The sequence below is a fragment of the Eleutherodactylus coqui genome, chromosome 13, assembly GCF_035609145.1.
Source record: "Eleutherodactylus coqui strain aEleCoq1 chromosome 13, aEleCoq1.hap1, whole genome shotgun sequence".
Classification (NCBI taxonomy): domain Eukaryota; kingdom Metazoa; phylum Chordata; class Amphibia; order Anura; family Eleutherodactylidae; genus Eleutherodactylus; species Eleutherodactylus coqui.
This window is the reverse complement of record NC_089849.1, coordinates 85,479,040-85,551,128: the sequence shown is the minus strand read 5'-3', so window position 1 is coordinate 85,551,128 and position 72,089 is coordinate 85,479,040. Positions and strand designations below refer to the sequence as shown.

The following is a 72,089-nucleotide window of genomic DNA, read 5'->3' as shown; positions in this document are numbered from 1 at the left end:
ATGTGATATGGGCGGGCATGGAGGCTCTAGTACCATGTTGTACCGCCTCTAGCTTGGATTCAAGATGTGATACAGGTGGGCATGGAGGCTCTAGTACCCTGTTGTACCGCCACTAGCTTGGATACAAGATGTGATATAGACAGGCATGGAGGCTCTAATACCCTGTTGTACCACCGCTAGCTTGGATACAAGATGTGATACAGACAGGCATGGAGGCTCTAGTACCCTGTTGTACTGCCTCTAGCTTGGATACAAGATGTGATACAGGCGGGCATGGAGGCTCTAGTACCCTGTTGTACCGCCTCTAGCTTGGATACAAGATGTGATACGGGCGGGCATGGAGGCTCTAGTACCCTGTTGTACCGCCTCTAGCTTGGATACAAGATGTGATACAGGTGGGCATGGAGGCTCTAGTACCCTGTTGTACCGCCTCTAGCTTGGATACAAGATGTGATATAGACAGGCATGGAGGCTCTAATACCCTGTTGTACCACCTCTAGCTTGGATACAAGATGTGATACAGACAGGCATGGAGGCTCTAGTACCCTGTTGTACTGCCTCTAGCTTGGATACAAGATGTGATACAGACAGGCATGGAGGCTCTAGTACCCTGTTATACCGCCTCTAGCTTGGATACAAGATGTGATACGGGCGGGCATGGAGGCTCTAGTACCCTGTTGTACCGCCTCTAGCTTGGATACAAGATGTGATACGGGCGGGCATGGAGGCTCTAGTACACTGTTGTACCGCCTCTAGCTTGGATACAAGATGTGATACAGACAGGCATGGAGGCTCTAGTACCCTGTTGTACCACCTGTAGCTTGGATACAAGATGTGATACGGGCGGGCATGGAGGCTCTAGTACCCTGTTGTACCGCCTCTAGCTTGGATACAAGATGTGATACAGGCCGGCATGGAGGCTCTAGTACCCTGTTGTACCGCCTCTAGCTTGGATACAAGATGTGATACAGGTGGGCATGGAGGCTCTAGTACCCTGTTGTACCGCCTCTAGCTTGGATACAAGATGTGATATAGATAGGCATGGAGGCTCTAATACCCTGTTGTACCACCTCTAGCTTGGATACAAGATGTGATACAGACAGGCATGGAGGCTCTAGTACCCTGTAGTACCGCCTCTAGGTTGGATACAAGATGTGATACAGGAGGGCATGGAGGCTCTAGTACCCTGTTGTACCGCCTCTAGCTTGGATACAAGATGTGATACGGGCGGGCATGGAGGCTCTAGTACCCTGTTGTACCGCCTCTAGCTTGGATACAAGATGTGATACGGGCGGGCATGGAGGCTCTAGTACCCTGTTGTACCGCCTCTAGCTTGGATACAAGATGTGATACAGGCGGGCATGGAGGCTCTAGTACCCTGTTGTACCGCCTCTAGCTTGGATACAAGATGTGATACAGGTGGGCATGGATGCTCTAGTATCCTGTTGTACTGCCTCTAGCTTGGATACAAGATGTGATACGGGCTGGCATGGAGGCTCTAGTACCCTGTTGTACTGCCTCTAGCTTGGATACAAGATGTGATACAGACAGGCATGGAGGCTCTAGTACCCTGTTGTACCACCTCTAGCTTGGATACAAGATGTGATACAGGCAGGCATGGAGGCTCTAGTACCCTGTTGTACCACCTCTAGCTTGGATACAAGATGTGATACAGGCAGGCATGGAGGCTCTAGTACCCTGTTGTACCACCTGTAGCTTGGATACAAGATGTGATACGGGTGGGCATGGAGGCTCTAGTACCCTGTTGCACTGCCTCTAGCTTGGATACAAGATGTGATACGGACGGGCATGGAGGCTCTAGTACCCTGTTGTACTGCCTCTAGCTTGGATACAAGATGTGATACAGACAGGCATGTATGCTCTAGTACCCTGTTGTACCGCCTCTAGCTTGGATACAAGATGTGATACAGGCAGGCATGGAGGCTCTAGTACCCTGTTGTACCACCTGTAGCTTGGATACAAGATGTGATACAGGCAGGCATGGAGGCTCTAGTACCCTGTTGTACCGCCTCTAGCTTGGATACAAGATGTGATACGGACGGGCATGGAGGCTCTAGTACCCTGTTGTACTGCCTCTAGCTTGGATACAAGATGTGATACAGACAGGCATGTATGCTCTAGTTCCCTGTTGTACCGCCTCTAGATTGGATACAAGATGTGATACAGGCAGGCATGGAGGCTCTAGTACCCTGTTGTACCGCCTCTAGCTTGGATACAAGATGTGATACAGGCGGGCATGGAGGCTCTAGTACCCTGTTGTACCGCCTCTAGCTTGGATACAAGATGTGATACGGGCGGGAATGGAGGCTCTAGTACCCTGTTGTACCGCCTCTAGCTTGGATACAAGATGTGATACAGGTGGGCATGGAGGCTCTAGTACCCTGTTGTACCGCCTCTAGCTTGGATACAAGATGTGATATAGACAGGCATGGAGGCTCTAATACCCTGTTGTACCACCTCTAGCTTGGATACAAGATGTGATACAGACAGGCATGGAGGCTCTAGTACCCTGTTGTACTGCCTCTAGCTTGGATACAAGATGTGATACAGGCATGGAGGCTCTAGTACCCTGTTATACCGCCTCTAGCTTGGATACAAGATGTGATACGGGCGGGCATGGAGGCTCTAGTACCCTGTTGTACCGCCTCTAGCTTGGATACAAGATGTGATACGGGCGGGCATGGAGGCTCTAGTACACTGTTGTACTGCCTCTAGCTTGGATACAAGATGTGATACAGACAGGCATGGAGGCTCTAGTACCCTGTTGTACCACCTGTAGCTTGGATACAAGATGTGATACGGGCGGGCATGGAGGCTCTAGTACCCTGTTGTACCGCCTCTAGCTTGGATACAAGATGTGATACAGGCCGGCATGGAGGCTCTAGTACCCTGTTGTACCGCCTCTAGCTTGGATACAAGATGTGATACAGGTGGGCATGGAGGCTCTAGTACCCTGTTGTACCGCCTCTAGCTTGGATACAAGATGTGATATAGATAGGCATGGAGGCTCTAATACCCTGTTGTACCACCTCTAGCTTGGATACAAGATGTGATACAGACAGGCATGGAGGCTCTAGTACCCTGTAGTACCGCCTCTAGGTTGGATACAAGATGTGATACAGGCGGGCATGGAGGCTCTAGTACCCTGTTGCACTGCCTCTAGCTTGGATACAAGATGTGATACGGACGGGCATGGAGGCTCTAGTACCCTGTTGTAATGCCTCTAGCTTGGATACAAGATGTGATACAGACAGGCATGTATGCTCTAGTACCCTGTTGTACCGCCTCTAGCTTGGATACAAGATGTGATACAGGCAGGCATGGAGGCTCTAGTACCCTGTTGTACCACCTGTAGCTTGGATACAAGATGTGATACAGGCAGGCATGGAGGCTCTAATACCCTGTTGTACCACCTCTAGCTTGGATACAAGATGTGATACAGACAGGCATGGAGGCTCTAGTACCCTGTTGTACTGCCTCTAGCTTGGATACAAGATGTGATACAGGCATGGAGGCTCTAGTACCCTGTTATACCGCCTCTAGCTTGGATACAAGATGTGATACGGGCGGGCATGGAGGCTCTAGTACCCTGTTGTACCGCCTCTAGCTTGGATACAAGATGTGATACGGGCGGGCATGGAGGCTCTAGTACACTGTTGTACTGCCTCTAGCTTGGATACAAGATGTGATACAGACAGGCATGGAGGCTCTAGTACCCTGTTGTACCACCTGTAGCTTGGATACAAGATGTGATACGGGCGGGCATGGAGGCTCTAGTACCCTGTTGTACCGCCTCTAGCTTGGATACAAGATGTGATACAGGCCGGCATGGAGGCTCTAGTACCCTGTTGTACCGCCTCTAGCTTGGATACAAGATGTGATACAGGTGGGCATGGAGGCTCTAGTACCCTGTTGTACCGCCTCTAGCTTGGATACAAGATGTGATATAGATAGGCATGGAGGCTCTAATACCCTGTTGTACCACCTCTAGCTTGGATACAAGATGTGATACAGACAGGCATGGAGGCTCTATTACCCTGTAGTACCACCTCTAGGTTGGATACAAGATGTGATACAGGCGGGCATGGAGGCTCTAGTACCCTGTTGTACCGCCTCTAGCTTGGATACAAGATGTGATACGGGCGGGCATGGAGGCTCTAGTACCCTGTTGTACCGCCTCTAGCTTGGATACAAGATGTGATACGGGCGGGCATGGAGGCTCTAGTACCCTGTTGTACCGCCTCTAGCTTGGATACAAGATGTGATACAGGCGGGCATGGAGGCTCTAGTACCCTGTTGTACCGCCTCTAGCTTGGATACAAGATGTGATACAGGTGGGCATGGATGCTCTAGTATCCTGTTGTACTGCCTCTAGCTTGGATACAAGATGTGATACGGGCTGGCATGGAGGCTCTAGTACCCTGTTGTACTGCCTCTAGCTTGGATACAAGATGTGATACAGACAGGCATGGAGGCTCTAGTACCCTGTTGTACCACCTCTAGCTTGGATACAAGATGTGAAACAGGCAGGCATGGAGGCTCTAGTACTCTGTTGTACCACCTCTAGCTTGGATACAAGATGTGATACAGGCAGGCATGGAGGCTCTAGTACCCTGTTGTACCACCTGTAGCTTGGATACAAGATGTGATACGGGTGGGCATGGAGGCTCTAGTACCCTGTTGCACTGCCTCTAGCTTGGATACAAGATGTGATACGGACGGGCATGGAGGCTCTAGTACCCTGTTGTAATGCCTCTAGCTTGGATACAAGATGTGATACAGACAGGCATGTATGCTCTAGTACCCTGTTGTACCGCCTCTAGCTTGGATACAAGATGTGATACAGGCAGGCATGGAGGCTCTAGTACCCTGTTGTACCACCTGTAGCTTGGATACAAGATGTGATACAGGCAGGCATGGAGGCTCTAGTACCCTGTTGTACCGCCTCTAGCTTGGATACAAGATGTGATACGGACGGGCATGGAGGCTCTAGTACCCTGTTGTACTGCCTCTAGCTTGGATACAAGATGTGATACAGACAGGCATGTATGCTCTAGTACCCTGTTGTACCACCTCTAGCTTGGATACAAGATGTGATACAGGCGGGCATGGAGGCTCTAGTACCCTGTTGTACCGCCTCTAGCTTGGATACAAGATGTGATACAGGTGAGCATGGAGGCTCTATTATCCTGTTGTACCGCCTCTAGCTTGGATACAAGATGTGATACAGGCAGGCATGGAGGCTCTAGTACCCTGTTGTACCACCTCTAGCTTGGATACAAGATGTGATACAGGCGGGCATGGAGGCTCTAGTACCCTGTTGTACCGCCTCTAGCTTGGATACAAGATGTGATACAGGTGAGCATGGAGGCTCTATTATCCTGTTGTACCGCCTCTAGCTTGGATACAAGATGTGATACAGGCGGGCATGGAGGCTCTAGTACCCTGTTGTACCGCCTCTAGCTTGGATACAAGATGTGATACGGGCGGGCATGGAGGCTCTAGTACCCTGTTGTACCGCCTCTAGCTTGGATACAAGATGTGATACAGACAGGCATGGATGCTCTAGTACCCTGTTGTACCACCTCTAGCTTGGATACAAGATGTGATACAGGCAGGCATGGAGGCTCTAATACCCTGTTGTACCGCCTCTAGCTTGGATACAAGATGTGATACAGGCAGGCATGGAGACTTTAGTACCCTGTTGTACCGCCTCTAGCTTGGATACAAGATGTGATACAGGCGGGCATAGAGGCTCTAGTACCCTGTTGTACCGCCTCTAGCTTGGATACAAGATGTGATACAGGCAGGCATAGAGGCTCTAGTACCCTGTTGTACTGCCTCTAGCTTGGATACAAGATGTGATACAGGCGGGCATAGAGGCTCTAGTACCCTGTTGTACCGCCTCTAGCTGGGATACAAGATGTGATACGGGCGGGCATGGAGGCTCTAGTACCTTGTTGTACCGCCTCTAGGTTGGATACAAGATGTGATACGGGCGGGCATGGAGGCTCTAGTACCATGTTGTACCGCCTCTAGCTTGGATACAAGATGTGATACAGGTGGGCATGGAGGCTCTAGTACCCTGTTGTACCGCCACTAGCTTGGATACAAGATGTGATATAGACAGGCATGGAGGCTCTAATACCCTGTTGTACCACCGCTAGCTTGGATACAAGATGTGATACAGACAGGCATGGAGGCTCTAGTACCCTGTTGTACTGCCTCTAGCTTGGATACAAGATGTGATACAGGCGGGCATGGAGGCTCTAGTACCCTGTTGTACCGCCTCTAGCTTGGATACAAGATGTGATACGGGCGGGCATGGAGGCTCTAGTACCCTGTTGTACCGCCTCTAGCTTGGATACAAGATGTGATACAGGTGGGCATGGAGGCTCTAGTACCCTGTTGTACCGCCTCTAGCTTGGATACAAGATGTGATATAGATAGGCATGGAGTCTCTAGTACCCTGTTGTACCGCCTCTAGCTTGGATACAAGATGTGATACGGGCGGGCATGGAGGCTCTAGTACCCTGTTGTACCGCCTCTAGCTTGGATACAAGATGTGATACAGGTGGGCATGGAGGCTCTAGTACCCTGTTGTACCGCCTCTAGCTTGGATACAAGATGTGATATAGACAGGCATGGAGGCTCTAATACCCTGTTGTACCACCTCTAGCTTGGATACAAGATGTGATACAGACAGGCATGGAGGCTCTAGTACCCTGTTGTACTGCCTCTAGCTTGGATACAAGATGTGATACAGGCATGGAGGCTCTAGTACCCTGTTATACCGCCTCTAGCTTGGATACAAGATGTGATACGGGCGGACATGGAGGCTCTAGTACCCTGTTGTACCGCCTCTAGCTTGGATACAAGATGTGATACGGGCGGGCATGGAGGCTCTAGTACACTGTTGTACTGCCTCTAGCTTGGATACAAGATGTGATACAGACAGGCATGGAGGCTCTAGTACCCTGTTGTACCACCTGTAGCTTGGATACAAGATGTGATACGGGCGGGCATGGAGGCTCTAGTACCCTGTTGTACCGCCTCTAGCTTGGATACAAGATGTGATACAGGCCGGCATGGAGGCTCTAGTACCCTGTTGTACCGCCTCTAGCTTGGATACAAGATGTGATACAGGTGGGCATGGAGGCTCTAGTACCCTGTTGTACCGCCTCTAGCTTGGATACAAGATGTGATATAGATAGGCATGGAGGCTCTAATACCCTGTTGTACCACCTCTAGCTTGGATACAAGATGTGATACAGACAGGCATGGAGGCTCTAGTACCCTGTAGTAACGCCTCTAGGTTGGATACAAGATGTGATACAGGCGGGCATGGAGGCTCTAGTACCCTGTTGTACCGCCTCTAGCTTGGATACAAGATGTGATACGGGCTGGCATGGAGGCTCTAGTACCCTGTTGTACTGCCTCTAGCTTGGATACAAGATGTGATACAGACAGGCATGGAGGCTCTAGTACCCTGTTGTACCACCTCTAGCTTGGATACAAGATGTGAAACAGGCAGGCATGGAGGCTCTAGTACCCTGTTGTACCACCTCTAGCTTGGATACAAGATGTGATACAGGCAGGCATGGAGGCTCTAGTACCCTGTTGTACCACCTGTAGCTTGGATACAAGATGTGATACGGGTGGGCATGGAGGCTCTAGTACCCTGTTGCACTGCCTCTAGCTTGGATACAAGATGTGATACGGACGGGCATGGAGGCTCTAGTACCCTGTTGTAATGCCTCTAGCTTGGATACAAGATGTGATACAGACAGGCATGTATGCTCTAGTACCCTGTTGTACCGCCTCTAGCTTGGATACAAGATGTGATACAGGCAGGCATGGAGGCTCTAGTACCCTGTTGTACCACCTGTAGCTTGGATACAAGATGTGATACAGGCAGGCATGGAGGCTCTAATACCCTGTTGTACCACCTCTAGCTTGGATACAAGATGTGATACAGACAGGCATGGAGGCTCTAGTACCCTGTTGTACTGCCTCTAGCTTGGATACAAGATGTGATACAGGCATGGAGGCTCTAGTACCCTGTTATACCGCCTCTAGCTTGGATACAAGATGTGATACGGGCGGGCATGGAGGCTCTAGTACCCTGTTGTACCGCCTTTAGCTTGGATACAAGATGTGATACGGGCGGGCATGGAGGCTCTAGTACACTGTTGTACTGCCTCTAGCTTGGATACAAGATGTGATACAGACAGGCATGGAGGCTCTAGTACCCTGTTGTACCACCTGTAGCTTGGATACAAGATGTGATACGGGCGGGCATGGAGGCTCTAGTACCCTGTTGTACCGCCTCTAGCTTGGATACAAGATGTGATACAGGCCGGCATGGAGGCTCTAGTACCCTGTTGTACCGCCTCTAGCTTGGATACAAGATGTGATACAGGTGGGCATGGAGGCTCTAGTACCCTGTTGTACCGCCTCTAGCTTGGATACAAGATGTGATATAGATAGGCATGGAGGCTCTAATACCCTGTTGTACCACCTCTAGCTTGGATACAAGATGTGATACAGACAGGCATGGAGGCTCTATTACCCTGTAGTACCGCCTCTAGGTTGGATACAAGATGTGATACAGGCGGGCATGGAGGCTCTAGTACCCTGTTGTACCGCCTCTAGCTTGGATACAAGATGTGATACGGGCGGGCATGGAGGCTCTAGTACCCTGTTGTACCGCCTCTAGCTTGGATACAAGATGTGATACGGGCGGGCATGGAGGCTCTAGTACCCTGTAGTACCGCCTCTAGCTTGGATACAAGATGTGATACAGGCGGGCATGGAGGCTCTAGTACCCTGTTGTACCGCCTCTAGCTTGGATACAAGATGTGATACAGGTGGGCATGGATGCTCTAGTATCCTGTTGTACTGCCTCTAGCTTGGATACAAGATGTGATACGGGCTGGCATGGAGGCTCTAGTACCCTGTTGTACTGCCTCTAGCTTGGATACAAGATGTGATACAGACAGGCATGGAGGCTCTAGTACCCTGTTGTACCACCTCTAGCTTGGATACAAGATGTGAAACAGGCAGGCATGGAGGCTCTAGTACCCTGTTGTACCACCTCTAGCTTGGATACAAGATGTGATACAGGCAGGCATGGAGGCTCTAGTACCCTGTTGTACCACCTGTAGCTTGGATACAAGATGTGATACGGGTGGGCATGGAGGCTCTAGTACCCTGTTGCACTGCCTCTAGCTTGGATACAAGATGTGATACGGACGGGCATGGAGGCTCTAGTACCCTGTTGTAATGCCTCTAGCTTGGATACAAGATGTGATACAGACAGGCATGTATGCTCTAGTACCCTGTTGTACCGCCTCTAGCTTGGATACAAGATGTGATACAGGCAGGCATGGAGGCTCTAGTACCCTGTTGTACCACCTGTAGCTTGGATACAAGATGTGATACAGGCAGGCATGGAGGCTCTAGTACCCTGTTGTACCACCTGTAGCTTGGATACAAGATGTGATACAGGCAGGCATGGAGGCTCTAGTACCCTGTTGTACCGCCTCTAGCTTGGATACAAGATGTGATACGGACGGGCATGGAGGCTCTAGTACCCTGTTGTACTGCCTCTAGCTTGGATACAAGATGTGATACAGACAGGCATGTATGCTCTAGTACCCTGTTGTACCGCCTCTAGCTTGGATACAAGATGTGATACAGGCAGGCATGGAGGCTCTAGTACCCTGTTGTACCGCCTCTAGCTTGGATACAAGATGTGATACAGGCGGGCATGGAGGCTCTAGTACCCTGTTGTACCGCCTCTAGCTTGGATACAAGATGTGATACGGGCGGGAATGGAGGCTCTAGTACCCTGTTGTACCGCCTCTAGCTTGGATACAAGATGTGATACAGGCAGGCATGGAGGCTCTAGTACCCTGTTGTACCACCTCTAGCTTGGATACAAGATGTGATACAGGCGGGCATGGAGGCTCTAGTACCCTGTTGTACCGCCTCTAGCTTGGATACAAGATGTGATACAGGTGAGCATGGAGGCTCTATTATCCTGTTGTACCGCCTCTAGCTTGGATACAAGATGTGATACAGGCGGGCATGGAGGCTCTAGTACCCTGTTGTACCGCCTCTAGCTTGGATACAAGATGTGATACGGGCGGGCATGGAGGCTCTAGTACCCTGTTGTACCGCCTCTAGCTTGGATACAAGATGTGATACAGACAGGCATGGATGCTCTAGTACCCTGTTGTACCACCTCTAGCTTGGATACAAGATGTGATACAGGCAGGCATGGAGGCTCTAATACCCTGTTGTACCGCCTCTAGCTTGGATACAAGATGTGATACAGGCAGGCATGGAGACTTTAGTACCCTGTTGTACCGCATCTAGCTTGGATACAAGATGTGATACAGGCGGGCATAGAGGCTCTAGTACCCTGTTGTACCGCCTCTAGCTTGGATACAAGATGTGATACAGGCAGGCATAGAGGCTCTAGTACCCTGTTGTACCGCCTCTAGCTTGGATACAAGATGTGATACAGGCGGGCATAGAGGCTCTAGTACCCTGTTGTACCGCCTCTAGCTGGGATACAAGATGTGATACGGGCGGGCATGGAGGCTCTAGTACCTTGTTGTACCGCCTCTAGGTTGGATACAAGATGTGATACGGGCGGGCATGGAGGCTCTAGTACCATGTTGTACCGCCTCTAGCTTGGATACAAGATGTGATACAGGTGGGCATGGAGGCTCTAGTACCCTGTTGTACCGCCACTAGCTTGGATACAAGATGTGATATAGACAGGCATGGAGGCTCTAATACCCTGTTGTACCACCGCTAGCTTGGATACAAGATGTGATACAGACAGGCATGGAGGCTCTAGTACCCTGTTGTACTGCCTCTAGCTTGGATACAAGATGTGATACAGGCGGGCATGGAGGCTCTAGTACCCTGTTGTACCGCCTCTAGCTTGGATACAAGATGTGATACGGGCGGGCATGGAGGCTCTAGTACCCTGTTGTACCGCCTCTAGCTTGGATACAAGATGTGATACAGGTGGGCATGGAGGCTCTAGTACCCTGTTGTACCGCCTCTAGCTTGGATACAAGATGTGATATAGACAGGCATGGAGGCTCTAATACCCTGTTGTACCACCTCTAGCTTGGATACAAGATGTGATACAGACAGGCATGGAGGCTCTAGTACCCTGTTGTACTGCCTCTAGCTTGGATACAAGATGTGATACAGGCATGGAGGCTCTAGTACCCTGTTAAACCGCCTCTAGCTTGGATACAAGATGTGATACGGGCGGGCATGGAGGCTCTAGTACCCTGTTGTACCGCCTTTAGCTTGGATACAAGATGTGATACGGGCGGGCATGGAGGCTCTAGTACACTGTTGTACTGCCTCTAGCTTGGATACAAGATGTGATACAGACAGGCATGGAGGCTCTAGTACCCTGTTGTACCACCTGTAGCTTGGATACAAGATGTGATACGGGCGGGCATGGAGGCTCTAGTACCCTGTTGTACCGCCTCTAGCTTGGATACAAGATGTGATACAGGCCGGCATGGAGGCTCTAGTACCCTGTTGTACCGCCTCTAGCTTGGATACAAGATGTGATACAGGTGGGCATGGAGGCTCTAGTACCCTGTTGTACCGCCTCTAGCTTGGATACAAGATGTGATATAGATAGGCATGGAGGCTCTAATACCCTGTTGTACCACCTCTAGCTTGGATACAAGATGTGATACAGACAGGCATGGAGGCTCTAGTACCCTGTAGTACCGCCTCTAGGTTGGATACAAGATGTGATACAGGCGGGCATGGAGGCTCTAGTACCCTGTTGTACCGCCTCTAGCTTGGATACAAGATGTGATACGGGCGGGCATGGAGGCTCTAGTACCCTGTTGTACCGCCTCTAGCTTGGATACAAGATGTGATACGGGCGGGCATGGAGGCTCTAGTACCCTGTTGTACTGCCTCTAGCTTGGATACAAGATGTGATACAGGCGGGCATGGAGGCTCTAGTACCCTGTTGTACCGCCTCTAGCTTGGATACAAGATGTGATACAGGTGGGCATGGATGCTCTAGTATCCTGTTGTACTGCCTCTAGCTTGGATACAAGATGTGATACGGGCTGGCATGGAGGCTCTAGTACCCTGTTGTACTGCCTCTAGCTTGGATACAAGATGTGATACAGACAGGCATGGAGGCTCTAGTACCCTGTTGTACCACCTCTAGCTTGGATACAAGATGTGATACAGGCAGGCATGGAGGCTCTAGTACCCTGTTGTACCACCTCTAGCTTGGATACAAGATGTGATACAGGCAGGCATGGAGGCTCTAGTACCCTGCTGTACCGCCTCTAGCTTGGATACAAGATGTGATATAGGCGGGCATGGAGGCTCTAGTACCCTGTTGTGCCACCTCTAGCTTGGATACAAGATGTGATACGGGCGGGCATGGATGCTCCAGTACCCTGTTGTACCGCCTCTAGCTTGGATACACGATGTGATACAGGCGGGCATGGAGGCTCTAGTACCCTGTTGTACCGCCTCTAGCTTGGATACAAGATGTGATACAGGTGGGCATGGAGGCTCTAGTATCCTGTTGTACCGCCTCTAGCTTGGATACAAGATGTGATAAAGGCAGGCATGGAGGCTCTAGTACCCTGTTGTATCACCTGTAGCTTGGATACAAGATGTGATACGGGCGGGCATGGAGGCTCTAGTACCCTGTTCCACTGCCACTAGCTTGGATACCAGATGTGATACGGGTGGGCATGGAGGCTCTAGTACCCTGTTGTACTGCTTCTAGCTTGGATACAAGATGTGATACAGACAGGCATGGAGGCTCTAGTACCCTGTTGTACCACCTGTAGCTTGGATACAAGATGTGATACGGGTGGGCATGGAGGCTCTAGTACCCTGTTGTACCGCCTCTAGCTTGGATACAAGATGTGATACGGGCGGGCATTGAGGCTCTAGTACCCTGTTGTACCGCCTCTAGCTTAGATACAAGATGTGATACGGGCGGGCATGGAGGCTCTAGTACCCTGTTGTAACGCATCTAGCTTGGATACAAGATGTGATACAGGCGGGCATGGAGGCTCTAGTACCCTGTTGTACCGCCTCTAGCTTAGATACAAGATGTGATACAGTTGGGCATGGAGGCTCTAGTATCCTGTTGTACTGCCTCTAGCTTGGATACAAGATGTGATACCGGCGGGCATGGAGGCTCTAGTATCCTGTTGTACTGCCTCTAGCTTGGATACAAGATGTGATACGGGCGGGCATGGAGGCTCTAGTACCCTGTTGTACCGCCTCTAGCTTGGATACAAGATGTGATACGGGCGGGCATGGAGGCTCTAGTACCCTGTTGTACTGCCTCTAGCTTGGATACAAGATGTGATACAGACAGGCATGGAGGCTCTAGTACCCTATTGTACCGCCTCTAGCTTGGATACAAGATGTGATACAGACAGGCATGGAGGCTCTAGTACCCTGTTGTACCGCCTCTAGCTTGGATACAAGATGTGATACAGGCGGGCATGGAGGCTCTAGTACCCTGTTGTACCGCCTCTAGCTTGGATACAAGATGTGATACGGGCGGGCATGGAGGCTCTAGTACCCTGTTGTACCGCCTCTAGCTAGGATACAAGATGTGATACAGGCGGGCATGGAGGCTCTAGTACCCTGTTGTACCGCCTCTAGCTTGGATACAAGATGTGATACGGGCGGGCATGGAGGCTCTAGTACCCTGTTGTACCGCCTCTAGCTTGGATACAAGATGTGATACGGGCGGGCATGGAGGCTCTAGTACCCTGTTGTACTGCCTCTAGCTTGGATACAAGATGTGATACAGACAGGCATGGAGGCTCTAGTACCCTGTTGTACCACCTCTAGCTTGGATACAAGATGTGATACAGGCGGGCATGGAGGCTCTAGTACCCTGTTGTACCACCTCTAGCTTGGATACAAGATGTGATACGGGCGGGCATGGAGGCTCTAGTACCCTGTTGTACCGCCTCTAGCTAGGATACAAGATGTGATACAGGCGGGCATGGAGGCTCTAGTACCCTGTTGTACCGCCTCTAGCTTGGATACAAGATGTGATACAGGCGGGCATGGAGGCTCCAGTACCCTGTTGTACCGCCTCTAGCTTGGATACAAGATGTGATACGGGCGGGCATGGAGGCTCTAGTACCCTGTTGTATTGCCTCTAGCTTGGATACAAGATGTGATACGGGCGGGCATGGAGGCTCTAGTACCCTGTTGTACCGCCTCTAGCTTGGATACAAGATGTGATACGGGCGGGCATGGAGGCTCTAGTACCCTGTTGTACCGCCTCTAGCTTGGATACAAGATGTGATACAGGCGGGCATAGAGGCTCTAGTACCCTGTTGTACCGCCTCTAGCTTGGATACAAGATGTGATACGGGCGGGCATGGAGGCTCTAGTACCCTGTTGTACCGCCTCTACCTTGGATACAAGATGTGATACGGGCGGGCATGGAGGCTCTAGTACCCTGTTGTACTGCCTCTAGCTTGGATACAAGATGTGATACAGACAGGCATGGAGGCTCTAGTACCCTGTTGTACCGCCTCTAGCTTGGATACAAGATGTGATACGGGTGGGCATGGAGGCTCTAGTACCCTGTTGCACTGCCTCTAGCTTGGATACCAGATGTGATACGGGTGGGCATGGAGGCTCTAGTACCCTGTTGCACTGCCTCTAGTTTGTAGACCAGATGTGATACTGGCGGGCATGGCGGCATACAGGTTCTGTATGGTATCCTGTGGCATATTGCTCCATATTTGCTATGTAACTGAACCTTTAGATCATGCAAAGTTGTAGGTTGTAGAAGTTGGTCTCCCAGATGGTCCCATACATGTTATCTTGGTGATAAATTTGACCTGGCAGCCACGGAAGTGTGACAATGTTGTGGGACATTCCTGTGACCCCCTTGTGTGTGCGGCCGAGCACACTTGTCAGCTGATAGGTAAGGGCACGCATCGCTGTACTCCGGCCAGGGCAGACCGGTGGGCAGAAGGCGCTGCACTGCTGCACGCCCAGCCCTAATGCTATAGCGCCACGTCCAGCAGCAGTAGGCGTGAGCCGGCAATTACGTCCTAATGTGACCGTCAGCCAGTGGTGCAGCAGTGAGCAGCTGCTCTCCTGATGGAAGCAGAATGCTGCAGTCATCCGCAGTACATTCCACACCAGCTGCGCCTTCTGTGGTACAAGGTCCGTATTCCAAGACCAGCATTCTTCCCAGCATGCACTGCGGCTTGTTCTCATTTGCATATAATATTGTCATAAAATGCTCTTCAGTTTGGCCAAAATACACTATATTAACAGGTTTTATTATTACAGGCATGACATATTAGGTAAAATATCACAGCAGGATACATTATTTTTAATTTATAAAAGTAATCTCTCCACAATGTAAGAACTTCTCTCCCGCGGGACCATAAATTCCGCCGGGGCTGTCTGCAGTATCGTGCTTGCTTCGGCAGCACATATACTAAAATTGGAACGATACAGAGAAGATTAGCATGGCCCCTGCGCAAGGATGACATGCAAATTCGTGAGGCGTTCCATATTTTTGCACCGATTCTTCAATTAGAATTAAAAAAAAAATTCTAACATAACATTTTTTTCTCCTTATAGGTTTTAACTTGGAGTAATAATAATAATTGTCTCACGGTGCCACCACTAAAAGGTGTATTTTTTGTGCCATGTGACTACAGGCATACAGCAAATGTACCCGAGGCGCCATAACCACGTACAGTGTAACCCCCCCCAGAAGTTGTGGGATGACACTTTTGTCTGTGTGATTGTAACATTGTTATAAGTGAGTGATTACAATATCGGAGTAAAAGGATCATTTAGGCGACTTTCACACGGGCGACCCCCTATTTTGTGTCTGCAATATTTGGTTGCCAGCAATGCTTTTTTTTTAGAATAATCTCCCATCGCAGTGCTGACGGCCACAATAAAATTGCGCGATAAAAAATGTACAATTTTTTATTGCGAAAATGAATAGGACTTTCCATTATCAAAATTGCATCGCAACACAATCTTGTTGCATTGCGAGGCGATAAAAAGGAGCGGCTCCATAGCGAAACCTGGGAGATAAAAAGAATGGCACATCGCAGAAAGATAGAGCAGCCGTTATTTTTTGTTCTCTCAACATCACATCAGTGAAAACATCGCAGATGGGAAGGAAACCGTTGGTTTCATAATCTGCTTTTTTACTGACTATCGCATCAGGCGAAAATCGCACGATTTTCTTGCCTGTGTGAAACCACCCTTATTGCGGAAAACTGATGCCTTGTACGAAGACTCCAGTACCCTGTTGTACCGCCTCTAGCTTAGATACAAGATGCGATACAGGCGGGCATGGAGGCTCTAGTACCCTGTTGTACCGCCTCTAGCTTAGATACAAGATGCGATACAGGCGGGCATGGAGGCTCTAGTACCCTGTTGTACCGCCTCTAGCTTGGATACAAGATGTGATACAGGCAGGCATAAAGGCTCTAGTACCCTGTTGTACCGCCTCTAGCTTGGATACAAGATGTGATACAGGCGGGCATAGAGGCTCTAGTACCCTGTTGTACCGCCTCTAGCTTGTATACAAGATGTGATACGGGCGGGCATGGAGGCTCTAGTACCCTGTTGTACCGCCTCTAGCTTGGATTCAAGATGTGATACGGGCGGGCATGGAGGCTTTAGTACCCTGTTGTACTGCCTCTAGCTTGGATACAAGATGTGATACAGACAGGCATGGAGGCTCTAGTACCCTGTTGTACCGCCTCTAGCTTGGATACAAGATGTGATACAGGCGGGCATGGAGGCTCTAGTACCCTGTTGTACCGCCTCTAGCTTGGATACAAGATGTGATACAGGCGGGCATGGAGGCTCTAGTACCCTGTTGCACTGCCTCTAGCTTGGATACCAGATGTGATACGGGTGGGCATGGAGGCTCTAGTACCCTGTTGCACTGCCTCTAGTTTGTATACCAGATGTGATACTGGCGGGCATGGCGGCATACAGGTTCTGTATGGTATCCTGTGGCATATTGCTCCATATTTGCTATGTAACTGAACCTTTAGATCATGCAAAGTTGTAGGTTGTAGAAGTTGGTCTCCCAGATGGTCCCATACATGTTATCTTGGTGATAAATTTGACCTGGCAGCCACGGAAGTGTGACAATGTTGTGGGACATTCCTGTGACCCCCTTGTAAGGCTTGAGGGACAGTTAGGAGGGAAAGCCTCATGGGATCTGGGAGCTTTATATACATGATGGATGGATGATATGTCACCTTCTATGGAGAAGGTTTTCTGGTTAACCATGATATGTTACAAAGGTCATTACTGGGTCAGATGAGATGGAAGAGAGTGAGTTCTGCCCAGTGATGGACTGGTTGGCAGCAGCACATGATTGGCTGAAGAAAAATGGCGGGAAATGCCTGTGGTTGTCAGGCAGAATCTGGTGGCCTGATAGTGGCTGGTGATTGGTCCAGAGGAATAAGCTGAGAGGAGCAGCAGTGATATATGGAGGTGCAGAGATGTGGGCCATCATCAGCTGGAAAGGAAGCAGCATCCAGGTGACAGCTCCCTGTTCCTGTCACAATTCCTGTCAGCTCCCCTCACAATTCCTGTCACAGCTTCAGATCCTCTGTGAAGATGAAGGACTTTCTGCAGCGCCTGATCATCAGCGAGGATGAAGTGGTCAGTTAGGAACAGTTTCACAGATGTCTGGAATCCCCTGCGCTTCAGCTTAGAACTTGTCAGCAGTGCCGGCCAGGAGGAGCTGCAGAGGACATTGTGTGAACGCTTGTATCTGAGGAGGACTTGTCAGTAGAAAATTACCAGCGAAGCAAACGCAGAGGCTGCCTTTACCTTCATCCGATCGGAGGCGACTGAAACCTGGCAGCGGGAACAGTGCCCAGCAGATGCCAACGCCAGCAGGAACAGTGCCACCAGATGCCAACACCAAGTCCTGTACTGCTGTGCGTGCAGGGTACGGGTGAAGCTCTACAAGATGGCGACGGTCCCTCTGCCAAGTCCTGTGCTGCTGTAATGGCAGGGTACAGGTGAAGCTGTACAAGTGGTGAGACCCCCGGTTACCAGGTGGTACCCCTGGTCACTGGCACCTGTGTATAGAAGGGTTTAGCTTGTGTACCAGTTGGGAGTGATTTCGCACAGCGGTTTTTGTGTTCAGTTTTTGGCGGTCCGGAGCCAGGAGCGGGTCTATTATGGGGAGGACATGGGAATCTTTCCATTATGCTTCCTCTCTGCTCCTGGCTTTGGCTCACAGGGTGCGGGGCATCGGGGCCGTCATGTGAGCGCCCCCTAAGGTAGATTGGTCAGTTTTAAATGTGTTAGTGATAACCCTTACTAGGCTGTTGAGCTCTGAGGTAACTGAGCTCTGAGGTGACCACTGCATGCAGACTGTCAGCTCTAACCACTGCTTGGTATCTGTCAGCGGTGAGATAACTGGTCAGCTGTCAGCTCTGAGGTAACCACTGCATGCAGGCAGTCAGCTGTGAGATAACTGGTCAGCTATCAGCTCTGAGGTAACCACTGCATGCAGGCAGTCAGCGGTGAGATAACTGGTCAGCTATCAGCTCTGAGGTAACTACTGCATGCAGGCAGTCAGACGTGAGATAACTGGTCACTTATCAGCTGTGAGGTAACCACTGCATGCAGGCAGTCAGCTGTGAGATAACTGGTCAGCTATCAGCTCTGAGGTAACCACTGCATGCAGGCAGTCAGCGGTGAGATAACTGGTCACCTATCAGCTCTGAGGTAACTACTGCATGCAGGCAGTCAGCGGTGAGATAACTGGTCAGCTATCAGCTCTGAGGTAACCACTGCATGCAGGCAGTCAGCGGTGAGATAACTGGTCAGCTATCAGCTCTGAGGTAACCACTGCATGCAGGCAGTCAGCGGTGAGATAACTGGTCAGCTATCAGCTCTGAGGTAACTACTGCCCGCAGTCTGTGGTTGAGGCGGCTGCTGCTGTTAATCAGATCTGGTTTATAATTACTTGTTGTTTTATAACTGTTACTTTCTTATAAAAATAATCAGAATCTAATGATGACCGGAGGAACAGAGATGGTTAATGATGGTTACCGGGGTGTTTGTGTCACCTCGGTGTAACTAGTTAGGTGGTTGTTAGACATCCTTGGGGCGCCTCACTACCTTGGTGTGTGGTTACATTTATGGGATCGAGGTAATGGAGCCGTGTGGGTACTGAGGTAAGAGCTGTGGGTACTGAGGTAAGAGCTGTGGGTACTGAGGTAAGAGGTGTGGGTACTGAGGTAAGAGGTGTGGGCACTGATGTAAGAGGTGTGGGTACTGAGGTAAGAGCTGTGGGTACTGAGGTAAGAGCTGTGGGTACTGAGGTAAGAGCTGTGGGCACTGATGTAAGAGGTGTGGGTACTGAGGTAAGAGCTGTGGGTACTGAGGTAAGAGCTGTGGGTACTGAGGTAAGAGCTGTGGGTACTGAGGTAAGAGCTGTGGGTACTGAGGTAAGAGCTGTGGGTACTGAGGTAAGAGCTGTGGGTACTGAGATAAGAGCTGTGGGTACTGAGGTAAGAGCTGTGGGTACTGAGGTAAGAGCTGTGGGTACTGAGATAACAGCTGTGGGCACTGATGTAAGAGGTGTGGGTACTGAGGTAAGAGCTGTGGGCACTGATGTAAGAGGTGTGGGTACTGAGGTAAGAGCTGTGGGTACTGAGATAAGAGCTGTGGGTACTGAGGTAAGAGCTGTGGGTACTGAGGTAAGAGCTGTGGGTACTGAGGTAAGAGCTGTGGGTACTGAGGTAAGAGCTGTGGGTACTGAGGTAAGAGCTGTGGGCACTGAGGTAAGAGCTGTGGGTACGGAGGTAAGAGCTGTGGGTACTGAGATAAGAGCTGTGGGTACTGAGATAAGAGCTGTGGGTACTGAGGTAAGAGCTGTGGGTACTGAGGTAAGAGCTGTGGGTACTGCCATAAGGGCTCATATTGTGCCGCTCTCATCCATTTATGGTTGTTTTAGTCAGAAATCAGTACAAATTCCTTGCATCCAGGAAATAGAGTTTCCTGCAATAGGGCAGGACTAGAGTGAGGCCACCATATTGGAAGTAGGCCCGGCTCATTAAAGAAGGCTCCCAGTATGGCCTATATGTGCATGAGTTAAAGGGACTCAGCTGTGAAGGGGTTAATAAGTTAATTTCAGTTGTTTATGATCCTGATCTAGCTAAATTGCTAAGAACATAGCTGAGGGCAGAGTTGCCGGTCATTTTGATCCCCCCCTTTATTTTCAATTTGAGGTTGTCCCCTTTAAGGGCGCCCACCCACTGGCGTTTGCGATTTTCGTGCGTGAAAAACGCCGCGTTTTCGCGGCGTTTTTTGCCGCATTTTCGCGGCTTTTCCGTTAATTTCCATTGACTTTCATGGGTGCATTAGGAGAAAAATAAGGACACATATGCAACTGACAGTTCCTATGTTAAAAAACGCAACGCAACGCAACGCAAAACGCCAGTGGACAGGAGTACATTCAATTCTAATTGCTCTGCAGGAAAAACGCAAAACGCAAAGAAAAAAAAATCGCCAGTGGGTGGGCGCCCTAAGGGTGATGCCACAGAAGGAGTCTATCTCCTCCTGGTTATTTATCATCTATCTTACCCACAAGCAGTCTTCTCTGAATGCTGAGGCGCTCCTGAGCTGCTGGCAGTAAGATATGCATCATGTGACTACATTGGCTTTATTATGGCCCTTCGGTCATGTGATGCAGTATTCGGATAACTTCTTATTGGTTGGGGTGTTAATTCTTTGGTTTCCGGTTTGGCGTTACCGATGGGATCTAAGGCATCCCACTATTATTTAGGACTATCCTCATTGTTACAGTAGGTGTGAGGAAGGAATGCCCTGATGTTGGTGTAATACACTACATAGATGGTTGTTGTTTATGGGGCATCATGGTAATGAGGGTATGCACAAGTTTTAGAGGGCATGTGGCCAGGATGGAGGATTTTGGGGTGCCGCTGGCGAACGGGAAAATTGTATGGCCGTGTACTCGGTTGGAGTTTTTAGCTATTTAATTGATAGCATTGTGATGGTTTTTCTAATTGCCAATGTCAGGGGTGTATAGTTTATGGGTTTAATTAGTCAGACATTACGTATGAAGGACGATTACATGGAGGGAGTTGCAGCCGTTAGCAGATCACTCCTGTTTGGCTTCACAGGTGATTATTATTGGTCGCAGGTATTCCCGCAGGTCATGTGTGGTGATATGCGGTTGGAAGTCCCATACATCGCATGCGCGGATGTCAAGGGAGCTAAAGCAGCATTTAGTGCTATGGTTGGTATCTTTGACTTTAAGGGTGCGGGCAGACGAGCGCATAAACGGCGCGTTTTTGCGACCAAACGTATATACGTGACCATCTGAGGCAATAATTTCGAATGTATTCGTTCACATGGGCGATTTTACGGCGCGTAAAAACGGCAATTCGAAAAAAAACGGAACATATGCGACCGAAATACGCGATAACGCATATTCGATGGCCGAAAAGACCATTTGCAAAGTAGGAACAAACGAAAATACGCTTTCTAGCTCTGGTCGTGATCGGTGAAAAACGATCGCTCGGGCGATTATACGTTGCACTCGTGCAAACGTAAATATGCCTACGCTCGTCTGCCCGCACCCTAAGAGCCGGTCAGCACCAATTAATTCGTATGCTAGTCAGATTATGTCTAACATATAACCTCTTACTGATGTTAGAGATGGTCGGTGTGAGATTAATGCAGCTGCTATCTTATTGTCTTGTTTACGGATGCGCAATTCAGGGAAGAAGAGTCCAACATTCAGGATGCAGCGCTCATATAGCTCAGTTTGGAAGGTAATGTTGGGTATGGCTTTCTTTCAAAGATGGTATAATCTGGTACCTATTAATCGTTTTTCAGGTAGAGAGATTGATCAGAGGCTGTAAGGCGGTAGCTGATGCCGCTGATCAACGCTCTGCTATCACATTGAGCTTACAAGGGAAGTTGGTGAAAGTATTGCCTGAAGTGTGTAGATCAGCAGATGAGGTACAGCTGTTTAGATCTGACTTTGGGGCCTTAAGGATTTGTCCAACCATGGGAGCTTTATAATAATAATAATAAAATAAAAAAAATAAAAAAAAAAGACGAAATGGGTAAAGGGGTATGAATTCGCTTGTTTGCTCATTTTCATGAGAATATATGCTTGCTTAGGAATTTGCAGGTGTTTATGTGGCTATGCCTGCAAGCACCAGGTTCTTTGTTGATCCATGTACCCTGTTTCTCCGGTGATAAAACCTACCCGGAAATAAACCCTAGCAGGATTTTTCTGGACGCTTGAACTTTAAGCCCTATTCCAAAATTAAGCCCTAGTTGAAGTTAATTAAAAAAAAAAAAAAACTGTAAATGTAAATAGTGCTAGGCAGTTATACATGGCAAAGTAAGATCTTGTGGAGCAAATTAGTAGAAGACCCTGTCTTGTTTTCGGGGAGCCAGGGATGATGGACAGTCATTATCTTGCTTTTAATGTAAAATGGTGCTTATTGGTTTACAGGTGCGGTTTTATTGAAGAAAAAGTAAACAGATGGGGATCATCTCAGTTTTAGTTGTACATGCGCCTGAATAATATGGTGTACTAATTCTTTTTTCATTTTAGGAGTTAAGAAAAGTATTGTGTGGATTGTTGGACCCTCCTTTGTGTACTAGCCTTGGAGAAGGGCAGCGGATCACTGTTGTTCTGAAAATTTGGGTTTGTACAGATCACAGTTTGAAATTTTTTGGCGCGGTAGCAGAGGTATGAGGTGGAGTGGATTAATGGCTAAACTGATGTATAAAGAGTCACGTGGGCTTGGAGAGTCACGTGGGTTTGGAGTGTCACGTGGGCCCTGTCCAGATGTTTTGATTTTACACTTAGGGGATAATGACATAGAAGAGAACACATTGATATGTCATGGGACATTGAAAGGGAGATGTGGAGCATTAAACAAGGTTCCAGATACAGTGATAGTTTTTTTCAGATATTGTTCCTAGTTTATTATGGTCATTGCCAAGGTCTGTATATAGTGAGAGAATTCGGAGAAGGGTTAACCTGGTGGTAGAGCTCATGCCAGGAGTGGATGTTTTCTTTTTAGACATGCTGATATGGAAGGTTTGGTTCCAGGATTGCATAGGAATGTTATAGTATACTTGTCAGAGATTGCGTTGGATATTTTTATTATGGATTTGTGTAGATAATTGAGGAGGCTGCGGGTGTTGGGGGGGCCATGTCATTAGTGGATGCCATGGCCTGGTGGGGGATTGTCGCCCGCATTAGGCGGGTGGGCAGGTAAACTTGGGGAGAGTTTGGTGGTGGTAAACTCGTGTCTGTAAGACAGAGTTTACATGAACTGTTGTGGTTATTGATTGGTTAATAAACTTGGGTCTGTAAAACAGAGTTTACAGCAAGTGTTATGGTTATTATTGGTTATATTTCTCCCCAAATGTTTGTAACCCCGTTAATAAACACCGCGGCCTTATTTATCCAATATTGGTGTCTGTGTCGGTTATTTATAAGAGTTTGGTAAGGTTTTAATAAAGCGTAAGATCCCATGTGTGTGCGGCCGAGCACACTTGTCAGCTGATAGGTAAGGGCACGCATCGCTGTACTCCGGCCAGGGCAGACCGGTGGGCAGAAGGCGCTGCACTGCTGCACGCCCAGCCCTAATGCTATAGCGCCACGTCCAGCAGCAGTAGGCGTGAGCCGGCAATCACGTCCCAATGTGACCGTCAGCCAGTGGTGCAGCAGTGAGCAGCTGCTCTCCTGATGGAAGCAGAACGCTGCAGTCATCCGCAGTACATTCCACACCAGCTGCACCTTCTGTGGTACAAGGTCCGTATTCCGAGACCAGCATTCTTCCCAGCATGCACTGCGGCTTCTTCTCATTTGCATATAACATTGTCACAAAATGCTCTTCAGTTTGGCCAAAATACTCTGTATTAATGGGTTTTATTATTACAGGCATGACATATTAGGTGAAATATCACAGCAGGATACATTATTTTTAATTTATAAAAGTAATCTCTCCACAATGTAAGAACTTCTCTCCCGCGGGACCATAAATACCGCCGGGGCTGTCTGTAGTATCGTGCTTGCTTCGGCAGCACATATACTAAAATTGGAACGATACAGAGAAGATTAGCATGGCCCCTGCGCAAGGATGACACGCAAATTCGTGAGGCGTTCCATATTTTTGCACCGATTCTTCAATTAGAATTAAAAAAAAAATTCTAACATAACATTTTTTTCTCCTTATAGGTTTTAACTTGGAGTAATAATAATAATTGTCTCACGGTGCCACCACTAAAAGGTGTATTTTTTGTGCCATGTGACTACAGGCATACAGCAAATGTACCCGAGGCGCCATAACCACGTACAGTGTAACCCCCCCCAGAAGTTGTGGGATGACACTTTTGTCTGTGTGATTGTAACGTTGTTATAAGTGAGTGATTACAATATCGGAGTAAAAGGATCATTTAGGCGACTTTCACACGGGCGACCCCCTATTTTGTGTCTGCAATATTTGGTTGCCAGCAATGCTTTTTTTTTAGAATAATCTCCCATCGCAGTGCTGACGGCCACAATAAAATTGCGCGATAAAAAATGTACAATTTTTTATTGCGAAAATGAATAGGACTTTCCATTATCAAAATTGCATCGCAACACAATCTTGTTGCATTGCGAGGCGATAAAAAGGAGCGGCTCCATAGCGAAACCTGGGAGATAAAAAGAATCGCACATCGCAGAAAGATAGAGCAGCCGTTATTTTTTGTTCTCTCAACATCACATCAGTGAAAACATCACAGATGGGAAGGAAACCGTTGGTTTCATAATCTGCTTTTTTACTGACTATCGCATCAGGCGAAAATCGCACGATTTTCTTGCCTGTGTGAAACCACCCTTATTGCGGAAAACTGATGCCTTGTACGAAGACTCCAGTACCCTGTTGTACCGCCTCTAGCTTAGATACAAGATGTGATACAGGCGGGCATGGAGGCTCTAGTACCCTGTTGTACCGCCTCTAGCTTGGATACAGGATGTGATACAGGCAGGCATGGAGGCTCTAGTACCCTGTTGTACCGCCTCTAGCTTGGATACAAGATGTGATACAGACAGGCATGGAGACTTTAGTACCCTGTTGTACCGCCTCTAGCTTGGATACAAGATGTGATACAGGCGGGCATAGAGGCTCTAGTACCCTGTTGTACCGCCTCTAGCTTGGATACAAGATGTGATACAGGCAGGCATAGAGGCTCTAGTACCCTGTTGTACCGCCTCTAGCTTGGATACAAGATGTGATACAGGCGGGCATAGAGGCTCTAGTACCCTGTTGTACCGCCTCTAGCTGGGATACAAGATGTGATACGGGCGGGCATGGAGGCTCTAGTACCTTGTTGTACCGCCTCTAGGTTGGATACAAGATGTGATATGGGCGGGCATGGAGGCTCTAGTACCATGTTGTACCGCCTCTAGCTTGGATTCAAGATGTGATACAGGTGGGCATGGAGGCTCTAGTACCCTGTTGTACCGCCTCTAGCTTGGATACAAGATGTGATATAGACAGGCATGGAGGCTCTAATACCCTGTTGTACCACCGCTAGCTTGGATACAAGATGTGATACAGACAGGCATGGAGGCTCTAGTACCCTGTTGTACTGCCTCTAGCTTGGATACAAGATGTGATACAGGCGGGCATGGAGGCTCTAGTACCCTGTTGTACCGCCTCTAGCTTGGATACAAGATGTGATACGGGCGGGCATGGAGGCTCTAGTACCCTGTTGTACCGCCTCTAGCTTGGATACAAGATGTGATACAGGTGGGCATGGAGGCTCTAGTACCCTGTTGTACCGCCTCTAGCTTGGATACAAGATGTGATATAGACAGGCATGGAGGCTCTAATACCCTGTTGTACCACCTCTAGCTTGGATACAAGATGTGATACAGACAGGCATGGAGGCTCTAGTACCCTGTTGTACTGCCTCTAGCTTGGATACAAGATGTGATACAGACAGGCATGGAGGCTCTAGTACCCTGTTATACCGCCTCTAGCTTGGATACAAGATGTGATACGGGCGGGCATGGAGGCTCTAGTACCCTGTTGTACCGCCTCTAGCTTGGATACAAGATGTGATACGGGCGGGCATGGAGGCTCTAGTACACTGTTGTACTGCCTCTAGCTTGGATACAAGATGTGATACAGACAGGCATGGAGGCTCTAGTACCCTGTTGTACCACCTGTAGCTTGGATACAAGATGTGATACGGGCGGGCATGGAGGCTCTAGTACCCTGTTGTACCGCCTCTAGCTTGGATACAAGATGTGATACAGGCCGGCATGGAGGCTCTAGTACCCTGTTGTACCGCCTCTAGCTTGGATACAAGATGTGATACAGGTGGGCATGGAGGCTCTAGTACCCTGTTGTACCGCCTCTAGCTTGGATACAAGATGTGATATAGATAGGCATGGAGGCTCTAATACCCTGTTGTACCACCTCTAGCTTGGATACAAGATGTGATACAGACAGGCATGGAGGCTCTAGTACCCTGTTGTACTGCCTCTAGCTTGGATACAAGATGTGATACAGGCATGGAGGCTCTAGTACCCTGTTATACCGCCTCTAGCTTGGATACAAGATGTGATACGGGCGGGCATGGAGGCTCTAGTACCCTGTTGTACCGCCTCTAGCTTGGATACAAGATGTGATACGGGCGGGCATGGAGGCTCTAGTACACTGTTGTACTGCCTCTAGCTTGGATACAAGATGTGATACAGACAGGCATGGAGGCTCTAGTACCCTGTTGTACCACCTGTAGCTTGGATACAAGATGTGATACGGGCGGGCATGGAGGCTCTAGTACCCTGTTGTACCGCCTCTAGCTTGGATACAAGATGTGATACAGGCCGGCATGGAGGCTCTAGTACCCTGTTGTACCGCCTCTAGCTTGGATACAAGATGTGATACAGGTGGGCATGGAGGCTCTAGTACCCTGTTGTACCGCCTCTAGCTTGGATACAAGATGTGATATAGATAGGCATGGAGGCTCTAATACCCTGTTGTACCACCTCTAGCTTGGATACAAGATGTGATACAGACAGGCATGGAGGCTCTAGTACCCTGTAGTACCGCCTCTAGGTTGGATACAAGATGTGATACAGGCGGGCATGGAGGCTCTAGTACCCTGTTGTACCGCCTCTAGCTTGGATACAAGATGTGATACGGGCTGGCATGGAGGCTCTAGTACCCTGTTGTACTGCCTCTAGCTTGGATACAAGATGTGATACAGACAGGCATGGAGGCTCTAGTACCCTGTTGTACCACCTCTAGCTTGGATACAAGATGTGAAACAGGCAGGCATGGAGGCTCTAGTACCCTGTTGTACCACCTCTAGCTTGGATACAAGATGTGATACAGGCAGGCATGGAGGCTCTAGTACCCTGTTGTACCACCTGTAGCTTGGATACAAGATGTGATACGGGTGGGCATGGAGGCTCTAGTACCCTGTTGCACTGCCTCTAGCTTGGATACAAGATGTGATACGGACGGGCATGGAGGCTCTAGTACCCTGTTGTAATGCCTCTAGCTTGGATACAAGATGTGATACAGACAGGCATGTATGCTCTAGTACCCTGTTGTACCGCCTCTAGCTTGGATACAAGATGTGATACAGGCAGGCATGGAGGCTCTAGTACCCTGTTGTACCACCTGTAGCTTGGATACAAGATGTGATACAGGCAGGCATGGAGGCTCTAATACCCTGTTGTACCACCTCTAGCTTGGATACAAGATGTGATACAGACAGGCATGGAGGCTCTAGTACCCTGTTGTACTGCCTCTAGCTTGGATACAAGATGTGATACAGGCATGGAGGCTCTAGTACCCTGTTATACCGCCTCTAGCTTGGATACAAGATGTGATACGGGCGGGCATGGAGGCTCTAGTACCCTGTTGTACCGCCTCTAGCTTGGATACAAGATGTGATACAGGCGGGCATGGAGGCTCTAGTACACTGTTGTACTGCCTCTAGCTTGGATACAAGATGTGATACAGACAGGCATGGAGGCTCTAGTACCCTGTTGTACCACCTGTAGCTTGGATACAAGATGTGATACGGGCGGGCATGGAGGCTCTAGTACCCTGTTGTACCGCCTCTAGCTTGGATACAAGATGTGATACAGGCCGGCATGGAGGCTCTAGTACCCTGTTGTACCGCCTCTAGCTTGGATACAAGATGTGATACAGGTGGGCATGGAGGCTCTAGTACCCTGTTGTACCGCCTCTAGCTTGGATACAAGATGTGATATAGATAGGCATGGAGGCTCTAATACCCTGTTGTACCACCTCTAGCTTGGATACAAGATGTGATACAGACAGGCATGGAGGCTCTATTACCCTGTAGTACCGCCTCTAGGTTGGATACAAGATGTGATACAGGCGGGCATGGAGGCTCTAGTACCCTGTTGTACTGCCTCTAGCTTGGATACAAGATGTGATACGGGCGGGCATGGAGGCTCTAGTACCCTGTTGTACCGCCTCTAGCTTGGATACAAGATGTGATACGGGCGGGCATGGAGGCTCTAGTACCCTGTTGTACCGCCTCTAGCTTGGATACAAGATGTGATACAGGCGGGCATGGAGGCTCTAGTACCCTGTTGTACCGCCTCTAGCTTGGATACAAGATGTGATACAGGTGGGCATGGATGCTCTAGTATCCTGTTGTACTGCCTCTAGCTTGGATACAAGATGTGATACGGGCTGGCATGGAGGCTCTAGTACCCTGTTGTACTGCCTCTAGCTTGGATACAAGATGTGATACAGATAGGCATGGAGGCTCTAGTACCCTGTTGTACCACCTCTAGCTTGGATACAAGATGTGAAACAGGCAGGCATGGAGGCTCTAGTACCCTGTTGTACCACCTCTAGCTTGGATACAAGATGTGATACAGGCAGGCATGGAGGCTCTAGTACCCTGTTGTACCACCTGTAGCTTGGATACAAGATGTGATACGGGTGGGCATGGAGGCTCTAGTACCCTGTTGCACTGCCTCTAGCTTGGATACAAGATGTGATACGGACGGGCATGGAGGCTCTAGTACCCTGTTGTAATGCCTCTAGCTTGGATACAAGATGTGATACAGACAGGCATGTATGCTCTAGTACCCTGTTGTACCGCCTCTAGCTTGGATACAAGATGTGATACAGGCAGGCATGGAGGCTCTAGTACCCTGTTGTACCACCTGTAGCTTGGATACAAGATGTGATACAGGCAGGCATGGAGGCTCTAGTACCCTGTTGTACCGCCTCTAGCTTGGATACAAGATGTGATACGGACGGGCATGGAGGCTCTAGTACCCTGTTGTACTGCCTCTAGCTTGGATACAAGATGTGATACAGACAGGCATGTATGCTCTAGTACCCTGTTGTACCGCCTCTAGCTTGGATACAAGATGTGATACAGGCAGGCATGGAGGCTCTAGTACCCTGTTGTACCGCCTCTAGCTTGGATACAAGATGTGATACAGGCGGGCATGGAGGCTCTAGTACCCTGTTGTACCGCCTCTAGCTTGGATACAAGATGTGATACGGCGGGAATGGAGGCTCTAGTACCCTGTTGTACCGCCTCTAGCTTGGATACAAGATGTGATACAGGCAGGCATGGAGGCTCTAGTACCCTGTTGTACCACCTCTAGCTTGGATACAAGATGTGATACAGGCGGGCATGGAGGCTCTAGTACCCTGTTGTACCGCCTCTAGCTTGGATACAAGATGTGATACAGGTGAGCATGGAGGCTCTATTATCCTGTTGTACCGCCTCTAGCTTGGATACAAGATGTGATACAGGCGGGCATGGAGGCTCTAGTACCCTGTTGTACCGCCTCTAGCTTGGATACAAGATGTGATACGGGCGGGCATGGAGGCTCTAGTACCCTGTTGTACCGCCTCTAGCTTGGATACAAGATGTGATACAGACAGGCATGGATGCTCTAGTACCCTGTTGTACCACCTCTAGCTTGGATACAAGATGTGATACAGGCAGGCATGGAGGCTCTAATACCCTGTTGTACCGCCTCTAGCTTGGATACAAGATGTGATACAGGCAGGCATGGAGACTTTAGTACCCTGTTGTACCGCCTCTAGCTTGGATACAAGATGTGATACAGGCGGGCATAGAGGCTCTAGTACCCTGTTGTACCGCCTCTAGCTTGGATACAAGATGTGATACAGGCAGGCATAGAGGCTCTAGTACCCTGTTGTACCGCCTCTAGCTTGGATACAAGATGTGATACAGGCGGGCATAGAGGCTCTAGTACCCTGTTGTACCGCCTCTAGCTGGGATACAAGATGTGATACGGGCGGGCATGGAGGCTCTAGTACCTTGTTGTACCGCCTCTAGGTTGGATACAAGATGTGATACGGGCGGGCATGGAGGCTCTAGTACTATGTTGTACCGCCTCTAGCTTGGATACAAGATGTGATACAGGTGGGCATGGAGGCTCTAGTACCCTGTTGTACCGCCACTAGCTTGGATACAAGATGTGATATAGACAGGCATGGAGGCTCTAATACCCTGTTGTACCACCGCTAGCTTGGATACAAGATGTGATACAGACAGGCATGGAGGCTCTAGTACCCTGTTGTACTGCCTCTAGCTTGGATACAAGATGTGATACAGGCGGGCATGGAGGCTCTAGTACCCTGTTGTACCGCCACTAGCTTGGATACAAGATGTGATACGGGCGGGCATGGAGGCTCTAGTACCCTGTTGTACCGCCTCTAGCTTGGATACAAGATGTGATACAGGTGGGCATGGAGGCTCTAGTACCCTGTTGTACCGCCTCTAGCTTGGATACAAGATGTGATATAGACAGGCATGGAGGCTCTAGTACCCTGTTGTACCACCTCTAGCTTGGATACAAGATGTGATACAGACAGGCATGGAGGCTCTAGTACCCTGTTGTACTGCCTCTAGCTTGGATACAAGATGTGATACAGGCATGGAGGCTCTAGTACCCTGTTAAACCACCTCTAGCTTGGATACAAGATGTGATACGGGCGGGCATGGAGGCTCCAGTACCCTGTTGTACCGCCTTTAGCTTGGATACAAGATGTGATACGGGCGGGCATGGAGGCTCTAGTACACTGTTGTACTGCCTCTAGCTTGGATACAAGATGTGATACAGACAGGCATGGAGGCTCTAGTACCCTGTTGTACCACCTGTAGCTTGGATACAAGATGTGATACGGGCGGGCATGGAGGCTCTAGTACCCTGTTGTACCGCCTCTAGCTTGGATACAAGATGTGATACAGGCCGGCATGGAGGCTCTAGTACCCTGTTGTACCGCCTCTAGCTTGGATACAAGATGTGATACAGGTGGGCATGGAGGCTCTAGTACCCTGTTGTACCGCCTCTAGCTTGGATACAAGATGTGATATAGATAGGCGTGGAGGCTCTAATACCCTGTTGTACCACCTCTAGCTTGGATACAAGATGTGATACAGACAGGCATGGAGGCTCTAGTACCCTGTAGTACCGCCTCTAGGTTGGATACAAGATGTGATACAGGCGGGCATGGAGGCTCTAGTACCCTGTTGTACCGCCTCTAGCTTGGATACAAGATGTGATACGGGCGGGCATGGAGGCTCTAGTACCCTGTTGTACCGCCTCTAGCTTGGATACAAGATGTGATACGGGCGGGCATGGAGGCTCTAGTACCCTGTTGTACCGCCTCTAGCTTGGATACAAGATGTGATACAGGCGGGCATGGAGGCTCTAGTACCCTGTTGTACCGCCTCTAGCTTGGATACAAGATGTGATACAGGTGGGCATGGATGCTCTAGTATCCTGTTGTACTGCCTCTAGCTTGGATACAAGATGTGATACGGGCTGGCATGGAGGCTCTAGTACCCTGTTGTACTGCCTCTAGCTTGGATACAAGATGTGATACAGACAGGCATGGAGGCTCTAGTACCCTGTTGTACCACCTCTAGCTTGGATACAAGATGTGATACAGGCAGGCATGGAGGCTCTAGTACCCTGTTGTACCACCTCTAGCTTGGATACAAGATGTGATACAGGCAGGCATGGAGGCTCTAGTACCCTGTTGTACCACCTGTAGCTTGGATACAAGATGTGATACGGGTGGGCATGGAGGCTCTAGTACCCTGTTGCACTGCCTCTAGCTTGGATACCAGATGTGATACGGGTGGGCATGGAGGCTCTAGTTCCCTGTTGTACTGCCTCTAGCTTGGATACAAGATGTGATACAGACAGGCATGGAGGCTCTAGTACCCTGTTGTACCACCTGTAGCTTGGATACAAGATGTAATACAGGTGGGCATGGAGGCTCTAGTACCCTGTTGCACTGCCTCTATCTTGGATACCAGATGTGATACGGGTGGGCATGGAGGCTCTAGTACCCTGTTGCACTGCCTCTAGTTTGTATACCAGATGTGATACTGGCGGGCATGGCGGCATACAGGTTCTGTATGGTATCCTGTGGCATATTGCTCCACATTTGCTATGTAACTGAACCTTTAGATCATGCAAAGTTGTAGGTTGTAGAAGTTGGTCTCCCAGATGGTCCCATACATGTTATCTTGGTGATAAATTTGACCTGGCAGCCACGGAAGTGTGACAATGTTGTGGGACATTCCTGTGACCCCCTTGTGTGTGCGGCCGAGCACACTTGTCAGCTGATAGGTAAGGGCACGCATCGCTGTACTCCGGCCAGGGCAGACCGGTGGGCAGAAGGCGCTGCACTGCTGCACGCCCAGCCCTAATGCTATAGCGCCACGTCCAGCAGCAGTAGGCGTGAGCCGGCAATCACGTCCTAATGTGACCGTCAGCCAGTGGTGCAGCAGTGAGCAGCTGCTCTCCTGATGGAAGCAGAACGCTGCAGTCATCCGCAGTACATTCCACACCAGCTGCGCCTTCTGTGGTACAAGGTCCGTATTCCGAGACCAGCATTCTTCCCAGCATGCACTGCGGCTTCTTCTCATTTGCATATAACATTGTCACAAAATGCTCTTCAGTTTGGCCAAAATACTCTGTATTAATGGGTTTTATTATTACAGGCATGACATATTAGGTAAAATATCACAGCAGGATACATTATTTTTAATTTATAAAAGTAATCTCTCCACAATGTAAGAACTTCTCTCCCGCGGGACCATAAATACCGCCGGGGCTGTCTGCAGTATCGTGCTTGCTTCGGCAGCACATATACTAAAATTGGAACGATACAGAGAAGATTAGCATGGCCCCTGCGCAAGGATGACACGCAAATTCGTGAGGCGTTCCATATTTTTGCACCGATTCTTCAATTAGAATTAAAAAAAAAATTCTAACATAACATTTTTTTCTCCTTATAGGTTTTAACTTGGAGTAATAATAATAATTGTCTCACGGTGCCACCACTAAAAGGTGTATTTTTTGTGCCATGTGACTACAGGCATACAGCAAATGTACCCGAGGCGCCATAACCACGTACAGTGTAACCCCCCCCAGAAGTTGTGGGATGACACTTTTGTCTGTGTGATTGTAACGTTGTTATAAGTGAGTGATTACAATATCGGAGTAAAAGGATCATTTAGGCGACTTTCACACGGGCGACCCCCTATTTTGTGTCTGCAATATTTGGTTGCCAGCAATGCTTTTTTTTTAGAATAATCTCCCATCGCAGTGCTGACGGCCACAATAAAATTGCGCGATAAAAAATGTACAATTTTTTATTGCGAAAATGAATAGGACTTTCCATTATCAAAATTGCATCGCAACACAATCTTGTTGCATTGCGAGGCGATAAAAAGGAGCGGCTCCATAGCGAAACCTGGGAGATAAAAAGAATCGCACATCGCAGAAAGATAGAGCAGCCGTTATTTTTTGTTCTCTCAACATCACATCAGTGAAAACATCACAGATGGGAAGGAAACCGTTGGTTTCATAATCTGCTTTTTTACTGACTATCGCATCAGGCGAAAATCGCACGATTTTCTTGCCTGTGTGAAACCACCCTTATTGCGGAAAACTGATGCCTTGTACGAAGACTCCAGTACCCTGTTGTACCGCCTCTAGCTTAGATACAAGATGTGATACAGGCGGGCATGGAGGCTCTAGTACCCTGTTGTACCGCCTCTAGCTTGGATACAGGATGTGATACAGGCAGGCATGGAGGCTCTAGTACCCTGTTGTATCGCCTCTAGCTTGGATACAAGATGTGATACAGGCAGGCATGGAGACTTTAGTACCCTGTTGTACCGCCTCTAGCTTGGATACAAGATGTGATACAGGCGGGCATAGAGGCTCTAGTACCCTGTTGTACCGCCTCTAGCTTGGATACAAGATGTGATACAGGCAGGCATAGAGGCTCTAGTACCCTGTTGTACCGCCTCTAGCTTGGATACAAGATGTGATACAGGCGGGCATAGAGGCTCTAGTACCCTGTTGTACCGCCTCTAGCTGGGATACAAGATGTGATACGGGCGGGCATGGAGGCTCTAGTACCTTGTTGTACCGCCTCTAGGTTGGATACAAGATGTGATACGGGCGGGCATGGAGGCTCTAGTACCATGTTGTACCGCCACTAGCTTGGATACAAGATGTGATATAGACAGGCATGGAGGCTCTAATACCCTGTTGTACCACCGCTAGCTTGGATACAAGATGTGATACAGACAGGCATGGAGGCTCTAGTACCCTGTTGTACTGCCTCTAGCTTGGATACAAGATGTGATACAGGCGGGCATGGAGGCTCTAGTACCCTGTTGTACCGCCTCTAGCTTGGATACAAGATGTGATACGGGCGGGCATGGAGGCTCTAGTACCCTGTTGTACCGCCTCTAGCTTGGATACAAGATGTGATACAGGTGGGCATGGAGGCTCTAGTACCCTGTTGTACCGCCTCTAGCTTGGATACAAGATGTGATATAGACAGGCATGGAGGCTCTAATACCCTGTTGTACCACCTCTAGCTTGGATACAAGATGTGATACAGATAGGCATGGAGGCTCTAGTACCCTGTTGTACCACCTCTAGCTTGGATACAAGATGTGATACAGACAGGCATGGAGGCTCTAGTACCCTGTTGTACCGCCTCTAGGTTGGATACAAGATGTGATACAGGCGGGCATGGAGGCTCTAGTACCCTGTTGTACCGCCTCTAGCTTGGATACAAGATGTGATACAGGCGGGCATGGAGGCTCTAGTACCCTGTTGTACCGCCTCTAGCTTGGATACAAGATGTGATACAGGCGGGCATGGAGGCTCTAGTACCCTGTTGTACCGCCTCTAGCTTGGATACAAGATGTGATACAGGTGGGCATGGATGCTCTAGTATCCTGTTGTACTGCCTCTAGCTTGGATACAAGATGTGATACAGACAGGCATGGAGGCTCTAGTACCCTGTTGTACCACCTCTAGCTTGGATACAAGATGTGATACAGGCAGGCATGGAGGCTCTAGTACCCTTTTGTACCACCTGTAGCTTGGATACAAGATGTGATACGGGTGGGCATGGAGGCTCTAGTACCCTGTTGCACTGCCTCTAGCTTGGATACCAGATGTTATACGGGTGGGCATGGAGGCTCTAGTTCCCTGTTGTACTGCCTCTAGCTTGGATACAAGATGTGATACAGACAGGCATGGAGGCTCTAGTACCCTGTTGTACCACCTGTAGCTTGGATACAAGATGTAATACAGGTGGGCATGGAGGCTCTAGTACCCTGTTGCACTGCCTCTAGCTTGGATACCAGATGTGATACGGGTGGGCATGGAGGCTCTAGTACCCTGTTGCACTGCCTCTAGTTTGGATACAAGATGTGATACAGGTGGGCATGGAGGCTCTAGTACCCTGTTGTACCGCCTCTAGCTTGGATACAAGATGTGATACGGGCGGGCATGGAGGCTCTAGTACCCTGTTGTACCGCCTCTAGCTTGGATACAAGATGTGATACGGGTGGGCATGGAGGCTCTAGTACCCTGTTGTACTGCCTCTAGCTTGGATACAAGATGTGATACGGGCGGGCATGGAGGCTCTAGTACCCTGTTGTACCGTCTCTAGCTTGGATACAACATGTGATACGGGCGGGCATGGAGGCTCTAGTACCCTGTTGTACTGCCTCTAGCTTGGATACAAGATGTGATACGGGCGGGCATGAAGGCTCTAGTACCCTGTTGTACCGCCTCTAGCTTGGATACAAGATGTGATACAGACAGGCATGGAGGCTCTAGTACCCTGTTCTACCGCCTCTAGCTTGGATATAAAAAGTGATAGGGGTGGGCTTGGAGGCTCTGGTACCCTGTTGTACCACCTCTAGCTTGGATACAAGATGTGATACGGGTGGGCATGGAGGCTCTAGTACCCTGTTGCACTGCCTCTAGTTTGGATACAAGATGTGATACAGGTGGGCATGGAGGCTCTAGTACCCTGTTGTACCGCCTCTAGCTTGGATACAAGATGTGATACGGGCGGGCATGGAGGCTCTAGTACCCTGTTGTACCGCCTCTAGCTTGGATACAAGATGTGATACGGGTGGGCATGGAGGCTCTAGTACCCTGTTGTACTGCCTCTAGCTTGGATACAAGATGTGATACGGGCGGGCATGGAGGCTCTAGTACCCTGTTGTACCGTCTCTAGCTTGGATACAACATGTGATACGGGCGGGCATGGAGGCTCTAGTACCCTGTTGTACTGCCTCTAGCTTGGATACAAGATGTGATACGGGCGGGCATGAAGGCTCTAGTACCCTGTTGTACCGCCTCTAGCTTGGATACAAGATGTGATACAGACAGGCATGGAGGCTCTAGTACCCTGTTCTACCGCCTCTAGCTTGGATATAAAAAGTGATAGGGGTGGGCTTGGAGGCTCTGGTACCCTGTTGTACCACCTCTAGCTTGGATACAAGATGTGATACGGGTGGGCATGAAAGCTCTAGTACCCTGTTGTACCGCCTCTAGCTTGGATACAAGATGTGATACTGGCGGGCATGGAGGCTCTAGTACCCTGTTGTACCGCCTCTAGCTTGGATACAAGATGTGATACGGGCGGGCATGGAGGCTCTAGTACCCTGTTGTACCGCCTCTAGCTTGGATACAAGATGTGATACAGGCGGGCATGGAGGCTCTAGTACCCTGTTGTACCGCCTCTAGCTTGGATACAAGATGTGATACAGGTGGGCATGGAGGCTCTAGTATCCTGTTGTACCGCCTCTAGCTTGGACACAAGATGTGATACGGGCGGGCATGGAGGCTCTAGTACCCTGTTGTACTGCCTCTAGCTTGGATACAAGATGTGATACAATCAGGCATGGAGGCTCTAGTACCCTGTTTAACCACCTCTAGCTTGGATACAAGATGTGATACAGGCAGGCATGGAGGCTCTAGTACCCTGTTGTACCACCTGTAGCTTGGATACAAGATGTGATACAGGTGGGCATGGAGGCTCTAGTACCCTGTTGTACTGCCTCTAGCTTGGATACAAGATGTGATACAGACAGGCATGGAGGCTCTAGTACCCTGTTGTACCGCCTCTAGCTTGGATACAAGATGTGATACGGGCGGGCATGGAGGCTCTAGTACCCTGTTGTACCGCCTCTAGCTTGGATACAAGATGTGATACGGGTGGGCATGGAGGCTCTAGTACCCTGTTGTACTGCCTCTAGCTTGTATACAAGATGTGATACGGGCGGGCATGGAGGCTCTAGTACCCTGTTGTACCGTCTCTAGCTTGGATACTGTCGTAGAATTCCTTTGCGGAATCACGGCTTACTCAATTTGGAATGTTTACACCCTTCCATATTAATTCTGAATTGATAATGCACATAAGAAGTTTCCACACTGACACGAGGTTCAGCATGCATAGCTTCCTCAATTCTAACTTTAATGATCGGCGTGTAGCCTGTTTTAAGAGTTTAACACATCCGCCCATCTGGGCAGGTCAAAGATTACATAGATACAACGTATTGTTTAATTATTGGATAAGCATCTTGCAATTCTTCCATCCTCCGGTCATCTGTGATTGTCCATCAGGTGGTGGATGAGATGAGTGGGTTGTCTTGGAGCCACGTGTGGTTCCTTCGATATGATTGGATGTTACATCATGAACTATAAATTGCACAAACCTTCCATGTTATTTGCATACGTTTCCAGTAAAGTTGCTGGGGAAATTTTCGCGGTAACTTGAAAGCGGAAGCTTGTCTCAGATTCGGTTCATTGTCTACTTCCTAGTTCCTTTAATCACCCATGCAACCGGACAAACAGATATATTTATATCTTGGTTGCGTGCTAAATTCCATCCAGCAGAGTTTATAAAACAGATATTTCATATAAGCGGAAGTACCTATTGCATAACTGTAAGAACATTATATTTGTAGCAAGACAGAAAGCAAATATGTATACAGAATATTAAATTGACAACTGTCTACTGCCAAGGCCCACCGATCCATATAGATATATACTGGGCTTCCACCACAGACCCCCCTTGAAACTATCTGTTTCACTAAACTCGCCCTGCTCCGTCCCACCCCCACCGCTGACCCTAGACTCGCATTGTGTTGTACACTGGAGCTATTGCTGTCATGAGGGTATAGGATGGTTCGACATCATCGTATTCTGGATCCATGATGACGACGTTTGCGCTGACAGTGGGCTTTTTGTTGGACGTCGTAGTGGGACAGGTGGACCAGGTAGTCATCAGGGTCGGTATACACTGTATGCAACAACAAACAGAAATTAGGATGACTATAAAGGTGACAAATATAATCAGGTTAGGAGAGGTGCGACTTTCACTATTTCAGGTAAACACTGCATAACTTGTATAGAACCCCGCCTTCTTGACGTTACCTCGATTCATCAACAAGAGTGCAAAGTCAGGACTATCTAATTACTGATCAATATGACTAAACCCCTGTCTCATTAGTAAGTGCATGATCATATATATTAGTCTGGAAGGAAAGAGCTACAAGCTGATTATTCCCACTTCCCTTTTCCAGAGGCGGCAAGGTAACTGGACCAGGGGTGTTGTAACACCGGCATGTTGCGTGGACATTTAAACGATAAACAAATATTTGTGGACACACACAAATAGACAGAGCACCAGTACGGCTGGCTTTAGTCTTACTGCCCCTCGGGATCCGGTCTGTCAGTTCCCTTTCTTCGGAAGCCTTTTACCAGACTTTACCGAAGTAGCGATACCTGCCCAGACGTTTGACGGCTTCCTTACTCTTAGGCTTTGTAACCAAACCAGACCAGAGCAGGACAGCCTTTCCGTCAAACTACCCTCACAGGTCCCTTACTCTTAGGTTTTGTAACCAAACCTGGACGGAGTAATCGGGACACCTGCGCAGGGTCAACCCCCCCCTTAAGGCAGCTACTGACCTCGCCACTCGACCAGTACTCTCAACACAACAGGCATGTAAACATTCCTTTATATCTTATGACAGGTTCTTATCATGTGATCGAGCCTTAAAGAAGTACCTGTCGTCGTGCGTCTCCAAATCTATCGGCCTGGCACGGCACATAGGCAAGCCCGGAGTTAGCCACACAGGTATAGATAATTAATTTATCTTACCGTGTATTTGGTGGGCCCGCTAAGTCCAAGGTTGTCCATGTCCGTGCCTTGTGTCCGATTTCTTCGGAGCCTATCGATCACAGTCCCATCTGGGGTGCCACTGTCGTAGAATTCCTTTGCGGAATCACGGCTTACTCAATTTGGAATGTTTACACCCTTCCATATTAATTCTGAATTGATAATGCGCATAAGAAGTTTCCACACTGACACGAGGTTCAGCATGCATAGCTTCCTCAATTCTAACTTTAATGATCGGCGTGTAGCCTGTTTTAAGAGTTTAACACATCCGCCCATCTGGGCAGGTCAAAGATTACATAGATACAACGTATTGTTTAATTATTGGATAAGCATCTTGCAATTCTTCCATCCTCCGGTCATCTGTGATTGGCCATCAGGTGGTGGATGAGATGAGTGGGTTGTCTTGGAGCCACGTGTGGTTCCTTCGATATGATTGGATGTTACATCATGAACTATAAATTGCACAAACCTCCCATGTTATTTGCATACGTTTCCAGTAAAGTTGCTGGGGAAATTTTCGCGGTAACTTGAAAGCGGAAGCTTGTCTCAGATTCGGTTCATTGTCTACTTCCTAGTTCCTTTAATCACCCATGCAACCGGACAAAGAGATATATTTATATCTTGGTTGCGTGCTAAATTCCATCCAGCAGAGTTTAAAAAACAGATATTTCATATAAGCGGAAGTACCTATTGCATAACTGTAAGAACATTATATTTGTAGCAAGACAGAAAGCAAATATGTATACAGAATGTTAAATTGACAACTGTCTACTGCCAAGGCCCACCGATCCATATAGATATATACTGGGCTTCCACCACAGACCCCCCTTGAAACTATCTGTTTCACTAAACTCGCCCTGCTCCGTCCCACCCCCACCGCTGACCCTAGACTCGCATTGTGTTGTACACTGGAGCTATTGCTGTCATGGGGGTATAGGATGGTTCGACATCATCGTATTCTGGATCCATGATGACGACGTTTGCGCTGACAGTGGGCTTTTTGTTGGACGTCGTAGTGGGACAGGTGGACCAGGTAGTCATCAGGGTCGGAATACACTGTATGCAACAACAAACAGAAATTAGGATGACTATAAAGGTGACAAATATAATCAGGTTAGGAGAGGTGCGACTTTCACTATTTCAGGTAAACACTGCATAACTTGTATAGAACCCCGCCTTCTTGACGTTACCTCGATTCATCAACAAGAGTGCAAAGTCAGGACTATCTAATTACTGATCAATATGACTAAACCCCTGTCTCATTAGTAAGTGCATGATCATATATATTAGTCTGGAAGGAAAGAGCTACAAGCTGATTATTCCCACTTCCCTTTTCCAGAGGCGGCAAGGTAACAGGACCAGGGGTGTTGTAACACCGGCATGTTGCGTGGACATTTAAACGATAAACAAATATTTGTGGACACACACAAATAGACAGAGCACCAGTACGGCTGGCTTTAGTCTTACTGCCCCTCAGGATCCGGTCTGTCAGTTCCCTTTCTTCGGAAGCCTTTTACCAGACTTTACCGAAGTAGCGATACCTGCCCAGACGTTTGACGGCTTCCTTACTCTTAGGCTTTGTAACCAAACCAGACCAGAGCAGGACAGCCTTTCCGTCAAACTACCCTCACAGGTCCCTTACTCTTAGGTTTTGTAACCAAACCTGGACCGAGTAATCGGGACACCTGCGCAGGGTCAACCCCCCCCCTTAAGGCAGCTACTGACCTCGCCACTCGACCAGTACTCTCAACACAACAGGCATGTAAACATTCCTTTATATCTTATGACAGGTTCTTATCATGTGATCGAGCCTTAAAGAAGTACCTGTCGTCGTGCGTCTCCAAATCTATCGGCCTGGCACGGCACATAGGCAAGCCCGGAGTTAGCCACACAGGTATAGATAATTAATTTATCTTACCGTGTATTTGGTGGGCCCGCTAAGTCCAAGGTTGTCCATGTCCGTGCCTTGTGTCCGATTTCTTCGGAGCCTATCGATCACAGTCCCATCTGGGGTGCCACTGTCGTAGAATTCCTTTGCGGAATCACGGCTTACTCAATTTGGAATGTTTACACCCTTCCATATTAATTCTGAATTGATAATGCGCATAAGAAGTTTCCACACTGACACGAGGTTCAGCATGCATAGCTTCCTCAATTCTAACTTTAATGATCGGCGTGTAGCCTGTTTTAAGAGTTTAACACATCTGCCCATCTGGGCAGGTCAAAGATTACATAGATACAACGTATTGTTTAATTATTGGATAAGCATCTTGCAATTCTTCCATCCTCCGGTCATCTGTGATTGGCCATCAGGTGGTGGATGAGATGAGTGGGTTGTCTTGGAGCCACGTGTGGTTCCTTCGATATGATTGGATGTTACATCATGAACTATAAATTGCACAAACCTCCCATGTTATTTGCATACGTTTCCAGTAAAGTTGCTGGGGAAATTTTCGCGGTAACTTGAAAGCGGAAGCTTGTCTCCGATTCGGTTCATTGTCTACTTCCTAGTTCCTTTAATCACCCATGCAACCGGACAAAGAGATATATTTATATCTTGGTTGCGTGCTAAATTCCATCCAGCAGAGTTTATAAAACAGATATTTCATATAAGCGGAAGTACCTATTGCATAACTGTAAGAACATTATATTTGTAGCAAGACAGAAAGCAAATATGTATACAGAATGTTAAATTGACAACTGTCTACTGCCAAGGCCCACCGATCCATATAGATATATACTGGGCTTCCACCACAATACAAGATGTGATACGGGCGGGCATGGAGGCTCTAGTACCCTGTTGCACTGCCTCTAGCTTGGATACCAGATGTGGTACGGGTGGGCATGGAGGCTCTAGTACCCTGTTGTACCGCCTCTAGCTTGGATACAAGATGTGATACGAACAGGCATGGAGGCTCTAGTACCCTGTTGTACCACCTCTAGCTTGGATACAAGATGTGATACAGGCAGGCATGGAGGCTCTAGTACCCTGTTGTACCACCTGTAGCTTGGATACAAGATGTGATACGGGTGGGCATGGAGGCTCTAGTACCCTGTTGCACTGCCTCTAGCTTGGATACCAGATGTGATACGGGTGGGCATGGAGGCTCTAGTTCCCTGTTGCACTGCCTCTAGCTTGGATACAAGATGTGATACAGACAGGCATGGAGGCTCTAGTACCCTGTTGTACCACCTGTAGCTTGGATACAAGATGTAATACAGGTGGGCATGAAGGCTCTAGTACCCTGTTGCACTGCCTCTAGCTTGGATACCAGATGTGATACGGGTGGGCATGGAGGCTCTAGTACCCTGTTGCACTGCCTCTAGTTTGTATACCAGAAGTGATACTGGCGGGCATGGCGGCATACAGGTTCTGTATGGTATCCTGTGGCATATTGCTCCACATTTGCTATGTAACTGAACCTTTAGATCATGCAAAGTTGTAGGTTGTAGAAGTTGGTCTCCCAGATGGTCCCATACATGTTATCTTGGTGATAAATTTGACCTGGCAGCCACGGAAGTGTGACAATGTTGTGGGACATTCCTGTGACCCCCTTGTGTGTGCGGCCGAGCACACTTGTCAGCTGATAGGTAAGGGCACGCATCGCTGTACTCCGGCCAGGGCAGACCGGTGGGCAGAAGGCGCTGCACTGCTGCACGCCCAGCCCTAATGCTATAGCGCCACGTCCAGCAGCAGTAGGCGTGAGCCGGCAATCACGTCCCAATGTGACCGTCAGCCAGTGGTGCAGCAGTGAGCAGCTGCTCTCCTGATGGAAGCAGAACGCTGCAGTCATCCGCAGTACATTCCACACCAGCTGCGCCTTCTGTGGTACAAGGTCCGTATTCCGAGACCAGCATTCTTCCCAGCATGCACTGCGGCTTCTTCTCATTTGCATATAACATTGTCACAAAATGCTCTTCAGTTTGGCCAAAATACTCTATATTAATGGGTTTTTTTATTACAGGCATGACATATTAGGTAAAATATCACAGCAGGATACATTATTTTTAATTTATAAAAGTAATCTCTCCACAATGTAAGAACTTCTCTCCCGCGGGACCATAAATACCGCCGGGGCTGTCTGCAGTATCGTGCTTGCTTCGGCAGCACATATACTAAAATTGGAACGATACAGAGAAGATTAGCATGGCCCCTGCGCAAGGATGACACGCAAATTCGTGAGGCGTTCCGTATTTTTGCACCGATTCTTCAAAGAGAATTAAAAAAAAAATTCTAACATAACATTTTTTTCTCCTTATAGGTTTTAACTTGGAGTAATAATAATAATTGTCTCACGGTGCCACCACTAAAAGGTGTATTTTTTGTGCCATGTGACTACAGGCATACAGCAAATGTACCCGAGGCGCCATAACCACGTACAGTGTAACCCCCCCCAGAAGTTGTGGGATGACACTTTTGTCTGTGTGATTGTAACGTTGTTATAAGTGAGTGATTACAATATCGGAGTAAAAGGATCATTTAGGCGACTTTCACACGGGCGACCCCCTATTTTGTGTCTGCAATATTTGGTTGCCAGCAATGCTTTTTTTTTAGAATAATCTCCCATCGCAGTGCTGACGGCCACAATAAAATTGCGCGATAAAAAATGTACAATTTTTTATTGCGAAAATGAATAGGACTTTCCATTATCAAAATTGCATCGCAACACAATCTTGTTGCATTGCGAGGCGATAAAAAGGAGCGGCTCCATAGCGAAACCTGGGAGATAAAAAGAATCGCACATCGCAGAAAGATAGAGCAGCCGTTATTTTTTGTTCTCTCAACATCACATCAGTGAAAACATCACAGATGGGAAGGAAACCGTTGGTTTCATAATCTGCTTTTTACTGACTATCGCATCAGGCGAAAATCGCACGATTTTCTTGCCTGTGTGAAACCACCCTTATTGCGGAAAACTGATGCCTTGTACGAAGACTCCAGTACCCTGTTGTACCGCCTCTAGCTTAGATACAAGATGTGATACAGGCAGGCATAGAGGCTCTAGTACCCTGTTGTACCGCCTCTAGCTTGGATACAAGATGTGATACAGGCAGGCATAGAGGCTCTAGTACCCTGTTGTACCGCCTCTAGCTTGGATACAAGATGTGATACAGGCGGGCATAGAGGCTCTAGTACCCTGTTGTACCGCCTCTAGCTGGGATACAAGATGTGATACGGGCGGGCATGGAGGCTCTAGTACCCTGTTGTACCGCCTCTAGGTTGGATACAAGATGTGATACGGGCGGGCATGGAGGCTCTAGTACCCTGTTGTACCGCCTCTAGCTTGGATACAAGATGTGATACAGGTGGGCATGGAGGCTCTAGTACCCTGTTGTACCGCCTCTAGCTTGGATGCAAGATGTGATATAGACAGGCATGGAGGCTCTAATACCCTGTTGTACCACCTCTAGCTTGGATACAAGATGTGATACAGACAGGCATGGAGGCTCTAGTACCCTGTTGTACTGCCTCTAGCTTGGATACAAGATGTGATACAGGCGGGCATGGAGGCTCTAGTACCCTGTTGTACCGCCTCTAGCTTGGATACAAGATGTGATACGGGCGGGCATGGAGGCTCTAGTACCCTGTTGTACCGCCTCTAGCTTGGATACAAGATGTGATACGGGCGGGCATGGAGGCTCTAGTACACTGTTGTACTGCCTCTAGCTTGGATACAAGATGTGATACAGACAGGCATGGAGGCTCTAGTACCCTGTTGTACCACCTCTAGCTTGGATACAAGATGTGATACAGGCAGGCATGGAGGCTCTAGTACCCTGTTGTACCATCTGTAGCTTGGATACAAGATGTGATACGGGTGGGCATGGAGGCTCTAGTACCCTGTTGCACTGCCTCTAGCTTGGATACCAGATGTGATACGGGTGGGCATGGAGGCTCTAGTACCCTGTTGCACTGCCTCTAGCTTGGATACCAGATGTGATACGGGTGGGCATGGAGGCTCTAGTACCCTGTTGCACTACCTCTAGTTTGGATACAAGATGTGATACGGGCGGGCATGGAGGCTCTAGTACCCTGTTGTACTGCCTCTAGCTTGGATACAAGATGTGATACAGACAGGCATGGAGGCTCTAGTACCCTGTTTAACCACCTCTAGCTTGGATACAAGATGTGATACAGGCGGGCATGGAGGCAATAGTACCCTATTGTACCACCTGTAGCTTGGATACAAGATGTGATACAGGTGGGCATGGAGGCTCTAGTACCCTGTTGTACTGCCTCTAGCTTGGATACAAGATGTGATACAGACAGGCATGGAGGCTCTAGTACCCTGTTGTACCACCTCTAGCTTGGATACAAGATGTGATACAGGCAGGCATGGAGGCTCTAGTACCCTGTTGTACCACCTGTAGCTTGGATACAAGATGTGATACGGGTGGGCATGGAGGCTCTAATACCCTGTTGTACCACCTCTAGCTTGGATACAAGATGTGATACAGACAGGCATGGAGGCTCTAGTACCCTGTAGTACCGCCTCTAGGTTGGATACAAGATGTGATACAGGCGGGCATGGAGGCTCTAGTACCCTGTTGTACCGCCTCTAGCTTGGATACAAGATGTGATACGGGCGGGCATGGAGGCTCTAGTACCCTGTTGTACCACCTGTAGCTTGGATACAAGATGTGATACGGGCGGGCATGGAGGCTCTAGTACCCTGTTGTACCGCCTCTAGCTTGGATACAAGATGTGATACAGGCCGGCATGGAGGCTCTAGTACCCTGTTGTACCGCCTCTAGCTTGGATACAAGATGTGATACAGGTGGGCATGGAGGCTCTAGTACCCTGTTGTATCGCCTCTAGCTTGGATACAAGATGTGATATAGATAGGCATGGAGGCTCTAATACCCTGTTGTTCCACCTCTAGCTTGGATACAAGATGTGATACAGACAGGCATGGAGGCTCTAGTACCCTGTTGTACCAACACTAGGTTTGATACAAGATGTGATACAGGCGGGCATGGAGGCTCTAGTACCCTGTTGTACCGCCTCTAGCTTGGATACAAGATGTGATACGGGCGGGCATGGAGGCTCTAGTACCCTGTTGTACCGCCTCTAGCTTGGATACAAGATGTGATACAGGCAGGCATAGAGGCTCTAGTACCCTGTTGTACCGCCTCTAGCTGGGATACAAGATGTGATACGGGCGGGCATGGAGGCTCTAGTACCCTGTTGTACCGCCTCTAGGTTGGATACAAGATGTGATACGGGCGGGCATGGAGGCTCTAGTACCCTGTTGTACCGCCTCTAGCTTGGATACAAGATGTGATACAGGTGGGCATGGAGGCTCTAGTACCCTGTTGTACCACCTCTAGCTTGGATACAAGATGTGATACAGGTGGGCATGGAGGCTCTAGTACACTGTTGTACTGCCTCTAGCTTGGATACAAGATGTGATACAGACAGGCATGGAGGCTCTAGTACCCTGTTGTACCACCTGTAGCTTGGATACAAGATGTGATACGGGCGGGCATGGAGGCTCTAGTACCATGTTGTACTGCCTCTAGCTTGGATACAAGATGTGATACAGACAGGCATGGAGGCTCTAGTACCCTGTTTAACCACCTCTAGCTTGGATACAAGATGTGATACAGGCGGGCATGGAGGCAATAGTACCCTATTGTACCACCTGTAGCTTGGATACAAGATGTGATACAGGTGGGCATGGAGGCTCTAGTACCCTGTTGTACTGCCTCTAGCTTGGATACAAGATGTGATACAGACAGGCATGGAGGCTCTAGTACCCTGTTGTACCACCTCTAGCTTGGATACAAGATGTGATACAGGCAGGCATGGAGGCTCTAGTACCCTGTTGTACCATCTGTAGCTTGGATACAAGATGTGATACGGGTGGGCATGGAGGCTCTAGTACCCTGTTGCACTGCCTCTAGCTTGGATACCAGATGTGATACGGGTGGGCATGGAGGCTCTAGTACCCTGTTGCACTGCCTCTAGCTTGGATACCAGATGTGATACGGGTGGGCATGGAGGCTCTAGTACCCTGTTGCACTACCTCTAGTTTGGATACAAGATGTGATACGGGCGGGCATGGAGGCTCTAGTACCCTGTTGTACTGCCTCTAGCTTGGATACAAGATGTGATACAGACAGGCATGGAGGCTCTAGTACCCTGTTTAACCACCTCTAGCTTGGATACAAGATGTGATACAGGCGGGCATGGAGGCAATAGTACCCTATTGTACCACCTGTAGCTTGGATACAAGATGTGATACAGGTGGGCATGGAGGCTCTAGTACCCTGTTGTACTGCCTCTAGCTTGGATACAAGATGTGATACAGACAGGCATGGAGGCTCTAGTACCCTGTTGTACCACCTCTAGCTTGGATACAAGATGTGATACAGGCAGGCATGGAGGCTCTAGTACCCTGTTGTACCACCTGTAGCTTGGATACAAGATGTGATACGGGTGGGCATGGAGGCTCTAATACCCTGTTGTACCACCTCTAGCTTGGATACAAGATGTGATACAGACAGGCATGGAGGCTCTAGTACCCTGTAGTACCGCCTCTAGGTTGGATACAAGATGTGATACAGGCGGGCATGGAGGCTCTAGTACCCTGTTGTACCGCCTCTAGCTTGGATACAAGATGTGATACGGGCGGGCATGGAGGCTCTAGTACCCTGTTGTACCGCCTCTAGCTTGGATACAAGATGTGATACAGGCCGGCATGGAGGCTCTAGTACCCTGTTGTACCGCCTCTAGCTTGGATACAAGATGTGATACAGGTGGGCATGGAGGCTCTAGTACCCTGTTGTATCGCCTCTAGCTTGGATACAAGATGTGATATAGATAGGCATGGAGGCTCTAATACCCTGTTGTACCGCCTCTAGCTTGGATACAAGATGTGATATAGACAGGCATGGAGGCTCTAATACCCTGTTGTACCACCTCTAGCTTGGATACAAGATGTGATACAGACAGGCATGGATGCTCTAGTACCCTGTTGTACTGCCTCTAGCTTGGATACAAGATGTGATACAGGCGGGCATGGAGGCTCTAGTACCCTGTTGTACCGCCTCTAGCTTGGATACAAGATGTGATACGGGCAGGCATGGAGGCTCTAGTACCCTGTTGTACCGCCTCTAGCTTCGATACAAGATGTGATACGGGCGGGCATGGAGGCTCTAGTACACTGTTGTACTGCCTCTAGCCTGGATACAAGATGTGATACAGACAGGCATGGAGGCTCTAGTACCCTGTTGTACCACCTGTAGCTTGGATACAAGATGTGATACGGGCGGGCATGGAGGCTCTAGTACCCTGTTGTACCGCCTCTAGCTTTGATACAAGATGTGATACAGGCCGGCATGGAGGCTCTAGTACCCTGTTGTACCGCCTCTAGCTTGGATACAAGATGTGAAACGGTCGGGCATGGAGGCTCTAGTACCCTGTTGTACCGCCTCTAGCTTGGATACAAGATGTGATACGGGCGGGCATGGAGGCTCTAGTACCCTGTTGTACCGCCTCTAGCTTGGATACAAGATGTGATACAGGCGGGCATGGAGGCTCTAGTACTCTGTTGTACCGCCTCTAGCTTGGATACAAGATGTGATACAGGTGGGCATGGATGCTCTAGTATCCTGTTGTACTGCCTCTAGCTTGGATACAAGATGTGATACGGTCGGGCATGGAGGCTCTAGTACCCTGTTGTACTGCATCTAGCTTGGATACAAGATGTGATACAGACAGGCATGGAGGCTCTAGTACCCTGTTGTACCACCTCTAGCTTGGATACAAGATGTGATACAGGCAGGCATGGAGGCTCTAGTACCCTGTTGTACCACCTCTAGCTTGGATACAAGATGTGATACAGGCGGGCATGGAGGCTCTAGTACCCTGTTGTACCGCCTCTAGCTTGGATACAAGATGTGATACGGGCGGGCATGGAGGCTCTAGTACCCTGTTGTACCGCCTCTAGCTTGGATACAAGATGTGATACCGGCGGGCATGGAGGCTCTAGTACCCTGTTGTACCGCCTCTAGCTTGGATACAAGATGTGATACGGGCGGGCATGGAGGCTCTAGTACCCTGTTGTACCGCCTCTAGCTTGGATACAAGATGTGATACAGGCGGGCATGGAGGCTCTAGTACTCTGTTGTACCGCCTCTAGCTTGGATACAAGATGTGATACAGGTGGGCATGGATGCTCTAGTATCCTGTTGTACTGCCTCTAGCTTGGATACAAGATGTGATACAGGCGGGCATGGAGGCTCTAGTACCCTGTTGTACTGCCTCTAGCTTGGATACAAGATGTGATACAGACAGGCATGGAGGCTCTAGTACCCTGTTGTACCACCTCTAGCTTGGATACAAGATGTGATACAGGCAGGCATGGAGGCTCTAGTACCCTGTTGTACCACCTCTAGCTTGGATACAAGATGTGATACAGGCAGGCATGGAGGCTCTAGTACCCTGTTGTACCACCTGTAGCTTGGATACAAGATGTGATACGGGTGGGCATGGAGGCTCTAGTACCCTTTTGCACTGCCTCTAGCTTGGATACCAGATGTGATACGGGTGGGCATAGAGGCTCTAGTTCCCTGTTGTACTGCCTCTAGCTTGGATACAAGATGTGATACAGACAGGCATGGAGGCTCTAGTACCCTGTTGTACCACCTGTAGCTTGGATACAAGATGTAATACAGGTGGGCATGGAGGCTCTAGTACCCTGTTGTACCACCTGTAGCTTGGATACAAGATGTAATACAGGTGGGCATGGAGGCTCTAGTACCCTGTTGCACTGCCTCTAGCTTGGATACCAGATGTGATACGGGTGGGCATGGAGGCTCTAGTACCCTGTTGCACTGCCTCTAGTTTGTATACCTGATGTGATACTGGCGGGCATGGCGGCATACAGGTTCTGTATGGTATCCTGTGGCATATTGCTCCACATTTGCTATGTAACTGAACTTTTAGATCATGCAAAGTTGTAGGTTGTAGAAGTTGGTCTCCCAGATGGTCCCATACATGTTATCTTGGTGATAAATTTGACCTGGCAGCCACGGAAGTGTGACAATGTTGTGGGACATTCCTGTGACCCCCTTGTGTGTGCGGCCGAGCACACTTGTCAGCTGATAGGTAAGGGCACGCATCGCTGTACTCCGGCCAGGGCAGACCGGTGGGCAGAAGGCGCTGCACTGCTGCACGCCCAGCCCTAATGCTATAGCGCCACGTCCAGCAGCAGTAGGCGTGAGCCGGCAATCACGTCCCAATGTGACCGTCAGCCAGTGGTGCAGCAGTGAGCAGCTGCTCTCCTGATGGAAGCAGAACGCTGCAGTCATCCGCAGTACATTCCACACCAGCTGCGCCTTCTGTGGTACAAGGTCCGTATTCCGAGACCAGCATTCTTCCCAGCATGCACTGCGGCTTCTTCTCATTTGCATATAACATTGTCACAAAATGCTCTTCAGTTTGGCCAAAATACTCTATATTAATGGGTTTTATTATTACAGGCATGACATATTAGGTAAAATATCACAGCAGGATACATTATTTTTAATTTATAAAAGTAATCTCTCCACAATGTAAGAACTTCTCTCCCGCGGGACCATAAATACCGCCGGGGCTGTCTGCAGTATCGTGCTTGCTTCGGCAGCACATATACTAAAATTGGAACGATACAGAGAAGATTAGCATGGCCCCTGCGCAAGGATGACACGCAAATTCGTGAGGCGTTCCATATTTTTGCACCGATTCTTCAATTAGAATTTAAAAAAAAATTCTAACATAACATTTTTTTCTCCTTATAGGTTTTAACTTGGAGTAATAATAATAATTGTCTCACGGTGCCACCACTAAAAGGTGTATTTTTTGTGCCATGTGACTACAGGCATACAACAAATGTACCCGAGGCGCCATAACCACGTACAGTGTAACCCCCCCCAGAAGTTGTGGGATGACACTTTTGTCTGTGTGATTGTAACGTTGTTATAAGTGAGTGATTACAATATCGGAGTAAAAGGATCATTTAGGCGACTTTCACACGGGCGACCCCCTATTTTGTGTCTGCAATATTTGGTTGCCAGCAATGCTTTTTTTTTAGAATAATCTCCCATCGCAGTGCTGACGGCCACAATAAAATTGCGCGATAAAAAATGTACAATTTTTTATTGCGAAAATGAATAGGACTTTCCATTATCAAAATTGCATCGCAACACAATCTTGTTGCATTGCGAGGCGATAAAAAGGAGCGGCTCCATAGCGAAACCTGGGAGATAAAAAGAATCGCACATCGCAGAAAGATAGAGCAGCCGTTATTTTTTGTTCTCTCAACATCACATCAGTGAAAACATCACAGATGGGAAGGAAACCGTTGGTTTCATAATCTGCTTTTTTACTGACTATCGCATCAGGCGAAAATCGCACGATTTTCTTGCCTGTGTGAAACCACCCTTATTGCGGAAAACTGATGCCTTGTACGAAGACTCCAGTACCCTGTTGTACCGCCTCTAGCTTAGATACAAGATGTGATACAGGTGGGCATGGAGGCTCTAGTACCCTGTTGTACCGCCTCTAGCTTGGATACAAGATGTGATACGGGTGGGCATGGAGGCTCTAGTACCCTGTTGTACTGCCTCTAGCTTGGATACAAGATGTGATACGGGCGGGCATGGAGGCTCTAGTACCCTGTTGTACCGTCTCTAGCTTGGATACAAGATGTGATACGGGCGGGCATGGAGGCTCTAGTACCCTGTTGTACAGCCTCTAGCTTGGATACAAGATGTGATACGGGCGGGCATGAAGGCTCTAGTACCCTGTTGTACCGCCTCTAGCTTGGATACAAGATGTGATACAGGCGGGCATGGAGGCTCTAGTACTCTGTTGTACCGCCTCTAGCTTGGATACAAGATGTGATACAGGTGGGCATGGATGCTCTAGTATCCTGTTGTACTGCCTCTAGCTTGGATACAAGATGTGATACGGGCGGGCATGGAGGCTCTAGTACCCTATTGTACTGCCTCTAGCTTGGATACAAGATTTGATACAGACAGGCATGGAGGCTCTAGTACCCTGTTGTACCACCTCTAGCTTGGATACAAGATGTGATACAGGCAGGCATGGAGGCTCTAGTATCCTGTTGTACCGCCTCTAGCTTGGATACAAGATGTGATACAGGCGGGCATGGAGGCTCTAGTACTCTGTTGTACCGCCTCTAGCTTGGATACCAGATGTGATACGGGTGGGCATGGAGGCTCTAGTACCCTGTTGTACCACCTCTAGCTTGGATACAAGATGTGATACAGGTGGGCATGGAGGCTCTAGTACCCTGTTGTACTGCCTCTAGCTTGGATACAATATGTGATACAGACAGGCATGGAGGCTCTAGTACCCTGTTGTACCACCTCTAGCTTGGATACAAGATGTGATTTGGGTGGGCATGGAGGCTCTAGTACCCTGTTGCACTGCCTCTAGCTTGGATACCAGATGTGATACGGGTGGGCATGGAGGCTCTAGTACCCTGTTGCACTGCCTCTAGTTTGGATGCAAGATGTGATACAGGCGGGCATGGAGGCTCTAGTACCCTGTTGTACCGCCTCTAGCTTGGATACAAGATGTGATACGGGCGGGCATGGAGGCTCTAGTACCCTGTTGTACCGTCTCTAGCTTGGATACAAGATGTGATACGGGCGGGCATGGAGGCTCTAGTACCCTGTTGTACCGCCTCTAGCTTGGATACAAGATGTGATACGGGCGGGCATGGAGGCTCTAATACCCTGTTGTACCGTCTCTAGCTTGGATACAAGATGTGATACGGGCGGGCATGGAGGCTCTAGTACCCTGTTGTACCGCCTCTAGCTTGGATACAAGATGTGATACAGACGGGCATGGAGGCTCTAGTACCCTGTTGTACCGCCTCTAGCTTGGATACAAGATGTGATACAGGCGGGCATGGAGGCTCTAGTACCCTGTTGTACCACCTGTAGCTTGGATACAAGATGTGATACAGGCGGGCATGGAGGCTCTAGTACCCTGTTGTACCGCCTCTAGCTTTGATACAAGATGTGATACGGGCGGGCATGAAGGCTCTAGTACCCTGTTGTACCGCCTCTAGCTTGGATACAAGATGTGATACGGGCGGGCATGAAGGCTCTAGTACCCTGTTGTACCGCCTCTAGCTTGGATACAAGATGTGATACAGGCGGGCATGGAGGCTCTAGTACCCTGTTGTACCGCCTCTAGCTTGGATACAAGATGTGATACTGGCGGGCATGGAGGCTCTAGTACCCTGTTGTACCGCCTCTAGCTTGGATACAAGATGTGATACAGACAGGCATGGAGTCTCTAGTACCCTGTTGTACCGCCTCTAGCTTGGATACAAGATGTGATACAGGTGGGCATGGAGGCTCTAGTATCCTGTTGTACCGCCTCTAGCTTGGATACAAGATGTGATACGGGCGGGCATGGAGGCTCTAGTACCCTGTTGTACTGCCTCTAGCTTGGATACAAGATGTGATACAGACAGGCATGGAGGCTCTAGTACCCTGTTGTAGCACCTCTAGCTTGGATACGAGATGTGATACAGGCAGGCATGGAGGCTCTAGTACCCTGTTGTACCACCTGTAGCTTGGATACAAGATGTGATACGGGTGGGCATGGTGGCTCTAGTACCCTGTTGCACTGCCTCTAGCTTGGATACCAGATGTGATACGGGTGGGCATGGAGGCTCTAGTACCCTGTTGTACTGCCTCTAGCTTGGATACAAGATTTGATACAGACAGGCATGGAGGCTCTAGTACCCTGTTGTACCACCTCTAGCTTGGATACAAGATGTGATACAGGCAGGCATGGAGGCTCTAGTACCCTGTTGTACCACCTCTAGCTTGGATACAAGATGTGATACAGGCAGGCATGGAGGCTCTAGTACCCTGTTGTACCACCTCTAGCTTGGATACAAGATGTGATACAGGTGGGCATGGAGGCTCTAGTACCCTGTTGCACTGCCTCTAGCTTGGATACAAGATGTGATACAGACAGGCATGGAGGCTCTAGTACCCTGTTGTACCACCTCTAGCTTGGATACAAGATGTGATACAGGCAGGCATGGAGGCTCTAGTACCCTGTTGTACCGCCTGTAGCTTGGATACAAGATGTGATTTGGGTGGGCATGGAGGCTCTAGTACCCTGTTGCACTGCCTCTAGCTTGGATACCAGATGTGATACGGGTGGGCATGGAGGCTCTAGTACCCTGTTGTACCACCTCTAGCTTGGATACAAGATGTGATACAGGTGGGCATGGAGGCTCTAGTACCCTGTTGTACTGCCTCTAGCTTGGATACAATATGTGATACAGACAGGCATGGAGGCTCTAGTACCCTGTTGTACCACCTCTAGCTTGGATACAAGATGTGATTTGGGTGGGCATGGAGGCTCTAGTACCCTGTTGCACTGCCTCTAGCTTGGATACCAGATGTGATACGGGTGGGCATGGAGGCTCTAGTACCCTGTTGCACTGCCTCTAGTTTGGATGCAAGATGTGATACAGGCGGGCATGGAGGCTCTAGTACCCTGTTGTACCGCCTCTAGCTTGGATACAAGATGTGATACGGGCGGGCATGGAGGCTCTAGTACCCTGTTGTACCGTCTCTAGCTTGGATACAAGATGTGATACGGGCGGGCATGGAGGCTCTAGTACCCTGTTGTACCGCCTCTAGCTTGGATACAAGATGTGATACGGGCGGGCATGGAGGCTCTAATACCCTGTTGTACCGTCTCTAGCTTGGATACAAGATGTGATACGGGCGGGCATGGAGGCTCTAGTACCCTGTTGTACCGCCTCTAGCTTGGATACAAGATGTGATACAGACGGGCATGGAGGCTCTAGTACCCTGTTGTACCGCCTCTAGCTTGGATACAAGATGTGATACAGGCGGGCATGGAGGCTCTAGTACCCTGTTGTACCACCTGTAGCTTGGATACAAGATGTGATACAGGCGGGCATGGAGGCTCTAGTACCCTGTTGTACCGCCTCTAGCTTTGATACAAGATGTGATACGGGCGGGCATGAAGGCTCTAGTACCCTGTTGTACCGCCTCTAGCTTGGATACAAGATGTGATACGGGCGGGCATGAAGGCTCTAGTACCCTGTTGTACCGCCTCTAGCTTGGATACAAGATGTGATACAGGCGGGCATGGAGGCTCTAGTACCCTGTTGTACCGCCTCTAGCTTGGATACAAGATGTGATACTGGCGGGCATGGAGGCTCTAGTACCCTGTTGTACCGCCTCTAGCTTGGATACAAGATGTGATACAGACAGGCATGGAGTCTCTAGTACCCTGTTGTACCGCCTCTAGCTTGGATACAAGATGTGATACAGGTGGGCATGGAGGCTCTAGTATCCTGTTGTACCGCCTCTAGCTTGGATACAAGATGTGATACGGGCGGGCATGGAGGCTCTAGTACCCTGTTGTACTGCCTCTAGCTTGGATACAAGATGTGATACAGACAGGCATGGAGGCTCTAGTACCCTGTTGTAGCACCTCTAGCTTGGATACGAGATGTGATACAGGCAGGCATGGAGGCTCTAGTACCCTGTTGTACCACCTGTAGCTTGGATACAAGATGTGATACGGGTGGGCATGGTGGCTCTAGTACCCTGTTGCACTGCCTCTAGCTTGGATACCAGATGTGATACGGGTGGGCCTGGAGGCTCTAGTTCCCTGTTGTACTGCCTCTAGCTTGGATACAAGATGTGATACAGACAGGCATGGAGGCTCTAGTACCCTGTTGCACTGCCTCTAGTTTGTATACCAGATGTGATACTGGCGGGCATGGCGGCATACAGGTTCTGTATGGTATCCTGTGGCATATTGCTCCACATTTGCTATGTAACTGAACCTTTAGATCATGCAAAGTTGTAGGTTGTAGAAGTTGGTCTCCCAGATGGTCCCATACATGTTATCTTGGTGATAAATTTGACCTGGCAGCCACGGAAGTGTGACAATGTTGTGGGACATTCCTGTGACCCCCTTGTGTGTGCGGCCGAGCACACTTGTCAGCTGATAGGTAAGGGCACGCATCGCTGTACTCCGGCCAGGGCAGACCGGTGGGCAGAAGGCGCTGCACTGCTGCACGCCCAGCCCTAATGCTATAGCGCCACGTCCAGCAGCAGTAGGCGTGAGCCGGCAATCACGTCCTAATGTGACCGTCAGCCAGTGGTGCAGCAGTGAGCAGCTGCTCTCCTGATGGAAGCAGAACGCTGCAGTCATCCGCAGTACATTCCACACCAGCTGCGCCTTCTGTGGTACAAGGTCCGTATTCCGAGACCAGCATTCTTCCCAGCATGCACTGCGGCTTCTTCTCATTTGCATATAACATTGTCACAAAATGCTCTTCAGTTTGGCCAAAATACTCTATATTAATGGGTTTTATTATTACAGGCATGACATATTAGGTAAAATATCACAGCAGGATACATTATTTTTAATTTATAAAAGTAATCTCTCCACAATGTAAGAACTTCTCTCCCGCGGGACCATAAATACCGCCGGGGCTGTCTGCAGTATCGTGCTTGCTTCGGCAGCACATATACTAAAATTGGAACGATACAGAGAAGATTAGCATGGCCCCTGCGCAAGGATGACACGCAAATTCGTGAGGCGTTCCATATTTTTGCACCGATTCTTCAATTAGAACAAAAAAAAAAATTTTTTTCTCCTTATAGGTTTTAACTTGGAGTAATAATAATAATTGTCTCACGGTGCCACCACTAAAAGGTGTATTTTTTGTGCCATGTGACTACAGGCATACAGCAAATGTACCCGAGGCGCCATAACCACGTACAGTGTAACCCCCCCCAGAAGTTGTGGGATGACACTTTTGTCTGTGTGATTGTAACGTTGTTATAAGTGAGTGATTACAATATCGGAGTAAAAGGATCATTTAGGCGACTTTCACACGGGCGACCCCCTATTTTGTGTCTGCAATATTTGGTTGCCAGCAATGCTTTTTTTTTAGAATAATCTCCCATCGCAGTGCTGACGGCCACAATAAAATTGCGCGATAAAAAATGTACAATTTTTTATTGCGAAAATGAATAGGACTTTCCATTATCAAAATTGCATCGCAACACAATCTTGTTGCATTGCGAGGCGATAAAAAGGAGCGGCTCCATAGCGAAACCTGGGAGATAAAAAGAATCGCACATCGCAGAAAGATAGAGCAGCCGTTATTTTTTGTTCTCTCAACATCACATCAGTGAAAACATCACAGATGGGAAGGAAACCGTTGGTTTCATAATCTGCTTTTTTACTGACTATCGCATCAGGCGAAAATCGCACGATTTTCTTGCCTGTGTGAAACCACCCTTATTGCGGAAAACTGATGCCTTGTACGAAGACTCCAGTACCCTGTTGTACCGCCTCTAGCTTAGATACAAGATGTGATACAGGCGGGCATGGAGGCTCTAGTATCCTGTTGTACCGCCTCTAGATTGGATACAAGATGTGATATAGATAGGCATGGAGGCTCTAATACCCTGTTGTACCACCTCTAGCTTGGATACAAGATGTGATACAGACAGGCATGGAGGCTCTAGTACCCTGTTGTACCGCCTCTAGGTTGGATACAAGATGTGATACAGGCGGGCATGGAGGCTCTAGTACCCTGTTGTACCGCCTCTAGCTTGGATACAAGATGTGATACGGGCGGGCATGGAGGCTCTAGTACCCTGTTGTACTGCCTCTAGCTTGGATACAAGATGTGATACAGGCGGGCATGGAGGCTCTAGTACCCTGTTGTACCGCCTCTAGCTTGGATACAAGATGTGATATAGATAGGCATGGAGGCTCTAATACCCTGTTGTACCACCTCTAGCTTGGATACAAGATGTGATACAGACAGGCATGGAGGCTCTAGTACCCTGTTGTACCGCCTCTAGGTTGGATACAAGATGTGATACAGGCGGGCATGGAGGCTCTAGTACCCTGTTGTACCGCCTCTAGCTTGGATACAAGATGTGATACGGGCGGGCATGGAGGCTCTAGTACCCTGTTGTACTGCCTCTAGCTTGGATACAAGATGTGATACAGGCGGGCATGGAGGCTCTAGTACCCTGTTGTACCGCCTCTAGCTTGGATACAAGATGTGATACGGGCGGGCATGGAGGCTCTAGTACCCTGTTGTACCGCCTCTAGCTTGGATACAAGATGTGATACAGGCGGGCATGGAGGCTCTAGTACTCTGTTGTACCGCCTCTAGCTTGGATACAAGATGTGATACAGGTGGGCATGGATGCTCTAGTATCCTGTTGTACTGCCTCTAGCTTGGATACAAGATGTGATACGGGCGGGCATGGAGGCTCTAGTACCCTGTTGTACTGCCTCTAGCTTGGATACAAGATTTGATACAGACAGGCATGGAGGCTCTAGTACCCTGTTGTACCACCTCTAGCTTGGATACAAGATGTGATACAGGCAGGCATGGAGGCTCTAGTACCCTGTTGTACCACCTCTAGCTTGGATACAAGATGTGATACAGGCAGGCATGGAGGCTCTAGTACCCTGTTGTACCACCTCTAGCTTGGATACAAGATGTGATACAGGTGGGCATGGAGGCTCTAGTACCCTGTTGCACTGCCTCTAGCTTGGATACAAGATGTGATACAGACAGGCATGGAGGGTCTAGTACCCTGTTGTACCACCTCTAGCTTGGATACAAGATGTGATACAGGCAGGCATGGAGGCTCTAGTACCCTGTTGTACCGCCTGTAGCTTGGATACAAGATGTGATACAGGTGGGCATGGAGGCTCTAGTACCCTGTTGTACCGCCTCTAGCTTGGATACAAGATGTGATATAGATAGGCATGGAGGCTCTAATACCCTGTTGTACCACCTCTAGCTTGGATACAAGATGTGATACAGACAGGCATGGAGGCTCTAGTACCCTGTTGTACCGCCTCTAGGTTGGATACAAGATGTGATACAGGCGGGCATGGAGGCTCTAGTACCCTGTTGTACCGCCTCTAGCTTGGATACAAGATGTGATACAGGCGGGCATGGAGGCTCTAGTACCCTGTTGTACTGCCTCTAGCTTGGATACAAGATGTGATACGGGCGGGCATGGAGGCTCTAGTACCCTGTTGTACCGCCTCTAGCTTGGATACAAGATGTGATACGGGCGGGCATGGAGGCTCTAGTACCCTGTTGTACCGCCTCTAGCTTGGGTACAAGATGTGATACAGGCGGGCATGGAGGCTCTAGTACTCTGTTGTACCGCCTCTAGCTTGGATACAAGATGTGATACAGGTGGGCATGGATGCTCTAGTATCCTGTTGTACTGCCTCTAGCTTGGATACAAGATGTGATACGGGCGGGCATGGAGGCTCTAGTACCCTGTTGTACTGCCTCTAGCTTGGATACAAGATTTGATACAGACAGGCATGGAGGCTCTAGTACCCTGTTGTACCACCTCTAGCTTGGATACAAGATGTGATACAGGCAGGCATGGAGGCTCTAGTACCCTGTTGTACCACCTCTAGCTTGGATACAAGATGTGATACAGGCAGGCATGGAGGCTCTAGTACCGTGTTGTACCACCTCTAGCTTGGATACAAGATGTGATACAGGTGGGCATGGAGGCTCTAGTACCCTGTTGCACTGCCTCTAGCTTAGATACAAGATGTGATACAGACAGGCATGGAGGCTCTAGTACCCTGTTGTACCACCTCTAGCTTGGATACAAGATGTGATACAGGCAGGCATGGAGGCTCTAGTACCCTGTTGTACCGCCTGTAGCTTGGATACAAGATGTGATTTGGGTGGGCATGGAGGCTCTAGTACCCTGTTGCACTGCCTCTAGCTTGGATACCAGATGTGATACGGGTGGGCATGGAGGCTCTAGTACCCTGTTGTACCGCCTGTAGCTTGGATACAAGATGTGATACAGGTGGGCATGGAGGCTCTAGTACCCTGTTGTACCGCCTCTAGCTTGGATACAAGATGTGATATAGATAGGCATGGAGGCTCTAATACCCTGTTGTACCACCTCTAGCTTGGATACAAGATGTGATACAGACAGGCATGGAGGCTCTAGTACCCTGTTGTACCGCCTCTAGCTTGGATACAAGATGTGATACAGGTGGGCATGGAGGCTCTAGTACCCTGTTGCACTGCCTCTAGCTTGGATACAAGATGTGATACAGACAGGCATGGAGGCTCTAGTACCCTGTTGTACCACCTCTAGCTTGGATACAAGATGTGATACAGGCAGGCATGGAGGCTCTAGTACCCTGTTGTACCGCCTGTAGCTTGGATACAAGATGTGATTTGGGTGGGCATGGAGGCTCTAGTACCCTGTTGCACTGCCTCTAGCTTGGATACCAGATGTGATACGGGTGGGCATGGAGGCTCTAGTACCCTGTTGCACTGCCTCTAGTTTGGATGCAAGATGTGATACAGGCGGGCATGGAGGCTCTAGTACCCTGTTGTACCGCCTCTAGCTTGGATACAAGATGTGATACGGGCGGGCATGGAGGCTCTAGTACCCTGTTGTACCGTCTCTAGCTTGGATACAAGATGTGATACGGGCGGGCATGGAGGCTCTAGTACCCTGTTGTACTGCCTCTAGCTTGGATACAAGATGTGATACGGGCGGGCATGGAGGCTCTAATACCCTGTTGTACCGTCTCTAGCTTGGATACAAGATGTGATACGGGCGGGCATGGAGGCTCTAGTACCCTGTTGTACCGCCTCTAGCTTGGATACAAGATGTGATACAGACGGGCATGGAGGCTCTAGTACCCTGTTGTACCGCCTCTAGCTTGGATACAAGATGTGATACAGGTGGGCATGGAGGCTCTAGTACCCTGTTGTACCACCTGTAGCTTGGATACAAGATGTGATACAGGCGGGCATGGAGGCTCTAGTACCCTGTTGTACCGCCTCTAGCTTGGATACAAGATGTGATACGGGCGGGCATGAATGCTCTAGTACCCTGTTGTACCGCCTCTAGCTTGGATACAAGATGTGATACGGGCGGGCATGAAGGCTCTAGTACCCTGTTGTACCGCCTCTAGCTTGGATACAAGATGTGATACAGGCGGGCATGGAGGCTCTAGTACCCTGTTGTACCGCCTCTAGTTTGGATACAAGATGTGATACGGGCGGGCATGGAGGCTCTAGTACCCTGTTGTACCGCCTCTAGCTTGGATACAAGATGTGATACAGACAGGCATGGAGTCTCTAGTACCCTGTTGTACCGCCTCTAGCTTGGATACAAGATGTGATACGGGTGGGCATGGAGGCTCTAGTACCCTTTTGCACTGCCTCTAGCTTGGATACCAGATGTGATACGGGTGGGCATAGAGGCTCTAGTTCCCTGTTGTACTGCCTCTAGCTTGGATACAAGATGTGATACAGACAGGCATGGAGTCTCTAGTACCCTGTTGTACCGCCTCTAGCTTGGATACAAGATGTGATACGGGCGGGCATGGAGGCTCTAGTACCCTGTTGTACTGCCTCTAGCTTGGATACAAGATGTGATACAGACAGGCATGGAGGCTCTAGTACCCTGTTGTAGCACCTCTAGCTTGGATACGAGATGTGATACAGGCAGGCATGGAGGCTCTAGTACCCTGTTGTACCACCTGTAGCTTGGATACAAGATGTGATACGGGTGGGCATGGAGGCTCTAGTACCCTGTTGCACTGCCTCTAGCTTGGATACCAGATGTGATACGGGTGGGCCTGGAGGCTCTAGTTCCCTGTTGTACTGCCTCTAGCTTGGATACAAGATGTGATACAGACAGGCATGGAGGCTCTAGTACCCTGTTGTACCGCCTCTAGCTTGGATACAAGATGTGATACAGGCGGGCATGGAGGCTCTAGTACCCTGTTGTACCGCCTCTAGCTTGGATACAAGATGTGATACGGGCGGGCATGGAGGCTCTAGTACCCTGTTGTACCGCCTCTAGCTTGGATACAAGATGTGATACAGGTGGGCATGGAGGCTCTAGTACCCTGTTGTACCGCCTCTAGCTTGGATACAAGATGTGATATAGACAGGCATGGAGGCTCTAATACCCTGTTGTACCACCTCTAGCTTGGATACAAGATGTGATACAGACAGGCATGGAGGCTCTAGTACCCTGTTGTACCGCCTCTTGCTTGGATACAAGATGTGATACGGGCGGGCATGGAGGCTCTAGTACCCTGTTGTACTGCCTCTAGCTTGGATACAAGATGTGATACAGACGGGCATGGAGGCTCTAGTACCCTGTTGTACCACCTCTAGCTTGGATACAAGATGTGATACGGGCGGGCATGGAGGCTCTAGTACCCTGTTGTACCGCCTCTCGCTTGGATACAAGATGTGATACAGGCAGGCATGGAGGCAATAGTACCCTGTTGTACCACCTGTAGCTTGGATACAAGATGTGATACAGGTGGGCATGGAGGCTCTAGTACCCTGTTGCACTGCCTCTAGCTTGGATACAAGATGTGATACAGACAGGCATGGAGGCTCTAGTACCCTGTTGTACCACCTGTAGCTTGGATACAAGATGTGATACAGGCAGGCATGGAGGCTCTAGTACCCTGTTGTACCACCTGTAGCTTGGATACAAGATGTGATTTGGGTGGGCATGGAGGCTCTAGTACCCTGTTGCACTGCCTCTAGCTTGGATACCAGATGTGATACGGGTGGGCATGGAGGCTCTAGTACCCTGTTGCACTGCCTCTAGTTTGGATGCAAGATGTGATACGGGTGGGCATGGAGGCTCTAGTACCCTGTTGTACCGCCTCTAGCTTGGATACAAGATGTGATACGGGCAGGCATGGAGGCTCTAGTACCCTGTTGTACCGTCTCTAGCTTGGATACAAGATGTGATACGGGCGGGCATGGAGGCTCTAGTACCCTGTTGTACTGCCTCTAGCTTGGATACAAGATGTGATACGGGCGGGCATGGAGGCTCTAGTACCCTGTTGTACTGCCTCCAGCTTGGATACAAGATGTGATACGGGCGGGCATGGAGGCTCTAGTACCCTGTTGTACCGCCTCTAGCTTGGATACAAGATGTGATACAGACGGGCATGGAGGCTCTAGTACCCTGTTGTACCGCCTCTAGCTTGGATACAAGATGTGATACAGGTGGGCATGGAGGCTCTAGTACCCTGTTGTACCACCTGTAGCTTGGATACAAGATGTGATACAGGCGGGCATGGAGGCTCTAGTACCCTGTTGTACCGCCTCTAGCTTGGATACAAGATGTGATACGGGCGGGCATGAATGCTCTAGTACCCTGTTGTACCGCCTCTAGCTTGGATACAAGATGTGATACGGGCGGGCATGGAGGCTCTAGTACCCTGTTGTACCGTCTCTAGCTTGGATACAAGATGTGATACGGGCGGGCATGGAGGCTCTAGTACCCTGTTGTACTGCCTCTAGCTTGGATACAAGATGTGATACGGGCGGGCATGGAGGCTCTAGTACCCTGTTGTACTGCCTCCAGCTTGGATACAAGATGTGATACGGGCGGGCATGGAGGCTCTAGTACCCTGTTGTACCGCCTCTAGCTTGGATACAAGATGTGATACAGACGGGCATGGAGGCTCTAGTACCCTGTTGTACCGCCTCTAGCTTGGATACAAGATGTGATACAGGTGGGCATGGAGGCTCTAGTACCCTGTTGTACCACCTGTAGCTTGGATACAAGATGTGATACAGGCGGGCATGGAGGCTCTAGTACCCTGTTGTACCGCCTCTAGCTTGGATACAAGATGTGATACGGGCGGGCATGAATGCTCTAGTACCCTGTTGTACCGCCTCTAGCTTGGATACAAGATGTGATACGGGCGGGCATGAAGGCTCTAGTACCCTGTTGTACCGCCTCTAGCTTGGATACAAGATGTGATACAGGCGGGCATGGAGGCTCTAGTACCCTGTTGTACCGCCTCTAGTTTGGATACAAGATGTGATACGGGCGGGCATGGAGGCTCTAGTACCCTGTTGTACCGCCTCTAGCTTGGATACAAGATGTGATACAGACAGGCATGGAGTCTCTAGTACCCTGTTGTACCGCCTCTAGCTTGGATACAAGATGTGATACGGGTGGGCATGGAGGCTCTAGTACCCTTTTGCACTGCCTCTAGCTTGGATACCAGATGTGATACGGGTGGGCATAGAGGCTCTAGTTCCCTGTTGTACTGCCTCTAGCTTGGATACAAGATGTGATACAGACAGGCATGGAGTCTCTAGTACCCTGTTGTACCGCCTCTAGCTTGGATACAAGATGTGATACGGGCGGGCATGGAGGCTCTAGTACCCTGTTGTACTGCCTCTAGCTTGGATACAAGATGTGATACAGACAGGCATGGAGGCTCTAGTACCCTGTTGTAGCACCTCTAGCTTGGATACGAGATGTGATACAGGCAGGCATGGAGGCTCTAGTACCCTGTTGTACCACCTGTAGCTTGGATACAAGATGTGATACGGGTGGGCATGGAGGCTCTAGTACCCTGTTGCACTGCCTCTAGCTTGGATACCAGATGTGATACGGGTGGGCCTGGAGGCTCTAGTTCCCTGTTGTACTGCCTCTAGCTTGGATACAAGATGTGATACAGACAGGCATGGAGGCTCTAGTACCCTGTTGTACCGCCTCTAGCTTGGATACAAGATGTGATACAGGCGGGCATGGAGGCTCTAGTACCCTGTTGTACCGCCTCTAGCTTGGATACAAGATGTGATACGGGCGGGCATGGAGGCTCTAGTACCCTGTTGTACCGCCTCTAGCTTGGATACAAGATGTGATACAGGTGGGCATGGAGGCTCTAGTACCCTGTTGTACCGCCTCTAGCTTGGATACAAGATGTGATATAGACAGGCATGGAGGCTCTAATACCCTGTTGTACCACCTCTAGCTTGGATACAAGATGTGATACAGACAGGCATGGAGGCTCTAGTACCCTGTTGTACCGCCTCTAGCTTGGATACAAGATGTGATACGGGCGGGCATGGAGGCTCTAGTACCCTGTTGTACTGCCTCTAGCTTGGATACAAGATGTGATACAGACGGGCATGGAGGCTCTAGTACCCTGTTGTACCACCTCTAGCTTGGATACAAGATGTGATACGGGCGGGCATGGAGGCTCTAGTACCCTGTTGTACCGCCTCTCGCTTGGATACAAGATGTGATACAGGCAGGCATGGAGGCAATAGTACCCTGTTGTACCACCTGTAGCTTGGACACAAGATGTGATACAGGTGGGCATGGAGGCTCTAGTACCCTGTTGTACTGCCTCTAGCTTGGATACAAGATGTGATACAGACAGGCATGGAGGCTCTAGTACCCTGTTGTACCACCTGTAGCTTGGATACAAGATGTGATACAGGCAGGCATGGAGGCTCTAGTACCCTGTTGTACCACCTGTAGCTTGGATACAAGATGTGATACGGGTGGGCATGGAGGCTCTAGTACCCTGTTGCACTGCCTCTAGCTTGGATACCAGATGTGATACGGGTGGGCATGGAGGCTCTAGTACCCTGTTGCACTGCCTCTAGCTTGGATACCAGATGTGATACGGGTGGGCATGGAGGCTCTAGTACCCTGTTGCACTGCCTCTAGTTTGGATACAAGATGTGATACAGGTGGGCATGGAGGCTCTAGTACCCTGTTGTACCGCCTCTAGCTTGGATACAAGATGTGATACGGGCGGGCATGGAGCCTCTAGTACCCTGTTGTACCGCCTCTAGCTTGGATACAAGATGTGATACGGGTGGGCATGGAGGCTCTAGTACCCTGTTGTACTGCCTCCAGCTTGGATACAAGATGTGATACGGGCGGGCATGGAGGCTCTAGTACCCTGTTGTACCGTCTCTAGCTTGGATACAACATGTGATACGGGCGGGCATGGAGGCTCTAGTACCCTGTTGTACTGCCTCTAGCTTGGATACAAGATGTGATACGGGCGGGCATGAAGGCTCTAGTACCCTGTTGTACCGCCTCTAGCTTGGATACAAGATGTGATACAGACAGGCCTGGAGGCTCTAGTACCCTGTTCTACCGCCTCTAGCTTGGATATAAAAAGTGATAGGGGTGGGCATGGAGGCTCTGGTACCCTGTTGTACCACCTCTAGCTTGGATACAAGATGTGATACGGGCGGGCATGGAGGCTCTAGTACCCTGTTGTACCGCCTCTAGCTTGGATACAAGATGTGATACAGGCGGGCATGGAGGCTCTAGTACCCTGTTGTACCGCCTCTAGCTTGGATACAAGATGTGATACGGGCGGGCATGGAGGCTCTAGTACCCTGTTGTACCGCCTCTAGCTTGGATACAAGATGTGATACAGGCGGGCATGGAGGCTCTAGTACCCTGTTGTACCGCCTCTAGCTTGGATACAAGATGTGATACAGGTGGGCATGGAGGCTCTAGTACCCTGTTGCACTGCCTCTAGCTTGGATACAAGATGTGATACAGACAGGCATGGAGGGTCTAGTACCCTGTTGTACCACCTCTAGCTTGGATACAAGATGTGATACAGGCAGGCATGGAGGCTCTAGTACCCTGTTGTACCGCCTGTAGCTTGGATACAAGATGTGATACAGGTGGGCATGGAGGCTCTAGTACCCTGTTGTACCGCCTCTAGCTTGGATACAAGATGTGATATAGATAGGCATGGAGGCTCTAATACCCTGTTGTACCACCTCTAGCTTGGATACAAGATGTGATACAGACAGGCATGGAGGCTCTAGTACCCTGTTGTACCGCCTCTAGGTTGGATACAAGATGTGATACAGGCGGGCATGGAGGCTCTAGTACCCTGTTGTACCGCCTCTAGCTTGGATACAAGATGTGATACAGGCGGGCATGGAGGCTCTAGTACCCTGTTGTACTGCCTCTAGCTTGGATACAAGATGTGATACGGGCGGGCATGGAGGCTCTAGTACCCTGTTGTACCGCCTCTAGCTTGGATACAAGATGTGATACGGGCGGGCATGGAGGCTCTAGTACCCTGTTGTACCGCCTCTAGCTTGGATACAAGATGTGATACAGGCGGGCATGGAGGCTCTAGTACTCTGTTGTACCGCCTCTAGCTTGGATACAAGATGTGATACAGGTGGGCATGGATGCTCTAGTATCCTGTTGTACTGCCTCTAGCTTGGATACAAGATGTGATACGGGCGGGCATGGAGGCTCTAGTACCCTGTTGTACTGCCTCTAGCTTGGATACAAGATTTGATACAGACAGGCATGGAGGCTCTAGTACCCTGTTGTACCACCTCTAGCTTGGATACAAGATGTGATACAGGCAGGCATGGAGGCTCTAGTACCCTGTTGTACCACCTCTAGCTTGGATACAAGATGTGATACAGGCAGGCATGGAGGCTCTAGTACCCTGTTGTACCACCTCTAGCTTGGATACAAGATGTGATACAGGTGGGCATGGAGGCTCTAGTACCCTGTTGCACTGCCTCTAGCTTAGATACAAGATGTGATACAGACAGGCATGGAGGCTCTAGTACCCTGTTGTACCACCTCTAGCTTGGATACAAGATGTGATACAGGCAGGCATGGAGGCTCTAGTACCCTGTTGTACCGCCTGTAGCTTGGATACAAGATGTGATTTGGGTGGGCATGGAGGCTCTAGTACCCTGTTGCACTGCCTCTAGCTTGGATACCAGATGTGATACGGGTGGGCATGGAGGCTCTAGTACCCTGTTGTACCGCCTGTAGCTTGGATACAAGATGTGATACAGGTGGGCATGGAGGCTCTAGTACCCTGTTGTACCGCCTCTAGCTTGGATACAAGATGTGATATAGATAGGCATGGAGGCTCTAATACCCTGTTGTACCACCTCTAGCTTGGATACAAGATGTGATACGGGCGGGCATGGAGGCTCTAGTACCCTGTTGTACCGTCTCTAGCTTGGATACAAGATGTGATACGGGCGGGCATGGAGGCTCTAGTACCCTGTTGTACTGCCTCTAGCTTGGATACAAGATGTGATACGGGCGGGCATGGAGGCTCTAATACCCTGTTGTACCGTCTCTAGCTTGGATACAAGATGTGATACGGGCGGGCATGGAGGCTCTAGTACCCTGTTGTACCGCCTCTAGCTTGGATACAAGATGTGATACAGACGGGCATGAAGGCTCTAGTACCCTGTTGTACCGCCTCTAGCTTGGATACAAGATGTGATACAGGTGGGCATGGAGGCTCTAGTACCCTGTTGTACCACCTGTAGCTTGGATACAAGATGTGATACAGGCGGGCATGGAGGCTCTAGTACCCTGTTGTACCGCCTCTAGCTTGGATACAAGATGTGATACGGGCGGGCATGAATGCTCTAGTACCCTGTTGTACCGCCTCTAGCTTGGATACAAGATGTGATACGGGCGGGCATGAAGGCTCTAGTACCCTGTTGTACCGCCTCTAGCTTGGATACAAGATGTGATACAGGCGGGCATGGAGGCTCTAGTACCCTGTTGTACCGCCTCTAGCTTGGATACAAGATGTGATACGGGCGGGCATGGAGGCTCTAGTACCCTTTTGTACCGCCTCTAGCTTGGATACAAGATGTGATACAGACAGGCATGGAGTCTCTAGTACCCTGTTGTACCGCCTCTAGCTTGGATACAAGATGTGATACGGGTGGGCATGGAGGCTCTAGTACGCTTTTGCACTGCCTCTAGCTTGGATACCAGATGTGATACGGGTGGGCATAGAGGCTCTAGTTCCCTGTTGTACTGCCTCTAGCTTGGATACAAGATGTGATACAGACAGGCATGGCGTCTCTAGTACCCTGTTGTACCGCCTCTAGCTTGGATACAAGATGTGATACGGGCGGGCATGGAGGCTCTAGTACCCTGTTGTACTGCCTCTAGCTTGGATACAAGATGTGATACAGACAGGCATGGAGGCTCTAGTACCCTGTTGTAGCACCTCTAGCTTGGATACGAGATGTGATACAGGCAGGCATGGAGGCTCTAGTACCCTGTTGTACCACCTGTAGCTTGGATACAAGATGTGATACGGGTGGGCATGGAGGCTCTAGTACCCTGTTGCACTGCCTCTAGCTTGGATACCAGATGTGATACGGGTGGGCCTGGAGGCTCTAGTTCCCTGTTGTACTGCCTCTAGCTTGGATACAAGATGTGATACAGACAGGCATGGAGGCTCTAGTATCCTGTTGTACCGCCTCTAGCTTGGATACAAGATGTGATACAGGCGGGCATGGAGGCTCTAGTACCCTGTTGTACCGCCTCTAGCTTGGATACAAGATGTGATACGGGCGGGCATGGAGGCTCTAGTACCCTGTTGTACCGCCTCTAGCTTGGATACAAGATGTGATACAGGTGGGCATGGAGGCTCTAGTACCCTGTTGTACCGCCTCTAGCTTGGATACAAGATGTGATATAGACAGGCATGGAGGCTCTAATACCCTGTTGTACCACCTCTAGCTTGGATACAAGATGTGATACAGACAGGCATGGAGGCTCTAGTACCCTGTTGTACCGCCTCTAGCTTGGATACAAGATGTGATACGGGCGGGCATGGAGGCTCTAGTACCCTGTTGTACTGCCTCTAGCTTGGATACAAGATGTGATACAGACGGGCATGGAGGCTCTAGTACCCTGTTGTACCACCTCTAGCTTGGATACAAGATGTGATACGGGCGGGCATGGAGGCTCTAGTACCCTGTTGTACCGCCTCTCGCTTGGATACAAGATGTGATACAGGCAGGCATGGAGGCAATAGTACCCTGTTGTACCACCTGTAGCTTGGACACAAGATGTGATACAGGTGGGCATGGAGGCTCTAGTACCCTGTTGTACTGCCTCTAGCTTGGATACAAGATGTGATACAGACAGGCATGGAGGCTCTAGTACCCTGTTGTACCACCTGTAGCTTGGATACAAGATGTGATACAGGCAGGCATGGAGGCTCTAGTACCCTGTTGTACCACCTGTAGCTTGGATACAAGATGTGATACGGGTGGGCATGGAGGCTCTAGTACCCTGTTGCACTGCCTCTAGCTTGGATACCAGATGTGATACGGGTGGGCATGTAGGCTCTAGTACCCTGTTGCACTGCCTCTAGCTTGGATACCAGATGTGATACGGGTGGGCATGGAGGCTCTAGTACCCTGTTGCACTGCCTCTAGTTTGGATACAAGATGTGATACAGGTGGGCATGGAGGCTCTAGTACCCTGTTGTACCGCCTCTAGCTTGGATACAAGATGTGATACGGGCGGGCATGGAGGCTCTAGTACCCTGTTGTACCGCCTCTAGCTTGGATACAAGATGTGATACGGGTGGGCATGGAGGCTCTAGTACCCTGTTGTACTGCCTCCAGCTTGGATACAAGATGTGATACGGGCGGGCATGGAGGCTCTAGTACCCTGTTGTACCGTCTCTAGCTTGGATACAACATGTGATACGGGCGGGCATGGAGGCTCTAGTACCCTGTTGTACTGCCTCTAGCTTGGATACAAGATGTGATACGGGCGGGCATGAAGGCTCTAGTACCCTGTTGTACCGCCTCTAGCTTGGATACAAGATGTGATACAGACAGGCATGGAGGCTCTAGTACCCTGTTCTACCGCCTCTAGCTTGGATATAAAAAGTGATAGGGGTGGGCATGGAGGCTCTGGTACCCTGTTGTACCACCTCTAGCTTGGATACAAGATGTGATACGGGCGGGCATGGAGGCTCTAGTACCCTGTTGTACCGCCTCTAGCTTGGATACAAGATGTGATACAGGCGGGCATGGAGGCTCTAGTACCCTGTTGTACCGCCTCTAGCTTGGATACAAGATGTGATACGGGCGGGCATGGAGGCTCTAGTACCCTGTTGTACCGCCTCTAGCTTGGATACAAGATGTGATACAGGCGGGCATGGAGGCTCTAGTACCCTGTTGTACCGCCTCTAGCTTGGATACAAGATGTGATACAGGTGGGCATGGAGGCTCTAGTATCCTGTTGTACCGCCTCTAGCTTGGATACAAGATGTGATACGGGCGGGCATGGAGGCTCTAGTACCCTGTTGTACTGCCTCTAGCTTGGATACAAGATGTGATACAGACAGGCATGGAGGCTCTAGTACCCTGTTGTACCGCCTTTAGCTTGGATACAAGATGTGATACGGGCGGGCATGGAGGCTCTAGTACCCTGTTGTACCGCCTCTAGCTTGGATACAAGATGTGATACGGGTGGGCATGGAGGCTCTAGTACCCTGTTGTACTGCCTCTAGCTAGTATACAAGATGTGATACGGGCGGGCATGGAGGCTCTAGTACCCTGTTGTACCGTCTCTAGCTTGGATACTGTCGTAGAATTCCTTTGCGGAATCACGGCTTACTCAATTTGGTATGTTTACACCCTTCCATATTAATTCTGAATTGATAATGCGCATAAGAAGTTTCCACACTGACACGAGGTTCAGCAT

General features: G+C 49.4%; 6 non-coding genes across 6 annotated transcripts; all 6 read left to right on the top strand.

The window, feature by feature from the left end:
* The first annotated feature begins 15,517 nt into the window (after positions 1-15,517).
* On the top strand, positions 15,518-15,624 carry LOC136588874 (U6 spliceosomal RNA). Its single transcript, XR_010787676.1, has one exon. It is a non-coding gene; the product is annotated as a U6 spliceosomal RNA (small nuclear RNA).
* An 8,549-nt stretch (positions 15,625-24,173) lies between these two features.
* On the top strand, positions 24,174-24,280 carry LOC136588804 (U6 spliceosomal RNA). Its single transcript, XR_010787614.1, has one exon. It is a non-coding gene; the product is annotated as a U6 spliceosomal RNA (small nuclear RNA).
* Positions 24,281-33,286: 9,006 nt separating this feature from the next.
* On the top strand, positions 33,287-33,393 carry LOC136588803 (U6 spliceosomal RNA). The gene has a single exon (XR_010787613.1). It is a non-coding gene; the product is annotated as a U6 spliceosomal RNA (small nuclear RNA).
* A 10,367-nt stretch (positions 33,394-43,760) lies between these two features.
* LOC136588875 (U6 spliceosomal RNA) lies at positions 43,761-43,867 on the top strand. Its single transcript, XR_010787677.1, has one exon. It is a non-coding gene; the product is annotated as a U6 spliceosomal RNA (small nuclear RNA).
* Positions 43,868-51,285: 7,418 nt separating this feature from the next.
* On the top strand, positions 51,286-51,392 carry LOC136588801 (U6 spliceosomal RNA). The gene has a single exon (XR_010787612.1). It is a non-coding gene; the product is annotated as a U6 spliceosomal RNA (small nuclear RNA).
* A 5,819-nt stretch (positions 51,393-57,211) lies between these two features.
* LOC136588800 (U6 spliceosomal RNA) lies at positions 57,212-57,318 on the top strand. The gene has a single exon (XR_010787611.1). It is a non-coding gene; the product is annotated as a U6 spliceosomal RNA (small nuclear RNA).
* Positions 57,319-72,089: the final 14,771 nt, after the last annotated feature.